Raw genomic sequence first — 72,089 nt, forward strand, 5'->3', positions numbered from 1 at the left:
ATGATTTATTTGGCCAACAAAATTATTTGAACTGTATTTTAATTAGCTACCAATACTTAAAGATGGAGATTTTTACCAAAAAAAAAAAAATCAAACTTATAGATTTTCTTTTGAGAGAAAAATTGAAATATCAGACAACAATGGGCTCTTATTGACACAATTGCAGCAATTCTGTGTGACTAGAATAGATCCTGGAGCTACCCGGAGGCCCATCAGATCCACCTCATGCGGATAGAAGCCTACCTAGCCCTTGGAGATGCTTGAGTTTATGACTCCAGATCTAAATAACATCCTGTATTTATACAAAACTTCTCAGTTTTATAGTATGTTCACTTTTCTTGATCCATACAATAACTTATGGAATAAATACAGTTATAGAAAAATAAACTGAGGCTTTGTTTAAGAGGCTCACCCAAGTGCTCGCTTCGGCAGCACATATACTAAGAGGCTCACCCAAGGACACAGTCAGAAGCTGAAGAAGCCAGGATATGAATCCAAGTCTTCTGGCTCTTCTGATATTTCTACTGAGCCCTGCTAACTCTTGTCCAAGATCAATTATTAAACTCTTCATTGGAGTAATGAACCCATTCAGATGAAGTAAACATCCTCTATTTGAAGCCTAAAGTGCTAGCATTGATATCTTAGATGAAACAATTTGTTTTATGTGAGAAATACTAAATGGCTGAGAAATAGGATATGGTTTCAAAATCTGCCCCATAGAAAAATTTCTAGAAAGTTTCTTGGGATCATTTGTTTAGGTAGAAAAATAGCCAATTTCAAATTTCCACACCTAAAATTGAGCCTCTGTGTTTTTTCACGTGGTAGAATATATATCTGTTTCTCATTAGGTACTTGATTTTTTCCCAACTTAATGATATTTTACTTTGATCTGTGTTGAACCATTTACTTGTAGGTAGGTTTTTGGGGAATTTTTTCAGGGTCTGGTGGTACCACATGTGCAGGGATACCTGGGCATTGGTTGTGCTATCACTTAATAGGATTTTTTTCCCGATTCAACTTCATGATTCAGAAATAACATCTTGACAATAATTTCTTCATCTTTTTATTCATTTTAAGACCAGGCTGAATAAACACCTCCATAGCAAAATGGATATGAATAAACAATTTTTAAGAGAATATAGGTAAATTTCCAATAAGCATATGGGAAAAAGAATTCAACCTTACTAGATAGAAAGAAATACAAATTTATAACATGAAATTTCAACCAAATAACAATGATGTATTATTAATTTCCTACTAAATAGGCAGAGAATTTTAAAATTATCATACCCATTGTGTCCAAAATTTTGGAGAAACTGGTATCTTTATGCATCATTGGTATGAAACTAATTTGTCTGGAGGGGAAATAGTACTTGTAGCAAAATCCTTTAAAATGTAGAAATAGTTTAAACTGGTAATAAAATAACATAATTTAGAATTCATCATTTGGAAGTCATTAAGGGTGAACACAAATATGTATTTATAGGGATGGCAATCATCACAATGTATTGTATTAAGATAAAATAATAATAGATTGGAAACAAATTAAATTCTTAAATATAGTGTATCAGATCAATTATCAAATATCTATACACTTGAATTGCCATGCAGTCAGTGATATTGTAGGGGAATATTTAATGATACAGAAATATGTTCCAAGTGTAAGTAAAAACAAATTTCTGAAGATGTAGAACATATGATCCCATTTCTGTGTCCACACAAATACCTAAAGTTAGAAATGGATAGTAGGTTGCACTCGAAGATGTCAACCATGCCTATCTGGGTGATGGTAATATGGATGATGTGTGTGTGTGTGTGTGTATGTTTACTTTTTTTTCAAAATTCGTTTCAAAAATGTATATAACTGGGGCGCCTGGGTGGCTCAGTTGGTTAAGCGACTGCCTTCGGCTCAGGTCATGATCCTGGAGTTCCTGGATCGAGTCCTGCATCGGGCTCCCTGCTCGGCAGGGAGTCTGCTTCTCCCTCTGACCCTCCCCCTTCTCATGTGCTCTCTCTCATACTCTCTCTCTCAAATAAATAAATAAAATCTTTAAAAAAAATGTATATAACTTATATAATTAATAAAAATAGAATTGAGCATTTTAAAAACTGCCTGAATATTATTGTTTCTTGGTAATTCAATAAATCCCACTTTGAAAGGCACAATCCTATATTATGTTGATTCAGAATTATCAGGGACTGTTCAAAGGCAAGCTTCCATCACACCTTGCTTGGACCACCATAGTATATTCCTAACTGGCCATGTCATTCCACTGCTTAAAACTCTTCAATGACTTTCCAGTGCATTCAAAATAAAATCCAAATTGTTTACATGATTCTATTAGACCTGGTCCCTTGTCTGACTCATCTTATCTCACACCACCTTCCTTCCCTCCAATCACAATTACATTGTTTCTCCAACAAACTAAAAATCTTTGTGCCTTAGGGACATTGCACCTGCTGTTCCTCCCTGGAATGTTTCCCCCTTTCTCTCCCTACCCCAGGTTCTTTGCATGACTGGCTCTTTCTCACTTTCCACATCTCAGCTCAACTGTTACTTCCTGAACAAGGAGTAGTCATCTTCTGAAAAAAACCCTCTGTGGAATTAACCTGTCTTATAGCCGTTAGAGATCTTTTCACTACATCAAATTTTCTTGCTTTAGTTATTGTTTCATAGTTATTTAATACTGATTATTTCTGTAATACTGGTTTCTTTCCCTCAAAGTGTAAGCAGAGACCTGCTTGGCTCATTCACTATTACACTCCCTAGCAAAAGAAATGTGCTTTGTATGTGGAAGGTGTTGAATAACGACAAGAAAAGTTTGCCTCTGGGGATAGGAGAGTTTCTGTGAAGCGACACATCCGCATCCTTGGAAAGAACAGGAACTGAAGGGTGGCTCCAGATCCAAGGTGAGGACCTCAAGAGCTGGAGTTGGGGACATCTGCCCTTTGCCCAGGGGGCAGTGTTGTCACTCATTCCCCTCTTCTCAGTTCATCTCTATACTGACATCTATGATTTATGCAACTTTATGCAGCTTAGGTTCCTGACCCTCTACTAGTTCTGTATATTTTCCTTCCTTCAGAGTTTCTGCTGATTCATTTCTCATAATTTTGATTTGCATATAATTCCTCACAGTTAGAGATTGCTATAAAGGCAAATGGCCATATCACTATTTTGCTGCTTATTTCATGTATTTTAAAATACCTTTATTGACACCAGTATTAATTCCAGTATTTTAATAAAAATTGAAATGTGATTGCTATCAGCTTCTACATGAGTGCAACCAACATGAATATAATGCAAGCCACATATATAATTTTACATTTTCTAGTGGCCATATTTTAAAAAAGTAGAGGAAAACATGTGAAATTAATATCAATACTATATTTTATTTAAACAAATATTCCACAATATTTTTCAGCAGGCAATCAGCATAAAGATATTGAGGTATCTTTCATTCTTTTATTTGTACAAAGTTCTTGAAATCCAGTATAACTTTACACTGATGGCAGATCTTGCTTTCGATTAACCACATTTCAAGTGCTCAATGGCCATTTATGGTTGGAGGCTACTGCATTGAGCAATGATGCTTCTACTTTGTATCAGATTCTGTTCCACCTGAGGGAAGACTAAGGTTATTCTGGCCTTTTGGCTAGAGTATCCCCAGGGAAGGTGATTGAGAAATAGGGCCATCATTAAGATAAATAACAATGTTCATAGTGTTGAAAGAATGGCAGTGATGAGATCCTAAGAGATGGATTTGGTCTGATGAAGATAAAGGAGGAAAAAAAGAGGGAACCAATTACCAGGAGCAGAGAGATGGTTAAGCTTTAGGGAAATAGCTAGAAAGTGGGCCTGAGAGAGGTTCTCCACCTTTTTCCTGTCTTTTTTCTCTCCATCCCTTTACCTCACCCTCCTACTATTTTCCTTAAGGCACCTGCTACCATTTTAAGCCAACCCTATCAGGGCCTCCAGAATTTACTATGAACCCAAATAGATCCTGGTATGTATGAAAATGATTAATAAACATGAAGAAAGATGTTTACCTCAGAAAGAAGAATAAAAAAACATTAACAGAATGCCTGGGAAGAATTTTAAACAAGGAAGGAATATAGCTAGAACACTTTCAGAGTACCACTTGGTTCCATTAACCTCTTTGTGTACCTCTCAAGTTTTAAATCATTCAGATTTCAGATTTTTTTTAAATGGTGAAACAATGATATCAAAGAAGAAAAAGAGAAGTGTTTTAGTACTTAAAAGTATCATGATGCATTCAAATGTGGGCTAATAAAACTGACATTACCACCACTAATCTCAGCTGGCCTCTTGTCTCAACTCATTCCCATTGCTCAATGACAAATTCTCTCTGTACTTTTTCATTCAAATTCCTTAATGAAAAAAAAAAACAACTTACTGTCCCACTTTTTGCATTTGGCCAAATCCTTACTTGCTGCCCTATTTCTGGATGAACAATTCTTGAGTCAGGTCAACAGTAGTTCAACCAGCTGTGGTCAAGAGAGACAATGTGACTCCCATAGAGCTGTGGACAAGTAAGCATAGTAAATGATACATTTTTTGGCATATTTTTGCACAGGGCAATGTGAGTGGTCAACTGCTTAGCTTTCTTCAAGGCAGTACAGATTAGTAGGTGACACCATGGGTTGAGGTGGGAGGGAGCAGGGAGAGTCAGACTTCCTAGGCCCAAATATTGATACCACTGACAACCAGCTGAATGTACTTAGACAACTTACATGATGTCTCTGCAAATCTCCCATCTATATCACAGAGATACTAATAGTATCTATCTCTTGGTTGTTATGAGGACTGAGAAAATATATGAAAGTTATTTGAATAGAGCCTAGCCTGTAGGCTAGTGCTATATAGTATTACTTTTTCTTCTTTTGTTTATGCAGAGTTAACCATATAACCTTGGCACACTGTGCTCTTGTTAATCTTCCCAATAGCTATAACAATGGGTATTGTGATCACCATACAACCTACAAGGCAACCATGGGCTAAGGAAGTTTAAGTAACCTGCTTAAAATCACACAGTTAGTAAGTGGCAGGGGGTGGGAGCTGAAATGAAGGCTGACTAATTTCAAAGGACATTTCCTCTCTTTTACTAGAACTATCACTCTCCCAAGAGAGCATATATAGTACAAGAGTTGAATGTCAAGAGTCACCATACTTTAGGGAATTTTATTTCAATGGTATGTGGTTGATTATCCCAGAATATGTCCTCAGCATCTTATTTGGTTTCCATGAGGCCCCAATTCTAGCCCCGTGTTCTATTTATTTATGTGCTTAGGCTGCCAAAATGCATGACCTATCACTGATGCTCCTGTACAGTTGGGTCCCACTGCCATCAAGCCATCACTGATGTGTTGAAAAGGTGTGTTCTGGTTTGCTTTGCAGAGAATGAACTGATGCCTCTTTGAGCCAAGACTGGGCACGCTGCTCGAATAACATGGCTGTGGAACCCAATCAAAAGGACCAAGCTCTCGCCCCAGGGACCAGAGTGATAGAAGAGCCGGCAGTGTTCCAGCCATTCTCTGCCTGCATTGTAGTCTTGAAATGGTTTGCATGACTGTGCAGCTTGACCAAAAGCCTCCTGGATTTGCAAAATATTTTCTGTCATGCTTTGGATTTTTAAAAGAAGAGCCAAGCTTTGAACGGTACCCCCAAAGATAGACTTTGCTTTTGGATCTTTGGGAAAGAAAACACACACCTGTGTAGAAAAGTGTGAATGTATCACATTTAAGGGTAGAGCCATTATAAACGTTGGTGCTGCTAAATTCTGAAAATCAGGACTTGGAAGGGAATGCCTCCTCTGCTGATTGCACTGTAACTGGTGCAGCTATAATAGGCTCCAGACACTACTAGAATAGCAGATATCTGTGTGTGACTACAGAGGAATATATAAGAAAGAAAAAGACAGATGGTGTACTTAGGTGCACTTAAGTCTGATTGCATGAGTTGATAATGAATGTTTAAATATGGCACTCCCATAAAATCAGATACCTGTAGACAATACTGGAATAACTACAGACTTGCTAGGGGGGAAAAAAATGAAGTTGTGGATTCTAATTTTTGTTTTTGTCATTATTATGATTGTCTATTTATTTGTATGGGAATTTTCATAACTTTCTCTCAGCCTAATCATAAAACAAAAAACACAATCAGTAGCATAGACAAAAAGATTCTTCGAAATAAAAAGAAACTTAGAAAATTATTTCTGAGCTGTGGAAGCTCACGGCCAGATATGTAAGATGGCAAAGGTCAAACAACTCAGTGACAGAGTAAGGACTAAAAGCCATGTCCCATATGTCCCTGCCATTCACTGTTCCCTCTCAAAACACCGTGCTTTCTCTCCAGGAAGATTATATTAAAACATTGTAAACCAAGCAAGAATCGTAAACAAACCACAACCAACATTGTTCAAAAGGGGATAGTCATCTACCCCAATGAACTGCTTTGCTTTACATACTTTATTGGCCCCAAACCAGATTAAGTAAGATTTTTGAAAACCTTAATAAAAGTTGGATTTTAGAGTTTGCAAATATGCACTCAATTTTCCTAAGAGGCCCCAATTTTAACACTATTCCTGCGTTTGCTGTCCAAACAGTTCTTCAGTGAGATTATTAAAATTACAAAGAATAAAAAGGCCAAGATTTTGTTTAGGTCTGACACCAAAAGATGACTCTGGCACCAGGCGGACCAAAGAAGGGTGCACACTTCACATGTGCATAGGGATGGCAAGGGTACTGAGGGACCTAATCCCGATCTGAAATGCATGGTCCGAGTAGAAAGTAGACATCGATCAGAAGCTGTAAATAAATTGGACCTGGCACCTTAAGTGCCTTAAATGTTTGAAGTTAAACCTTAAATCGCATCCTTATTCTTAAAGGAAGCGGGTGAGCCTCCCATCAAAGAGACTGGTGGCATAATCAAGATGAGTAATGCTGCCAGATTTTGCAAGGACTTCACAATCTGAGTAGGAAAGATAGTCCCTGGCGCTGGGAACACTAAAAGTCCACGTGTCACTTATCATGAACGGGAATCTGGGTGGTGAAAGATACACATACTTTAAAATCAGACCGTGCTGACATATATTGGAAACTTTTTGCATGGTGGTGAGAATGCTTTCCAATCACTCTCTCAAAACCGGGCCACATTGGGCTGTTGAAGATTTTGAAAATGGCTCAACAAAGAGCAAGGAAAAGGACAGCTGCACATACAACTTAAAATTAGTTACAATTCTTAATTTTTACATCATATAGCTGTATAAACATAACTATAAAATTACTTATAATTCCCACATGAACAGGGACATTTAGTAAACAAATATTATACAAATGTCAGCTCTCTAGCTTCCAAAGGGTTTCTTCTTTTTCAACCCATCAAAATGGCAAGATGACTATTAATTACAATTTGTGAGGTTGAGGTTGAACACTGTAATACTTGTACACATTCATACCAGACTGCAGGAGAGGAAGCAATGCCATCAGCAAAAAAGAAATTTTGAAAAATTCTGGAAATCAGAAAGCGTGTGGAATCAGAATGACAGAAATTAGAACAGAGAGGGGCGCCTCTGGGTGGCTCAGTTGGTTAAGCTTCCAACTCTTGGTTTCGGCTCAGGTCATGATCTGAGGGTCATGAGATTGAGCCTTGGGCTCCAGGCTCAGCGCAGAGTCTGCCTGAGATTCTTTCTTCCTCCCTCACCCTTTCCCTCTTCTCCTCTTCTTTCTCTCTTTCTCTCTCTCTCAAATAAATAAATAAGTAAAATCTTAAAAAAAAAATTAGAATGGAGAAAATCCTAACTATGGAAGGAAAAGCAGTTCTTGCCATTGTGGACCAGGAGAAAGCTCAGCTCAGGAGTAAGGTGCAGAGAGAGTAGCCAGTGGGACAATTATGTAAGTGGAAAGAGTGAACACTTGACTATGGAGGAGTTGGTCCAGTTATGCTCCTCCTATGATATACTATAATGGCGGCCCCTTGCAGCAAATGACTCACCTAAAAGTAAGAGGTGTTCTTGATGAGGGTTTCTAGCTATGTGTCAGGCAGAGCTGGTACACCAGAGTATGTTATGATTTCAGACCTTCATAATGAATAATAATAATAATGGTAATAAAGGAAAAAAGAAAGGTAGGTCCACTCAGTACTGAAAGTGTGAAGGCACTGATAAAGTTTTAATGCAGAGTGAAGTGTTCCTTCTGGCAGTTATTGGGGAGGGGCAGATCAACCCACTAATTATAAGGGAAGACAGCTTGCCCATAAATCCAGCCCACTAAGTATAGCATCCATTCATATCATTCAGGGGAGAGAAGAAAAGAGAGAAATTATAAAGAAACTCACCTTAAATGAGGAACTTCACATAAACTACTAAGAAAAAAAATGTTTAAAAAATATAATTTTAAAGGTGAGTTGAAAGGAATGATTTTTCCGGAATATATAAATGACCAAACTGATTCAAAAGGAGGGAAATAATCTTAACAGACTGAAAATTATAGAAAAAAATTTAAAAGAATCAAGATCTCATCCTAACTCCCCACCAAAGGCGATAAACCAAGACAGATATACAGGTGAGAGTCATCAATATGTTATAAGCAAATAAATCCCTTATTTCTGTAAAAACCAATCACAGATCTTAGGATAAAATGCAGAGCTTCTCAACTCCTTTTGTAAAGCTAAGATAATCCTTATACCAACACTGGAAAAAGATGGATTTTTTAAAAAAGATAAAAGATAACTAGTGTCTAATCACACCTATATAGACAGAAATTCTAACTTAAAATTTAGCAAACTAGATTCAATAACTTATTAAAGGGTTATTTCATGATTCAGTATAATGCGACCAAAATTATTTTAAAAGAGGAAATGTCCATTATATGTTAAGTTATAATTGGTCTATCCTTGTGAGCTGTATAAATATAATATTATTTTCTACATTTGCCATGATGTAAAGAAGTTTGGGACACCTCAGTTTAACCCAAAATGCTTGATGCATAATCATAAGTAAAGCACAATTTCATTTATGTTAGAAAATGTGTATGTGCCATGTGAATGTGTGTGTGTGTGTGTGTTTAAAAATAGATAAAATATCTGGAAGAATAACATTGGTATAATAAAAATGGTTACTATGAGGGAATCATTCTATTTTTACTAAATGTTATGTCTCCTGCACATAGCAAAGTCATTATCACATAGAACTTTCTTTGTTAAATGAATAATTTAAATAAATTTAGTTGGAGCAAACCACAACTTCCACTTTTTATTATAAATATCTATAGTTTGAATATTTCTAAGTGAACATATATTTAATTGTATTAAAATGACATATTAAAGCTATAAGTGTACATACACATACATACACACATGTAAGAATATAGCTATTATTTCCTAATGGTCATTCATTAACAAATATTGTTGAGAAAGTATCATGTGCCAGGCATTGCAGCAGATGCTCAGTATCACTCAGTGAACAAAACCAACAAAATAGATTTCAAATTTAGCTATATATATATATATATTTATAGTTGATAATTATGATTATTTAATCATTTATTAATCCATCAAACTGATTGATCACTTAATCTATGTCAGATAGTTTGTTAAGAGAAATATATTGAATCTTATAAAAATAAAAGTTCTCCGAATTATATTTTCCTATATGTATATGAGGGAAATCCACAAAAATCAGCTAGGAAAGTGAGTATTCATTGTTCTTCATAACTGGGCAAATTCACTGGCATATATATTAGGATTTTTGTTAAAAAAAAACAACATGAGTCAATTCTAAAAAGGATGATAAACTGCTTATTATCTATATAAACAAGAAAAGTGCAAAACTATCTAACAAAGGGGAAATGGATTGAAGGACATTGAGTTTGGAATCAGATTGACCTGATTGTAAAAGCTGTATTGTATGTGAGCGTATTTCTGGAGTGCAGGATTTAATGCACCACAAAGGGCATAGGAGGCTGTGCCAACAAGCCACTAGAAGGGCTCGTAGAAGCTTGGAGAATGTTATGATGCACATTAAGTGAAGTAGAAGTAACTATAACTCTCATGGCACACCATGGAAGAAGAGCTCAAAAAGCTCCAAGAAGTGGGCATGTTAGAGCAGAGGTGAGCCTGAAAAACCACTGGGTAATTATCTGCCATGGTGCAGCCCAGAAACACTTTGTTTAACAAATTGATAAAGGGTTTACTGGAGAGAAGGATATCAGCATGAGAAGAACCTCAGTGATGGTTTTCCTCTGAGGACTAGTCTTGATATTTGGAGATATTACACAACTGGTTTCTTATAATGTTGAGAATGGTAGGGTCCCCCCCCCCCCCCCAAAAGAAAAAAAAAGCCAGATGGCAGTGCTTAATTCTCAGAAGCCAAGGGGGTGTAATTATCATAATGAACAGCAGGGTTGGCGTCCCAACCAGGAGGGCCTGACGTATAGAGAGCTGTGAATATTGTAAATAGAACAATAGCCAAAAGCCTAGTCCATGATCTCTTGCACAGCTCCTAGATAGAAGCCAATTTTCACCTCTGGAATCTAGTGACCGAAGATGAGGCTAGATCTTCAGGAGAAAAGAACCTCGAAAATATGGCAAGTATAAAATTTTCCCAGTACTTCCCCTAGGGGCCTTCAACCATTTACAACAAGGGGAAGGGAATATCCAAATATTTCAAGAATAGAGGATCCAAGTTAACATTGAAACCTGGGATTCCAGGTTTCACAACTTACCTGGTGAAGTTGAAGCCCACAACAGCCAAAGAATAAATGGCATTTTGGCCCAGGCCTGGCTCACAGTGTGTCCAGTGGGTCCAAGACCCACCCAGTGGCCATGACCCAGTCCCTGAATGTTTAATTGGAATTGACATACTCAGTTATTATGTTCCATATTGGCTCCTTAGCTTGTAGAATAAGAGCTATTGTAGTAAAGCTGGCCAATTAAAGCTTCTGAAACTGAACCTCTCTCTCCCGAGAAAATAGCTACTGAAAAAAAAAAATTAGGAAAATGGCAGAAATGGGTGCCACCTAAAGACCTAGAGAATACAGAGTAGTGGATCTTATCATATCTTCATTTAACTTACCAGTCTATACCTTACAAAAGTCAGATGAATTCTGAAACATAATGGTAGGTGACTGCCAGTTTAATTGAGTAACAGTACCAGATGTAGTATATTTGCTAGAAAAGATTAAAATAGTCTTGAGTAGGGGCACCTGGCTGGCTCGGTTGGAGGAGGATGTGACTCTTGATCTCAGAATCATGAGTTTGAGACCCACACTGAGTGTAGAGATTAATTAAATAAATAAATAAAAATAAAACAGCCTCAAGTACATGGCATTCAGCCATTGATCTAGTAATGATTTTTATCTTTTTCCCTCTCCTCCCTATCAAAAATAAAAACAGTCACATAAAGGAGATAACGATATACATTTATAGCCTTGACCCAGAGCTATGTGAAAACTCTCCTATGTTCTGTCAAAATACAGACTGGAGAAAACTGCACTGTCTTGACATACCTCAGAATATCACACTTGTCCATTCTATAATGACATCAGGCTATTTGGGATGAATGAGCAAGATGTGCAAGGATATTAGAAGCCTTAGTAGGAAACATGCACTCGAGAAAATAGGAGAGAATATGATAAAGATTCAGGGGACCAATATATCAATGAACATTTTAGGATTCCAGTGGTCTGGGACATGGTGCAATGTAACTTCCAAACTAAAAGAGACAGATGATTGTATTTCCTACCTGTGATGAAAGAAGCAGGTAGCTTTAGCTTCTGGAGACAGCCAATACCACACATGGGAACCTTGCTTAAATCCATCTCCTGGATGACCCAAAAGGCAGTCATATTTGAGTGGGGCCCAGAGCAAAAAAAGCTTCTATAACAGGTTCAGGCTCCATGCCATTTGGATCCTATGACCTGGCTGACTCTATAGCATAAATGGTATTAGTGCTGATAAAAGACACTATGTGGAGTTTATGTTAAGGTTTAGGGATGAGGATTTGGCTCATTCCACCTAGTAAAACACCCAGGCAAGCCAAAGGTGCTCCCCAAAATAGAGAACAATTTAATTGAGTAGCATAGGAAAGAAATTACGATGTACTGCAGCAGGAAATAAATGCCGACGTACTTCAGAGTTGCCTAAGAGCTTAAAACCCTAATTATTTTGGACAAGTAAGAAACTTTCAGAACTTTAGTTTACTTATCTGAAAAATTGTATTGATTTTGAAACACAGTGCTAGTGGAAACAGCACAATTTAGTTATAAAAGTCAGACAGAATTCTGCATCCATGAGGATTCAAGTTAACTACAATGTTATGTTGTGTATCCCCACTATATAGCACATTATTCCATTTAAGCCTCTATAAATACTCAGCATAGATATGATGATCCCAAATGAGCAAATGTGGAATCCAAAGTTTTGGGAAGTTAAGTAAGTAGACAAAGTCATAGAGTTGATACCATTTGAATGGCTGATTGTTCATATAGTTGTTCAACTTCCTTTCCTGCTGAGAATCCATTCTTGATGATTGGAGAATAAATCCTAGTCATCAATTTCCCATGTATATGTTTGACTTCGTATATTTCAAGCTCCACTAAATGCTTTCAAAATCACAGAAAAATAGGGACGCCTAGGTGGCTCAGTTAAGCGTCTGCCTTTGGCTCAGGTCCTGATGCCAGGATCCTGGGATCGAGCCCTGCATTGGGCTCCTTCCTGGGCGGGGAGCCGCTTCCCCCTCTGCCGGCTGCTCCCCCTGCTTGTTCTTTCTCTCTCTGACAAATAAATAAATAAAATCTTTTAAAAAGTCACAGAAAAATAATTGCTATATATTCATTTCTTTATTAACCAATACACATAGGCTCTGCTTCCTGATTTGTCTGGTTCTTGGTAATTATGTGAGAGAGGGTTACTTTAAACAACAATGATAGTAGCAACAATAGTAACAATAACAACAAATGTGTTGAATGCATTTTGTGTGCATGCTACTGTTCTAAGGAATTTTCATGTATAATTCATTTATTCTTCAAAATAGTTATCAGAAGTAGGAACAAATAGCATACCTATTTAATATTTGTAAAAATTGAAAACAGCTTTAAAAACCTGATTTGAATTCATACATCTAGAAAGTGGCAGAAATGGGTTTTGAGCTACTATCCAGCAGCTTTGACCATACTCATAAACACATGCTATATAGCAGAAATGACTGCCAAATTGGGTAAAACCTAACTCTATGAAATTCTGAATAAACTCTCAGTTCTCTTTAAGTTTACTTTCTCTGCTCTTCAAATGGTACTGCTGGCTTAGAGTGGTGGGATCAGCATTACGTAGAAAAAAGGGCAAGAAATTTGTACCTTATTCCCAGTTTTGCTATTAATGGCTGTGGAACCATGATCAAGTCATTTAATCTTTTTTTTTTTAAAGACTTTATTTATTTATTTGAGAGAGAGAATGAGATAGAGAGCATGAGAAGGGGGGAGGGTCAGAGAGAGAGGCAGACTCCCTGCTGAGCAGGGAGCCCGATGCGGGACTCAATCCCGGGACTCCAGGATCATGACCTGAGCCGAAGGCAGTCGCTTAACCAACTGAGCCCCCCAGGCGCCCGCAAGTCATTTAATCTTATGTGACCAAATTTTCTCCTGTGTAAATAGCTATCAGTGTTACTACCTCTCCGGACTGTTTTAATGATTAAATGGGCTAATGTTTGTAAAACATCTGTACAGTGTCCCCCCATCCCTTACAACAAACAAGCAAAAAGCAAGCAAACAAAAAACACGAGTGATTTCTAGGGTTGTTGGAGTAACGGACCCTATGTCTGTGGGGTCATGAAAAGCTAACTTTAATCAGACATCGATTGAGATTTTGGTCCTTAATGACATTTTAAACATCTCTGGGGCAGTCACAGTAGTTAGAAATATGCATAAAGATTTAGATGTGGAAAGGGATTACACTGTCTTGCTTTTTATAGCCTTGTAGGTTTCCCAGAATACCTCTTTTCTTTTTAAGTCTATAGTGAATTAAACACCAGATCTTTTTTTTTTTTTTTCATTCATTTCTTCTTCTCATATCAGCACCATGATTCCTCTTTGGAGAAACACCAATCAGCTCCTCTTAGCACATGGAATTTTTAGGAGGGAGGGCTCATTTTGCTTTGAGCTCCAAGGGTGGCAGTTTGAGTGGGGCATTAGAGGTGACCCATGTCTGACCAGTGGGGTAATCACATGCCTGTGGCCATGGTGATTGGTCCAGAGATGGACATATGAACTAAGCCAGGCCAGTCTGAGTCAATAAAACTCATCCTGGACTTCTTTCCAAACTACTAGGACAGAAACATACTTTTTCTACTGAGGTTCCTGAAAGGATAGGATATTAATATAACCTTGGGGCTGCTGACAGCCATCTTGCTATCATGAGTGAAGACTGCCTGACAGTGGAACCAATCCAGACGAAAACATAGTTAAGAGATAGCTGAAGATTGAGTCCTAAGGATACCATTGATTTCATGTGAACCCATCTGTTTCTGAAGCCAGAATATGACCAAAATTCTCAGTTACAGGGCCAACACATTATCATTTTTCCTCTAAACTAGTAAAATTGGTACTATATCACTTGCCACTAAACAATACAAAGATAGTTATTCTCTTGAATTCCAAGTGTTGGAACTGCCAAGCGCATTTAAAATGCTCAGCACCATTGGCAGCAAATATTCCAAGCTTTTTAGACTGCTCAGCTATACTCTCCATGCCTGTTTCAGTTGAGTGCTTGCTCTCAAGATCTAACCAGTGAGCAGCTTTGCCCAACTTCTGGTCTCGCCTCTCTGTCTTTCCCTTAAGAATCTGAATATAGCATTTGAGCTCTTTATAACAGAATGGCAAGATTGTTTTGCATAAACACACATGACTTCCTCCAACACATTCCCAAATGAGTCCTCTCCATCAGTGCATAGAGATGCCCATGGCATATGGCTCCAACTACACCATTACATTCACTCCCTACAGAGAATCTCTGGGTCAGCTCCGGGAGACAGTAATTACTCCTTGCATGGAAGTAGCTGTTTATCACTCAGGGGCTTTTGTAATTGATGTTTCTTACACCAGTGTTTCTTTCTTTTTAGAGATGCCTCAGAGAACTGCAGACTAACTTCTTTAAGTAACATTTGCTTTTTTTGTTGTTTATTTATTTAGTTTTTTTTTTTTTTAATTTTTTTTTTATTTATTCATGAAAGTCAGAGAGAGAGAGAGAGAGAGGCAGAGGGAGAGAAGCAGGCTCCCCGCCCAGCAGGGAGCCCGATGCGGGACTCGATCCCAGGACCCCGGGATCATGACCTGAGTCGAAGGCAGACGCTTAACCATCTGAGCCACCCAGGCGCCCCTATTTATTTAGTTTTTTAAGCAAATATCATCTTATGATGAATTTGGTCCATTATCACAAAGACCCTGGATTCACGTCAGACTCATTGCCTTGATAATGATAGATAACCTCTTGAAAAGTGTCACTGGATATTTTGGAAAAAGGAACCCTATTTAATTGTTTAAAATTATAACATTATCTCCTGAAAGTTCAAGTAGCTCTTCAGCATGAATATCAAAAAATTCATATTATAGGCAAAATACTTACTTTCTTTGGCTTTGAAGACTCACCTTTTCATTTTTTTTAGGCAAAATACCATGTTGCTTCAAAATATTAACACAAGAAAATATCATTTGTTCCCACTGCTTTAGAATAATGCATTTAGCATTCCACAGACTTGAGGCTCATAATAACCGTGCAAGCTGAAATTACCAGGGCAGCTTCTTAGTTGGCCTAATATGAGTGTAGAAGAGGAAGTTTTAAGCACGTGCCCATCTGATAGAGGACCTTATTTGAAGAACATTATAGCTAAATTGGAGAGAGCATAGGGCAACAGAAATGATAAATGGAATGGAAGGGATTACTGAACATATGAGAAGAGATTAAGAAAAATGGGGTTGTTTAGTCTTAAAAGAAGATGAGTCTGAGGTGAATTGATTGAGGAATTTGAGCTAGCTAAGGGCCACAATGCAATTAAGTTTGATCCATTGAAGGTGTACCTTTAAGCAGAAATGTATGAAAGGCGAATTAAAGGGCGCTTATTTTACGGAAAGTGTGGTGATAAGCAAAGAAAGGACTTGCAAGTACTAAGCTAAAATAAAATTATATTATCATACTCAAGAAAATATTTGTACTGGTTAATTGAAGACTCATATAAGCAAAGGAGAAAGACAATGGGGATAAGCATACAAAGACACGGCATGTTTTTTAGAAGCAAAAACACTTCTATTTATTATTTTCCACTTATAATGGAATTAAGATGTTTGGGTTGAATTTTTATTTATTCACATACTATCTACTTGACCCTGAGCCTTGGTTTCCTCATTTGCCTCAAAAGAGGCGACAAAGTGAATATTTGCAATTTCTTTTTTTTTAAGATTTATTTATTTATTTGAGAGACAGAGAGAGCATGAAGTGGGGGAAAGGGCCGATGGAAAAGCAAGCTTCCCACTGAGGAGGGAGCCTGATGCAGGACTTGATCCCAGGACCCTGAGATCATGACCTGAGCTGAAGGCAGACACTTAACCAACTGAGCCACCCAGACACCCTGCACTGTTTTATTAGATATAAAAAAACTAAAGAAAATGTGTAAGTCTACCATTTAAAGTATAAAATATTTGTTATATATGTAAATGTTATATTCGCCAAAACCTTTTCCCAATGTAAATGTGACCAAACACAGTTGTGAGAAAAAATATACGTTGTAGAATGCGCTTCGTAAAGAATTCAGATAATTTACTAATTCTCTCTATTTTGTTCCAGAACAGCATGGGATAGCAACCAAAAGTACATAAAATAAACTAAAGTATTCAAAGTAGGTGTGATGGGGGGAAAGTCAGGAACATAAAATGTATTGAGGGAAAAAGGCTAACTCATGTGAGGTTAATATGGATAGACTGCAAACTTTTTTCTAAGTTGCTCTAACCAAATGGAAAAAACAAAACCAAAACCTGAGAGTTATACAACATAGTAAATTCAGAATAAAAACAGACAAACCAATATGGCAAAGAACAATTACTCTTGACATTATGGCCAAATGAGTATGTTTTCTGGGTGCTGTTCTAGAGAGTGAATACCACTATCATAATGAACAAGTTCCTTGACAACGTGCCTAACAATGTGCACACAATAATTTTCACGGGACTCTTTATTTTAGTGCTCATCAGTGTAAATATTTGGCATAAAACCAAAACCTAACGCAACAAATGCGGTTCTGAGTATTGTATAAATTGGTTAAAATACCCAGTTACTTTTGAACTTCAATAATACATCTTATTCATTCATTTAATCAGTCACTCTACCAATTCACATTGTCTGCCATTTTCCGATTTAATTAAATCTCTAATACATATAGAAATAAAATGTAGTCCTAGACCTTTAGTCACTTCTGCTTCTGAATTTAATGGAATATCTGGTATAGAGCTAAACTTCTTGACAGACCAGCTATAAAATCTGAATTAAAAAACACAGAAAAAAACAATTATTTGAAGGTAATAGAGAACAACCAGGCAGGGAGATATTTCTAAGAGTCTAAAAAACTAAATCAAAATTAAGGAGTTTTATAGCAAATAAATAAAATTTATTTATTTTTAAATAAAAACCCACAGTTTTATAGCACTTGGGTTACCCAAAAATAAAATTTGGAGTTATAAAGGATGAGAAGCCTAGGTAAACAGTCCAATTTTTCTTGAGAGCCTGGAAGAGCTGTACCCTGGGAACAAGGGCAAATACTAATAAACAGGCCTTGACTGACTAAGGTGATATGATCATATTCAAGCTTCTGTCCAGAAGAACAATAAATTCTATGAAAGATAACATCATCAAAATCTTTAAAATTGTTGTTATGCAATATATAGAATTCAATTAAATAAGTCCTATAAAACAAGCAAATGACCAAAAACAGAAGAATAAACACAAAACATAGAAAAAAGACCTTGGTTAAAACAGCTATTAGAGTTATCCAACAGAAACTTCACGATAACTAAGATTAATGTGTTAAAAATAAAAGATGAAAAATATTGAAATTAAACTAAATATATGAGAGAAATCAAATGGAAATTTTGTGCTAAATAATAAGTTAGCAGATATTAAGAGATTAATAGATTTTTTTTAGTGGAGAATTAGACACAGTAGAAGATAAGATTAGAGAATGGGAAAATAGAACAATAGGAAATATCCAGATTGAGGCACAGAGAAAAAAAAAATGCAAAATACAAAAAGAGCATAACAACCCCCTAAAATGTAATAACTATGTCTCACATACTTGTATCTTGAGTCCCAGAGTAGGGGAGAGAAAGAGAAAAAATGGGGCAAAAATATTTTTTGAGCAGATGCTGACATTTTTCAAAACCAACATGAGATATAAGCCACGGATTTTAAGAGTTTAGGGAAACCATAACAGGGTAATTATAAAGAAAGATATATCTGGGCACATGATAGTATAATTTAAAAAAAAAAAGGTAAAGACAAATAGAAAACTTATAGGCCAAAGAACAAAAGACACATTATTTTCAAAGGAAGAGTTATACAGATAAGAAATACAGTTGAATTTTAAATAGAAATGATGAAGCCAGAAGATAATGGAGTGACTTTTAAATGCTAAAAGAAAATAATCACCAACCTGGAATTCAAATGCCACCAAAAATGTGCCCCCAAAATAGAGTTGAGGTAAAGGCATTTTATTTTTTTTTTTTAAGATTTTATTTTATTTATTTGCCAGAGAGTGAGAGAGAGAGCACAAGACAGGGAGAGAGGCAAAGGGAGAAGCAGACTCCCTGCTCAGCAGGGAGCCTGATGTGGGACTCAATCCCAGGACCCTGGGATCATGACCTGAGCTGAAGGCAGATGCTTAACCGACTGAGCCACCCAGGCGTCCCGAGGTAAAGGCATTTTAAACTGTATTAATATTTTATTGTGGCTGGAACAAATTACTACACATTTGGTGGCATAAACATTATAAATTTATAATCATCTTAGAGTTGTATAGATTGGAAGTCCAACACCAGTCTCAGTGGACTACAATCCAAGTGTTGGCAGGGCCAACTTCTTTTCTAAAGACACTAGAGAAGAATCTATTCCTTACCTTTTCAAGATTCTAGAGGCCACCTAAATTTCTTGGTTCTGGGCCCTCTTGCTCCATCTTCAAAATTATCAACAGTGGGCCAAGTCTTTCTCACACTGCCATCCCTTTGGTTCCCTGAAGTTGGGAAAGATTCTCCACTTCTAAATATACATACTATTAGATTGGACTCTCTGGATAATCTATGATGATCTTCTCATTTTAAGGTACAAAACCTTAGTCACATTTGCAAAGTCTCTTTTGTCATGATAGGTAACATATTGTAACATATTCACAAGTTCTGAGGATTAGGGTGTGAACACACATGAAGGCCATTATTCTACCTACCACACCAACAAAAACTTTGAAAATCTATTTAGCAGACCTTCACTAAAATAAATACTAAAAGGGATTCTTCAGGAAGAGGGAAAGTGGTTCTAATAATAACTATGATAATGTAGAAAGAAACAAAAATCATCAAAAAGGGTAAATATATGGGTAAGCATAACTGTTTAAAATGATATCTTGAGGAATTGAAATACATAGAGAGTTCAGTGATGTGCTGGAGTTAGCTTGCACTAGCTTGCAAGAACTTACTGCTAAATTTTCAGTAATTCTGGAAGTTGGTTGTTAAACACATAAAAAAGTAATAAATAATCAAAACTCAACACCTCTTAATTATTGTACTACATTTTATTTTATCCATATTGCTGAGATTATTTATGTCTATTGTATATATATGATGAAAATAATATGTATAATGGTGTACATGTGTACATATTTTTTAAAGATTTATTTATTTATTTTAGAAAGAGAGAGACAGCACATTCAAGTAGCGGGAAGGACAGAGGCAGAGAATTTTCAAGCAGACTCCCTGCTGAGCATGGAGCTGGCTGCAGGGCTTGATCCCATGACCCATGAGATCATGACCTGAGCTGAAACCAAGAATCAGATGCTTAACTGACTGAGCCACCCAGGTGCTCCCAAATGTACATATTTTTCCAACATACATTCCATGAAGCCATGTTGTAACTTGGAGATGGCTGTCATGAGAGTATTTACACCATGAAGATTGGCAAATATTACAGATCAGGGCTTGATTTAGTTTTTGTTGATTGTCTAGAAAGCAAACTAGAAATGTTAATTATGCAGATTAACTGTTATCCAGTTTAGTAAAGAAGTTGCTCATGTCAATGTGTCAAGCTGACCTTTAACTTCATTATCTTCATTGCATCACACATGTTAATATAACTAAGATATGAACCCATTTATATCTAAGTATACTTATCAAATTCAACCACACTCTGAGTAAGGATATAAGAGTTTTTAAAAATCCAATGTAAGCATTCTGTGACAATCATTTGGCTATTTGAAATTTATAATAGAGAGGATTGTATATTTTATTTTTATCTGTAGACTTGGTGTTACTTTTTTTTAATCAGGAAGAAGAATAGTAAACTAATATATGTGTATATGCGTACATTTTCCTCAGATAACCAGTTGCTAAACATTTATTGTTACATACTGGTATGTATGTCCTGAATTAGGTTCAAAATATAGAAGTAGCACAAAAGGTGAAGTTAAGATGCTATTATTTGCAATTTCTGAGAGGCAGTAAAAGTTATTAATTATAAGGTCAAGAATGCAAATTGTAATTTCTAGGGTCGCCACTTAAAGAATAGTAAATAACAACTTAATAGAATGGAAGAAAATAACCAAAATAGATACTCCTTCCCCAAAAGAGTAAGATATTTCATCTATTTCTATTTCATGCAATTACTGATATATTTGAAATCAAAAGAATCATCTCATTTTTTGTTTGTTCATTTAGTACAACTAATTTTATCCTTTTTCAAAAACTTTTATTTTCTCTGTGTATCTGGTTAGCATCTTAACAAAACTGTTAATATTTCTATATGTAGATTTGTAGCCTGACTTTTCAGTACATGTTATATTGCATGCCATTAAATATTCTTGGAAACATCATTTTTAATGGCTACATAAAAACCTCATTATATGTACTATTATTTATCCTCTCTTATTGGTTGATATTTTCTTTTTTATGAGCTATTATGGGTAATGCTATAAGGAACATCCTTTAACCACTGCAGGCAGTATAAATTAGCACAACCTTTCTGAAAGTCAATTAGCAATATGTATGAAGTGCTTAAAACAATTCATACTTTTTTATTCTATTCCTTGAAATATACCCCATGGGAATAATCAGATATTTGCCAAAGAAATGTGTGGAAAAGGATGTTCCTTTCTCACTATGGTTTCTTCAACATTGAATCTTACTACTTAAAAATACCTTTGTCAGTTTTTAAAATTGAAAATGTAGATCTCATTGCCATTTGATTTGAATTTCTTAGATTACTATCAAGCTGAATAGTACTGTGAGTTTATTAGCCATTTACATATCTTCTGTGAATTGTTGGTTGATGTCACTTGCCTTAATTTTCAAATGCTTTTTCCTTTTTAAAAATGTCCCCATATTTTCATGATGAGCAACTGATCTATGGAACTGCATATGCCAGTATTAATCAATCCATTAAACATTTACTAAGAATTCCAACTTTTAGACTTGTAAGGAAGACAAAAAATATAATACCCTAAGGAATCCATAAGGTTAGTGGATAGTTGTTGATTCATCGGATAACCTAATTCAGTTCATGGTAGAGTATATGACTAAGAGTGAAATGCCTATCATGGACAGTAATTGTACAACCCAGGAAATACTAGTAATTGGCAAATGGGGTATGCCTTGAGCCTTGAAGGAAGAATAGTGTGTACACTGAGGGAAGCAAGTTGAAAACAAGTGGAATGAAGACAGAATATATGTGTGTGGGTGAGTAGAAAGAGTGGGATTTGTGGTGTGATATTTTTAGCAGATGAGTTGATGCCAACATTAATTGAGATAATTGGTGGCATTAGACATGTGACTTGATTTAGCATCTAATAATTTGTACTTCCTTTCCACTCAAAATTTACTTTAAGATCCTCTATTGGGGTGAAAGACAGCAATAATAAAAAGGAAGACAATGAGGACCGCAACAAGAGAAGAAGACAGTGTGCCCACCAGAGGGGGTGCCATCTGCAAGTTATTTTAGTGTCGGCACTAAATAAGGAAGGCTGGGGGAGGATCCCTGGAATAGACACCACACACAATAAGACACTCTAGAAATGTATAAATCAAATAAGTGATTGGATGTACCTCTTCCTACTATAGAACGAGAGGATTTTTACAGACTTCTCTTGGGATCACAGTTTTTTTTAGATTGCCCAAGCAATTTAACCGTTTTCCTCCCAACAGTTCCTGTTCTCTTGAAGACAGACAGCAAAATAGTTCTAAATGTTCACATTGTAAAGAGAATAATTTTCAAAAGCAATCATTTTGGAGCTTCCTCTTACTTGGTACTGAACTTGCCCTCCTGCTGTAAAAAACAAGGAAACTGGTCAAAATGGGAGAAGCATTGGAAAACAGGCAGTGTAGGACAGAGGGGGAAACAAATGATGTGAGTGCTACAATTGTCTGGGCTCTCTACATGGAAGTGCTTTTCTATACTGTAGTTCAGAGAAGGGTACCTAGCACCCGACTAGCAGGACGCTATAGTCTCACTGAGTGGAGAAAAAAACATCCGAGGGCCTGTTAAAATGCTAAATCAAAAGTTATTGCTTCTCCTCTCTCACTTATGGCTTCCCCCCTTAGGAAAAAAACATTATTGGGCACTCAGTGTTTCACTCTCCACCATTACCTCTTCTTACTTCCTTTCCCCTGGTTCACTCATCTCAAAGTACCCAAGCTTCTGAATTTCCAAGTTTTTCTCAAATGAGCCAGGCTCTTTTCCTTATTTTCCTATTTCCTTTTCCTGAAACTCCCTTCGTAAGACCCTCCACCTCTCTGCCACCATATACACATGGATTTTTTTTTTTCTTTACTTCATTCAGATCTCTGTTCAATTCTTATCTGTGCAGATAGACCCTCCATGGCCATCATTTATAATGTACCTTCCTCCAACTCATCATTTTCTTTTTTTTTTAAGATTTTATTTATTTATTTATTTATTTATCAGAGAGAGAGAGAGTGAGAGCGAGCACATAAGCAAGGGGTGCAGCAGGGAGAAGCAGGCTCCCTGCAGAGCAAGGATCCCAATGCAGGACTCCATCCCAGGACTGTGGGATCATGACCTGAGCCAAAGGCAGACGCTTAACCAACTGAGCCACCCAGGCATCCCCAACTCATCATTTTATGCCACACTTCTTATCTCATTTTCTTCATAATTGATATTACCTCGGGACATACTATTCCTTTGTTTATTTATTGAATATCTCCCTTTAGCAATATTTAAGCTTCATGAGTTCAGAAATTTGTCTATTTTCCCCAAGGCCAGGTACATGGTAGGTGCTCAATAAACATGTTTTGAATGAATGCATGTCTGAAGAGAATTCCAGGCAAGGGGGGACAGTAAATGTAGGCTTTCTAGAAGGCTTAAGAGAAAGGGTTTTATTTAGCTGAAAATGAAATGCCCAGCATGCACAATAATGTGGAGTGAGACACAAGAAAACAATTTCAGATCAATTTGGCTGCAGCATGTGGGATCTGAAAGACAGCATCAGAAGACAAGCCAAATCAAGTGGAGGGATCCTTGAATACCAACTGAGGTTGTATGTTTGCTTGATATTTTTAATATCCCTGGAAATCTACAAGGGTAAGTGACACTGAGGGCCTTTAAGGAGAGGAATAATTTCCTTAATGTAGTATTTCCAGAGGACAACTGGGCATCAGAGAGAAGGAAGCTACCTGAAAGCAAGGTAGCTCCTGAGAGGTTGCGTGGGTCCAGCCAACAAACAGGGCACCGTGAGCACTGGCTCACAGTCATAATAATATTGAGCTTCGGTGATCAAAAGGAAAATCACTAAAATAAGACACTTTTTATCTTGACTGTTGCTTGCCAAGCATCTTCTGTGAATTATCAAAGGGCTACATAAAAAGAAGGTTAAAATATATTATTACCCTTGCAGGACACCTATTATTGTGAACGATTGATTTCTCCTCTCCAACCCTCAGGGACATTGTGAGCTCAGTACAGGGACCTAAGAGAAACTTCTGCAAAAGTGCTCCAAATCCATTTGGCTGAGTCTTTCAAAAGAAAATGATGTAAACTAGTGACCTTTGTGATTCATTAGAATTAACAGCCCTTAACATGCAGATTGTCCCTCATTTCCAACTTCACTCTCAACAATTAGTGATTGCTTTCATTAGTTATTTTTCTAAGAGGCAGGCCCCATTTTACAGATGGGGAAAGTGAGGCCACAGAAATTAAGCAATGAAGCTTGAAGTCACGGTTAGTCAGGAACTGGGACATGGCAGGTTTTATCTTCTTTATCTATGAAGTCATGTTGACTCAGTTTTCTTATTAACATAGAAATTCCTATGTATGCACTTGTACTAGAATATTGTACACATGATTTTCAAAAGGGCCATCAACATTTGGTGACATCTAGTTATCAATAATCAGAATTTTTGTCATTTAAGGGGGTCCCTGGGTGGCTCAGTCTGTTAAGCGTCTGACTCTGGATTTTGGCTCAGGTCATGATCTCAGGGTCATGAAATCAAGCCCTGTGTTGGGCTCTGTTCTGGGTGTGGAGCCTCCTTAGGATTCTCTCTGTCTCCCCACCCTCTACCCCTCCCCACCCTCTGCTCATGCTCTCTCTCTCTCTCAAAAAAAAAAAAAAAAAATTTATATCATTTAGGACAATGACAAGGTGCTAAAAATGATAGCCATTAAGTAATAATAAAAGTCAACTATTTGATGTTTTTAACTTTCCAGACTTCCACATCAATTTCTTTACTGTATTCCTTTAAGTTTAGGAAAGACAGTCATTCTTATTCGTATTTTATAAGCAGGTTAAAAAGACACAGTTTTGTCTGACTACTTCTCAAATGTTTAGAAGGCCATGCACAATACTTCACTCATTCATTCAATAAGACATTCCTTTTTATTTATTCACTTAGGAAATATTTGTATCAACTATGTGCCAAACATCTTATAGACTCTATATATACTTTGATAAATAAAATAGACAATCTCAGGCCTTGTAGATCTCACATTTCAGTAGAGGAGACAGGTAATAAACAAGTAAACAAATGCATATTTGCACATTGAATTAGGTGACAAGAAGGAATTACATATAATATTTTTAAAATATATTTATTTAAAACATATATTTATATAATTTATTACATATAATATTATATATAAGAATATATTTTATTAATTTTCTAAAAAGTAATACATGCACATAGTAAAATAGCCAAATAGATTTAAAAAACTTACAGAATAAAAATACATTTTTTAAAAAAATTTAGCCTTCCAGGGTGCCTGGGTGGCTCAGTCAATTAAGTGTCTGACTCTTGATTTCAGCTCAGGTCATGATCTTAAGGTTATGGGATTGAGCCCCGCATTGGGCTCTGTGCTCAGAACAGAGTCTGCTTGTCCCTCTCCCTCTGCTCCTCCCCCCTGCTCACCCCCCCCTCTCTCCCTCTCAAAACAGATAAATAAAATCTTAAAAAAATAAAAATAAAAAATAACATTCAGCCTTCCAGGACATAACCACCATTGACCACTACTTTTATATACCTCTAAACACTTCTTATGCATATACATGCATATCAATGCAAATATATATGCATAAATGAGCACATGGTAATCACGTATTTTTACATAAATAAGAACATATTAACCACATTTGCTTTTATTATTCACTTGCCATCTTCTAAAATTAACATTTCTCTAATTTGCTATGTTTGTGCATTTTCCTTCTGGTCCTTTAGCAGTTGTGTAGGCTCTTCTTAGTATTTCTAAAGATTGCTTTTACATTTTTATAGATTGCATTTAAATATCTTTTTCTATATATATCACCTTTAGATATCATTTTTGATTTTTTATCAAAAACATGAGGTAGCTACTAAATTTCCAGCCTCCATCTCCCATGTCGCCTTTCCCCACACTTAGCTTCAGATTTGGTTCGGTTCTATTTCTATTTTTCTTTTGGTTACTTCATACTCTTAAAAATTTTTAACTTTCATTAATTGATTTATATATTGAATTAATTCCCAATTATTTAAAAAGGGGAAAACAGCACTCTTCAACTTTCTAATTTCTCCTTTCATCTTGGAATTTGTATTAGTTATATAATAATTTTACTTTGCCAAGTTTAATAACATTTATATTGCATGCCCTAATTTCCACAGCTCTTTATTCTTAATTATCCATTTTAATGGATTTATGACCCATTTCTATTTCCACACTTAAAGTTCCTCTCTTAGTTGGTTTATAAAAGAGTACAAACCAACTGTTTCCCCCAGCCCCCACCCCAAGAAGTTCTCATGAGTGCTATATGTCCAGAGTTCTTGAAAGTTGTATAAAACCTTTGGGTCGCATTCTCTGAATCCAAGGACTACGTAGACATTGCTCTTCACACATCTCACAATTAGTTTTAAACTTCCTAAATATTTGAAGTGAGTCTGAATTTTCCACTTTTGTGTAGAAGTTGAACATTTTGCCTAGATAACCTCTTTATTGTGTATTCCTTATTATTTATTCTTTGTTACTTATATATAAAATTTCTCCAAAGCAGAGTTTCTCCCTTGCATTCTTCAGATTCAAGACTTCTTTTATTTTTGGAAACTTTTCTTTTATTACATCTTTTAATATTTTTCCATTTTTATTTTTTACTTCATCTAGAACACTAATCATGTATATGCTATAGTCTTTTGACTGTCTCTCAGAGCTATCATTTTCTCTGTAATTCTTTTATTTTTTATTTTATTTTATTTTATATTTTATTTACTCTTTTAAAACTATGTTTTCCATTTTATTTTGTTGAATTTTATGAAGCCTATCTCTCTGTCCAAGACTGTTTTTGGTAATACCTACTCTTGGGTTTATTGCTTCTAATGTAGCTTGAATAAGTGACATTGTTTTAAATTTTCTCTTTCATCTCTTTCTAAATGTTGCTATTTTACTTTTCATCTTATCATTTTTTTTCTTTTTCATCACATGCATCTATACTTTGAAGTCTTATTCAGGATGGCATTACTTTTTTTAATTACATTGATTTTATTTTTAAAAGTATCTCATTGTTAGTTTTTTTTTAATTGTCCCAATTGTTCTGTATTTGTTAAATTTCTTCTATTCTTTATTCCCCTGGTTATGTCTTTGTGTAGTTTTAAGGTTGGCTACTTTTTTAAAAGTCTGGACCATTCTTCCTGAGCAAGTAGTTTGTTAAAGAGTAGCAGAGTGGGGAGATAGGCTAGGGAAGATGCTAAAGAGCAAGCTGCTTGGATTTAGGTCTAGGGACACATACACTATGCCCAGGAACATGCTTCTACACTGGTCAACAGAAGATCTGCCAATCCCACAGCAAAACCTCATTTATCATAACTTTTATTTTAGTGGGCTTATTGTTACTGTTTCATTAACTGCCAAGATCAGCAGATTCAGATTAGTGATTGCCAACTCTGGTTTTTTTCATCCACTTTGCCACAGGAGGAGCCAGCTTCTTGCAAAATTAGCACGCATGTGCTTGTCTTCATTCAGCCTCTTCTCCTCTGTGGCTGTGGTTTCATAAATATCTGATCGAGACTTTCATAGTGCCATCACACACTTTGCAAGAAGTCCACAAATTCACCCCTCAGAATAAGCCATCCAACTATGGAGATCTCTGCTAACTTTCCAAGTTCTGCAGGGGTGTTTAAACTGTTCTCAAAATCTCCCCTCAAACTGGTCATATTTCACAATATTTGGCAATGATTATTTACATTTTAGGGATCGGCAGGGTAGATATGTTCTACTTTCATTATAGAAGTCATTATCACTCTGGTTATTTTCTGTTGGTTTTAAAAGATGGGAGTAAAATTCTTTTTATGTTGTCTTATTTAACTGGAAGTCCTATATTACCTTTAAAAGTGAGAAAGTATATATTCAATTATCAAAATAAGGTAAGAATTGTGTTGATACTCAAAGAATAGGTGGAATTTATCATCAAATATGAGGCCATAGTTAGTACATATATCAAGATTATAGTTGCAGAATTGCCTAGGGCATATTTCAGGAGAAAGAATGTTGTTTGGCTGGAGTAAGTATTTTATAGACTAGTGAGAGGTAGGTCTTGAAAGACAAGTTAGGAGAAGATCATTAGGAATATAGAATATGGAGTTTATTATTTTATTCAACGGAAATTTGGGAACTATTGAAGGTCTCTAAGCAGAGAATAAGACAATCATAGCTCTTCTTCAGAAAGATTAGTTTAGCTGTGGTATAGCAGATAAATGATAAATTGTAAACAGGGAATTCACTTAGGAGGGTTACTATAAAAGCCTCTGTATTAATTTTCTATTTTTGCATAACAAATGATGTAACTTACAACAGCTTCTGTGGGTTAGGATTCTGAGCACAAATTATCTTGGTCCTTTGTTCAGGGTGCTACAAAACTGCAATCAAGGTGTTACTGGGGCTGTGGCCTCATTTGAGGTTTGGGCTTCTCTTCCAAGCTCACTCAGCTTTCTGACAGAACCCATTTTCTAGAACTGTAGAACTCATGGCAACTTGCTCCCCAGAGCCAGTAAAATAGTCGTTAATTTAAAAGAAGCCTTAAAAGATTTTCCACTAAGTCAGGGCTGCACAGGATAATCTTCCTTTTGATTAAATTCAATTGATTTGGGGCCTTAATTACACGTGTAAAATTTTTCTACCCTTGCCTCATAATGCAACCTACTCAAGTGGGTGAGATCCATTACCTTTGCCATATAATGTAATTTAATCATAGGCATAACATCAGGAGGTGGAGATCATGGGGCCATCTTTGGACTCTGCTTACCGTAGTATTTATAAAAAATATTGGGCAAAATAAGCATAGTGCCTTGAAAGAGATATGTGAAAGGAATCCACAGTGTTCTGATTCAAGCTGGTGTAGAAATAAACACCTAAACACAAACGTGTATAAGGTACCATGGTAGTTCAGAAGAAGGAGCCTCCAGTTCTTTCTGGAAGGAAAGATGAACATCAGAGAGAGCTTACTAGAAGAGGTGGTTCTTGAAAGATAAGTAAGATTAATAAGATTAACAAATACAGAACAGATAATGCAAAGTGAGAGGATGATTATAAGCAGATAAATTATATCTTCAACATTTACAATAATATGTTTACAATATTTTGATATTTTATGATGGACTTTTGCATTTATTTTTATATTTTAAAATATTGCATTAAAACATTACATATCTTGATCACTGATTTTTTTTTTTTTTTTTGCATCCTCTTAAGTTTCACACCTGAGGGAAATGCCTCACCCTCCTCACTGTCGTCCTGGTTCTGAGCAGCAAGTAGTCGCACTACCCAGAAAGCCGTGATTATTTAGATATTGAGGAAGTATAAGGTGAGAGTGGAAGAATTGCAGGAAGGAAAGCTAGAAAAACCGGCTGCGGTAAGATCATGAAAAGTCTTGATTTGTTCTCTGAGAAAATGCCCAAAGACTTGACTCTGAGGATCACAAGGAAAAAGTCATGGTTTTAAACTGGAGAGTGACCAGATGAGACTCCATTTAGAAAGATTACACTGGCAGAAATGTGGAAACTAGTTTGGAGGGGTTTGCTATTCTCTGTTAAAGAACAGTTAGGAGGCTATTGTAGTGGTCACACGAGGTAAGTAATTATACTTATGTTACCCATAGTCTTTGGCTCACTGAAAAGTATTTTAATTTGGGATTCACCGGCAGAAACTGAAAATTTCTTTTTGGAGAACATGTTAGAGGGCTTTTTTGACTCTCTAAATGGTAGACCTTTTGCTTAATGTGATTTTTTTTTTTATGGCAATCACATTTATGGCTCAAGCATTTCTGTAACGATATGCAGCTTATTTCACCTGAGAAATCTTTTTGATAAGATACAATGTTCTGATATGTGATGCCAGGATTGAGTCTGAGCCTATAGTTTTTATTGCATTTATATGCAGTGATGTTAGGTTAGGAGTAAGGCAAATGAATTCTCACCATACAAAATTGAACAACCCAGCTTTATAATTGCTTCAGGATAGCCGATTGCCTATTTTGTCTCTGTTCAAAGTACCCAAAGGAAATCTTCCTAGGGCCATTGAAAAATATCAGAGTCTGCAGATGGAGATCATAACTATATAGTATTGGCTGTATATTTAATAGACAGCTAGTGAAAACTGATTTAAGGGAGGGAGCCAGTATTACAATTGGATGCTTGATTGGAAGGGCTGATACAACCAAGAGGCCAATCTATAAAGGACTATTTTACATAGTAAAGACGTGGCATATTAAAAAAGTATTTACTGCCTTTAAAAATTCTAAATACATACAATATAAATGTTGATAGAATCATACAGCCCTTTATATGTCAAAGTTATTTAATATATCTAATACTAGCCCCTACCCCCACCTCCAACTTTTGGAATTTTCTTTCTTACAACCTATGTAACTACATCAGCCTTAGATTGTTTTCTTGTTTGATAGAAACTGAAGACTCCATGAAGCTTCATTTATATATTGGAGTATTTATTTTTCAGTTAGAAAAAACTTAAAATTTTTAGAGTTTCTTGTCATATAGAATGACCATCAGTTAACTGGAAAATGTCATGATTGATTCTTGAAATTAGGGGTAGAGTCCTTAATTTTAGGTTTAGTTGGAAACTTTTGGAAACAAAAGTGAATCCCCAAAATCAAACCAGAAATTGTTATGTTTCCTTGGAGCTTGTAGTTTACATTGATGAGCTAATCTGCTATGAAGTTTCATGAATGCTCTGAGCATGCAAGTAGTACAGTTTCAAGAGGAAATTGCTCAAAGACTCAACCTAAGAGCAAGCAGGAGATGCATCCATTGTTGGCACATCCCAGCAACTCCAAAAACACCTTCCAGACTCCCAAATATACTCCATACTTAAAATCCTACTACACATGACAGTCTTTTATGACCCAATAGAATTTGAAAAACAAGGTTTAAAACACAAACCTTGCTAGCAGAGTTTACATTTTAATTAGATTTTTATTAAAGTAAAGTTACTGATGGCTGAGCTTTTCCAGGGAGACCCCTGTGATAAGAGTCCTGATATCCTAAATTGGAGGATACCTTTTGGAAGGAAGGGAAGGGAATAGAAAAGGAGACATAGAGGCCACTGTCCCATTTTACCTTTACCCACTTTAACAACAACCACAAAATCTAAATTTCAACTGGCAATGAAATAAGTTTAAATAAGCTGAAAACATCAAACAATACAAAAGTGCATAAAATAAAGTTCAATGTTTATCCCTCTACTGTGGATCTCCAGCTCTCTAGACCTACCTCCAGAAGCAACCATTGTTGGGAAATTTTTAAATATATTTCCCCAGAAATATTCTCTCAATATATAAGCATGTATATGTATATATATATACATACATATATATATATGTATATGTCTGTTGCGTGTGTGTGTGTTTATTCTTCTCAGTTACACAAAAGAGAATAGATGGTGCCTTACTTCCCCTAATAAAATATCTCCAAGATCACTTCTTGTCAGCACATACAGAGCTCACTCATTCTTTTTAGTACCTTCAGAGCCAGGGTTTCTTGATCTTGGCACTATGGATATTTGGGGTCAGATAATTCTTTGTTTTGGATGGCAGTCATGTGCATTCTAAAGTGTTTAGCAGCATCTCTGGCCCACTAGATAACAGTAGCATCTCCCCAGTTATGAAAACCAAAAGTAGTCCAGAAATTACCAAATGTTCCCTCGGGTGCAAAATCACCATTGGTTGATTGAGAAATGCTGTTTTAAAATGTCCTGTTGTATAAATATGTATTCCCTTTTGATAAATACTTAGGTTGTTCTCAATTTTTGAAATCACACATACATGCACACACACACACACACACACACACACACAGGCTGCACCAAGTGTTTCAAATCTGTGTGTCTCTGAATAAATATATTTACCTATCTGTAGGAGAAATTCCTAGATGAATTCTTAAATCAAAGAGGATGTGTACTTCACATTTATATAGATATTGCCAAATTGCCCTTCTTTTATACCATTTTGCCTTAGAACCACTCTTTCAGAATCTCTTGCTGATCTGTGAGAGGGAAGAAAAACACTCAATAAGTGCTTAAATCATATATTTAAAAGCTCTAAAGACAATGATAGCAGCAGTTGTCAATTGCATTGACCAAGGCTATCCTGGAGGAGATGAGATGTCAAATTTTAGATTTCAAGGCAAGGGAGCGTGGAAGAGGAAAAGCAGCAAAGTAGGAGGGGATGAGAAAGCAAACACTTATTGCATGTCTTCTATGTCCAGGTGCTATGATATGTGTATTACATATGTTACCTCCAATGTGTTAGGAATTATCATTATGGCCCCTGCAGGGATTGGCTTGGGTGTCTGGGCATGAACCCAAACCAGGTGAGCAGGCGTAAGGACTACACTCTGCCAACATCAGTGCAGGTGCCATTTCCCTTGTGCAAAGGTATGAGCCACCACCTCAACAGCCTGAAGCTATCTATACTCAGTTTCATAGCTGATGCATGTCATTGAACTAGCCCATTCCTCCAGCCCATCCAAGTTTCCTGTAATAGATGTTTATGTCATATTTTAGCCCCAATTTACAAACCAGTGGCTAGAAGGTAGAATTGGCCCACGGACATGGTTTGTTTGGCTCCTACAATGTTATATAAAATTGACAGTTAAAACATTTAAAAACAAGTCATGTTATACAAAATCTTGAGTTCTGCTTTCTCTTTTGAGAGGATGCAGATCTCTAACAGTGGGCAGGCATGCCCCCCTGGCAACAACTGGCATGAGCTGAGTGAGTGACAGATGCCCCTTAAGACAGGGCATATGCTCTCCAAATTATCCTAGTCTCTGCCACTCCATAATGCTCCTTGATATAAAGGTGTAGGTTCAGTTTCTATTGACATAGTAGCCCTGATGTTTATCTTCCATTTGAAAAGAGTCTTGCTGTAAACATTCTTTAAATCACAGGGAAAAGACCGTTAGAAGGGATCCACACACAGACAGGAAAATAGGAAAGAAAATAAACCTAGCTCATTGGTTCTCAAATCTGTCTACACATTAGAATCTCCTGAGAAGTCTTTTTAAAATGATAAATGTCTGAATCTTTCTTCCTCACCTTCACTGATTTGAGAAGGATCCTAGGCATCAGTTTTTAAATGTCTCCAGGTGATACTAATGTAGAGAAAAAATTGACACACCCCAAGTCCTAATCTAGATCACTCTTTGTATAACCCAAGCCAACCACTTTAGCCATGTGGTTTATATAATTGCCACTTAAGTCTTGTTCAGCCCAGTAAAGTTTATATTCAAAGCAAAACACACTGTAGGACAAGATAGACACTAAATAAACTTTGTAGTTTCTTGCCTTAAGTCTAAGTCATTGCTCCTCTTTTCCCCCGCTTTATCTGACCAACTCAGTCCAGCTTATCTTCAGCGTTCCATATCTATTCCTCTTACTCTACCCATTTCTTCTCCTCATTAACAATTCCAATCTTCAGATGAAGAAAATAGATTTCAGAGAGCTCAATCAATTTAGCGAAGATCATCCTTCTAGTAAGGGGCAGAACTGAGACTCAACCCAAATCTTTCTGATTGCAAAAATCCATGTTCTTTCCAGCATACCAATGTGTTCCACAGAATTCTTAACTCTCCTCTTATTTTTGAACGTCCTTTGACTGGAAATAAAATCTTTTATTTCTCAATGAGAAAGAGAACTTCAAAGAAAATGCCTCCAGATGGGGTGAAGTAATAAAATAAAACTACACTGATATATAAATGACTAATTGCAGATCCTTTCATATGAAAGGATTGGACTTAAATATCACAACATTACTTTTAGCTGGTTATAGGAATTTTACATACTCATTGAAAAAATTTGGAAAATAGGTAAAAAATAAGAGGAAGACATTTACTAGAGCATTATGACTCTCAAAAACCACTCTTAAGATTATGATGTGGTTTCTTCTATTTTTTTTCTTATCCATTTATCTCAAAATTGAGATCATATGTTTTTTTTTCCCAGTTCATCACTTAGTATTACTACTTCACCTATTCATTTAAAATTCTCTGAAAGATTTCTAATGGCTACAAAACACCTTGTTGTGAAGAAACCACTATAATTTATTTAACTAGTTTTAGTAGAGGATGCTGGAGATAAATTTTGAAAGATGTGGGGATATTTTACAAATGGACAAGGGAACAGAAGGGCTTGTATGCCAGCCCTATATCAATATTCACTGACCTGGTTTGCTTTCCAAGAACCACAGCTGTAGCTGCTCTATGCTCATGGTTGACTATTTGATTTGGATTTGAACTGAATCTTTGGAGAGTTTAGATTATGCCAGTCTTTCAAGGGAGGGAGATCAAACTTAGAATTGAGAAAAAAAGAAGGAAACAGAGTCAAAGGGGATTATTTTATTAAATTGGAAATGCATAGCTGCTTTTCCTTACCTTTGAAAACAGCTACAAGAGAACAGTCAGTGTTTTATAAAGGGGCACACCTTGAAAGATAGAATATGAATCTGGCATTTTAATACCCTACTACTTGAACTAGCATTATCACTAATTAATTATGAGATTCTAAACTATAACATTTAAACAGTATTGATTGAACATATATACTGTGTCAAATACTAGACATTGAAGATACAACAATGGGCAAGAGAGACACGTGATTCACCATCTGGTTGATTTGGAAGACAAAATAATATTTGTAACTCTACTTTCTCATTTATGAAATAAGGGAAACTCTACAGCCCCTTTCAGTGACAAAGTATTATTTTTCTCACTTCACTCACTAATTTAAGGAACATTTATTAGTTAACTACTGTGTTGTGAGCACTTTACTAGTCGTTGCTGATGCAAAGTTACCTGCTTTTAACAAACTCACTCTACAGTCACAGTAGGTAGTAGAAACATAATTTAAAATGAAGTGCAATGGCTGTCATTATGGATGTATGCACTGGGTTATTAGGGTCATATAGAGGAAGCATCTATTTTTCTGAGAGGAAATGGGAAGTCTGGGACAGTGTAGAAGAGAAAACAATGAGTTGTCACAACACAGGAACAAAAACTTTCCATGCAGAGACTCTGAGAAGGGGCATGTCACATATCCAGCAGCACAGGAGTGTAAAAGAACATTCTATACTCAGGAAATTATTAGAATATATTATGTTTATTAATTTATCCATTCCACAAACATTTATCACACACCTGTAGTGCTAAGCATTGCACTAAGCTCTGGGAATGGAACAGAGATCAAGAGAAATATGGGTCCTGACTTCAGAGGGCTTTAAGTTGGTTGGTAGAGACACACACTAGACAAATAATCACACAGGTCAATATATAATTACAAGTAGTCACAAGGACTATGAAGGAAAATTCTGATTCACCCCACTAGAATTAAGAAGTTTAAGAATCATCTGGGTGGGAGTGGTAGGGTACAAAACATTTGGTGGTAGATATAATACATTTGAAGTACCTCGCAAAGAAGGTTGGAAGTGGTGATTTAGTGGGATTTATAATGTCATGTGGCTGAAACCGGTAGGGCAAAAGTAACTGGCACAAGGTGAAGGTGACACAGACCTAGGCCAAGTCAAACAAGCCCAAAGGTACCTGTGGCCATGAGAGATGCTTACTGAGGTCTTTGATCACATTCAATATTTACTAATGTGGTTTGTAAGTCCCATATTGTCTGGCCCGAACCTAGTTCCGAGGTTTTGTCTTTTACTGTGTTTCTCCTCCTAATTGGATCTCTAGAATTTTCTACAACTTACTTCTTTTTTAGGAACTTCCCCCATTTCCATGGTTACTGTGGTAGCCTCATCACACATGCAAGTTCCTGGTGATTGGTTTTAGGGAGTCACGTAATCCAAGGTAGGCCAATCAGAATACCCCTTGCTTCAGACTATAGTATGTGGGTCAAGGGGTTTTTCCAATACATTTCATCTTGAATCATTTTTGTTTATTTAAAATTGCAAAGGATACATGGTAACCCACACCATGAGTTATGCAAAGGGCTAGTAATATCAATTTTTTTTACGAAGAACTTGAGCAGAGAAATAGTACAAGATCTCCTGAGTCTTCATAGAAAGTGCCTGGGCTGCATCTGGAATAACCAGTAGTGTACACATGGGACAAAAATGTCCAGGAGAAAGACACCATCCACCTTCTCACCACATTGCATATTTATAGATTAGCCTAAAGGAGAGTAGAAAAAAAATCTCGTATCAATAAGGAACAAAGAATATAGCAGGGGATCCCTGGACCCAGGAGCTGAGACAGGAGATATGACTATCATGGGTCAGGTCCACACTCTGACATCCCTGGGAATAAACTTGAGCAACGTCTTCATGCCAGGATTACCAGTACCAAAGGCCTTGGCATTTTTCTATAAACTAGCTAAATCCAAAAAAGATCTCTCTTTACTTACTTAACCAGAAGAGGCACTGGAGCATTCAAAGCCCTTCAAAGCAACACAAGGCATAGAAGCCTCAGGGGTTTTGGTAATTCAAACAACAGTAATTTGCATAGCATATACAAAATCCCATTGATGGAGATTCTCTTTCCTGGGGCTTTAGGGGTTCACTAGATGAAGAGGAAGTCCTAGGAGGAAACAAAAGCTTCTTATAAACCCTGCTTGTAGAAGATTTCTCCAATATCTAAGAAGGCTATTCCTTCAGACCTTGTGTGAGGAGGACATGCGACTGGCTATCCTAAATACAGATCAAAGAGGGGATAGACGTCATAGCCAAACCACCTTCACACTCCCTAAGAAGTGGGATTTACATTTGTAGTCCTGTCTTAAACTTTCTGCTCTTAAAAGGAGGTTTTGAATTGTTACTCCATGAATAAATGAAATGTTGACTTGGAGGGGATGATGAGGAGAGATGCTTACAAGCATAATGCAGAAAAGCTCAAAGTAAGTGTGCGATTAAATAGGTTGAGTAAACATGTGTTAAACATGGGCAGGACTTTTCAGAGCCTTGAATGACTAAATTTATGTTGTGAATCCCCGCAGAGATAAATTTACTTAATTAGGAAAACCTTTATTTTTCTACCCAGATTCTTGAAGGACTCATTCTCATAATAATAATTCAGCATTTCATACGTGCCAGGAACTGCAAATAATTGTTATACACAAATTATTTAATACTGATGACAAGTCTAAGATATAGAATCTATTACTCTTCTCATCTTGCAGAGGGGAAGACTGAGGTGCCGCATATTTAGCATCTTTCCTAAAACACACTGCTTTGTGCCTGGAAATGCTTTGAATTGAACCAAGGCAGTCTGACTCTGGAATTTGTGTTGTAAACCACTTGATATTGCCACCCATAGTTCCTTAGAATAGCATGGACAAAAAAACCTGGCATAGAATATAGAACTCTAACAATGCTTGCTTTCTATATGAATTGGTCTTTTATTACCTGGAGCTATGTTGTTGTTTTGGAACACGTGATTTCCTTAGAAACACACAGGTTTAATAGAATTTGTGACAATGAGTCATGTTTTAGATGAATCCACCAATATTTCTTCAAGGGAACTTATCCAACACTTTGTTTTTAAAAGACAACATCATAGAAAACCTTCGCCGTGCTTTTCTGTTGTCCCTCACCTTGAAGTGGGTGGGTTTGTAATTAATTTCCTTTGAAAATGAATCTTTTAGGGACTATACACACCCACACCGCAACACAAAATTAAGAATACACTTTGATTCTTCCAAGGCTCTCTATCCCTTTTAGATCACTCTCTAGGCAGGACAAGCTTTATCCTGAAGTTCAGGAACTCTAGGTGTTATTGGAATAAAAGCACACTAGAATGTAAAAAGAAAAAAGGAAAAAAGAAAGAAAAAAAAGTCTATCATTGACATTTTCCTGATTCTATATTAAAATCCCTAGCGTGTTGATAATTACAAGCTTCCTGACTTAGTAGGCATATAGTTCTGGGAGACCAAGTTTCCCTTGGTCTAGTGATAACTAGTGGGGATTACTTGGTTCGTATATCTGTCTCTTGTGATGTTTTTAATTGTATGGCACTGTAACTGTTGGTGTAACTCATCCTGAGCTCTGGGGAAAGTGGTGGAAAAAATTTTAGGGGAGTGAATCTTCTTGCAAATATCCTTAATGGATAACATGCTGAGGGACATATAATGGGTTGAGGTTAGGATTTCTCTTCATTCTTTTGCTATACTGCACTCCAATTTTGATATTGGTAAAATCCTGAGAGGTAGATGTGATTCTGTTAAACTGTAAGAAAAAAGTTAATTTGCTACTGCATTGCCAGGTGAGGAAACGGCCTAATTTCAGTCAGGTACTCTCTGCTGACAGCAACATTAGATTCGACATACATAAACACAGCGGGGACTTCTGTAGTTTACGTTATGGTGCTGGGCTTGTGTGAAAGTAGGTATGTACTTAGATGAGATTTTTCCGGACACCCCATATCCAAACTTCCAAAATACATTGACACCTAAGAAAACCCTTTGCTTTATAGATAGCTTTGTATTTTACAAAGTAATTTTATATAGAATGACTTCATTCATTCTTCACAACACTGTGATGGTTGCTATTTCTCTATTTTGTGAACAAGGAAAGAGGTTTGGAGAGGTTAAATGACTTGCCCCAACTCCCACTGTTGATAAATGGACAAGCTGGATGTCGGGTCCCTTATGGCACTCTTTTTACTATATCTTTCATTAGCCCTGTGAAGTTTACCAACATTCAGAGAAGTACAAAACAAGGAAGCATAGCTAAAAGCAATAAAGATTCATTTTGACTATTAAATTATCAAATGTATTTTTTTTTAAGATTTTATTTATTTATTTGACAGAGAGAGGGAACACAAGCAGGGGGAGTGGGAGAGGGAGAAGCAGGCCTCCCGCGGAGCACGGAGCCCGATGCGGGGTTCAATCCCAGGACTCTGGGATCTTGACCTGAGCCAAAGGCAGACGCCTAACGACTGAGCCACCCAGGCACCCCTCAAATGTATTTATAATATTTAAATCTGAAGATAATGAGGGACACCTGGTGGCTCAGTCAGTTAAGTGTCCGACTCTTGGTTTGGGCTCAGGTCATGATCTCAGGGTCATGAGATCCAGCCCCCCGCCCATTGGCTCCACACTCAGTGCAGAATCTGCTTGCGTTTCTCACCCTCTGCCCCTCCCCCCACTCACTCATGCTCTTGCTCTCTTTCTTTCTCTAAAATAACAAAAATAAATGAACAAAATATTTAAAAGAATAAATCTTAAGATAATGAGATTTGCTATCCTCATACCCACCTAGCAGATTGGAAATCAAATAAGGTTTGCATTTGGCAGAGCTTGAAATGTCTTAGATCTTTTTATCTAATACTTCTACTATAAGTAATTCATATTTAAGTTAAAATAGGAAAAAAAGTTTTATGTACCAAGTTGTTCGTTTACATTTATTTTTAATGATGATAACAAAATAAACATTTCCTAAAGAGAATAGTGACTTAATGGAATATTATGCAGCCATTAAAATAATGTTGCAAGATGCTTTTAATGACATAGGAAATTCTTGTTATGAAGATAAGGAAAAAAGAAGAATATATATACATATTTGGGAAAAGTGCATGCAAATAAAACAAATAACTGGAATCATGTCAGTAATTGGAATGAGAATTGTGAATGATAATATATTCTTTTTGTTTGTTTGTTTTTATGCATTTTGGTAAGCTTTTCTAAAACGACCATTGTATTCTTTATAATGTAAACCCAAATTGTTTTAAAGAGTTAAAAAAAATGCACTTTTTAAAACCAGACTAAAGTATTTGGTGCACTAATTTGATATTTTGGCTAGTGTGTTTTCCCAGTCAGGGAACCTGGATGTGTCCAACATATGGGTGATGCTATCTCATCTCTAAAGGTCCTTTCTGCACCCACCTCCTATAACTATCAGACTAGAATGACCATTTACCATCTTTGGGCTGACCACATTCAATTGTTCCTTACAAAAGCAGCCTGTTGTCCTTTGGGGGCAGTTCCTCATTGTGTATACTCTGGGTGTGAGCTATAGCTGCCTTTCTGTTTCTTCTCCTCTATGCTGCTCATTCCTTGAGGCTTTGAATCTTGACCTAGTGGCTCTTGAACATAATGTTAGGTAAAGATCATTTAATTTCTAGCTGACTAGAAATTTTCTGCTCTGAAATGACTGCCGTGTCCGACTCTTGGTTTGGGCTCAGGTCATGATCTCAGGGTCATGAGATCCAGCCCCCCCCCCACTTCCTCCTAATACCTTGGAGCTTCTTTGATGCCTGTTCCTTTGTAAGCCTAGTTCTCCAGCCTCCCATCAGTTCTGTGACTTCCTTCTTATCTTTCCAGTAAATTCCCTTCTATTATATTTACCCAGAATCAGTTTCCATTGCTTTCAATCCAAAATGCTGAATAATAAACACACACCGACAGCCATTCTGCGTTGTAAGTATCAGCAAATACTTTTCTTCAGGTTCATAAAAGTTATGAAGGAAGCATTTTCTATATCGAACTAAAATTAAAAATAAAGTCTACCTGCCATAACATAATACCTCACACAGAAGGATCTTGTAAAAACACCAAAGGCCATGCCATATCAATTCAAAGCCTTAAAAGTGTTTTCATGTCATAAACACATTTTAGGCTCCAATATGATCTGAGAATTAATTCTCATAGTAGCCACAAATGAGGGGACTCAGAGAGATCAAATAGTATTTTCCAATTCGAAGCAGAAGGCTGCAGTACATTGCAGGATCTTTGATTATCTGATGCTCCTGAATTTTCACAGCATCTTTAGACACAGGAATTTTTTTTTTTCTTTCTTTCTTCTTTCTTTCTTTCTTCTTCTTCTTTTTTTTTTTTGTTGTTGTTACTCTGGCTGTTCTTCAAGACCTTTTTTGAAAAGGACATAGACTTTGACCAGTTTAAGCTACTCAAAGTGTTCTGGAGATAGCCCACTAATGCTCCAATTTCTTTGTAATTAAAATCTTTCTGACGTGGTGCATTGGATGTGTAATAATTCTTTCATTACAGCAGAGCCTAGCAGAAGACCCAAGACATCAGCCTGTTTCCTATAGTCTTTTACATAATAACATTCCCCACCATAGAAATTCAGATTCTTAAAGCAGGTTTAACCAAATGAAGCAAGCATTCTCTTATGGGTCCAGAAACCAAAGCAGCTTTTAAAACAGGAAGCTGACAATAACTGGCCTTGAGTTCAGTAATAAAGAGATATTTTGTCAGCTTTGGCTCTATTTACTTAGCTAGTGGGTTAACCAGGATAACAAGTTTCACTTGCAAATATATATATTTTTTTTCACAAAAGAACACAAACAAAGCTACCATCCCTTCAAAAACAGCAGGGGGGCAAGAGGCTCCTGGTGGTGTGCCTGCAGGGAGAGTTTGCGTTTGCTTGTCCCTGTATTGACTATTAGCTCATCTCCCCCTCACCATCCCCCCTCCCCTCCCAGTTTACCCGGGGGGAGAAAAGCAGGAGCTTCTGTCAGGCCTCCTGAAGAGGTTGTAGATGGAGGATGATGTGGCAGTTTCAAGACTCCCCCAAACCAGGAGCCTCTGCTTCCTTTTTAGAGCACAGGGAATGGCCCTGGTCTTGCCACTAATAATTTGCCTAGTCCTAGGGACAAAACCTCCCTTCAATCTTCCCAGCCAATTCTCTCCTTCAAATCATGGACAGTGTCCTCTCAGCCCTTTATATCCACTGAAGACTTTATTACTGAATGTCAGTGGTCATACTATGAGCACCCCACATCCTTTTGCCCTCAGCTGGCTATGACTGTTTCAGGCAGAAGATTCTCTTCCTTGCCTTGGTTCCCCTGGGTTCTTCTTCAGAGACATCCTTTTGCTTGGGAGGCCCTTCTGGTTCTACTCACTACTAGTAACACCTCCCTCATGCCCCCTGATGCTCCTGAATTTTCACAGTATCTTAGACACAATTCTCCCTTTTTTAGGTACAATTTTGCATCAATTCTTTATTTTTCCTATCCTTACTATGGTACAGGTATTATAAGCACTGGGATGTAGCAGTGATAAAGTCACACATGGTCCCCATTCTCAGAGCTTACCATCTAGAGGAGAAACAGAAAATTAATTACAGTGCATATGATAAGAGGCAGGGGTGAACCCAGGTGCTCTGGGGATAGAGACAGGGCCCCTAACCTACATTACTGGGATTGTTGTTGTCTTCCTCCTTGATAAAGTAAGAGTAAATGAGCAGGAAGATTAAGCAGGAGTCACCTAGGTGTGAAGTATAGGCCAAGGAAACAGAATTTTCTTATTATTTTTATCAATTGTATAGTTAATTCAACACATTGTGAACTTTTTGGAAAAATAAAAAATGGTAAAGAAGGAAAAAACCAATTGCCTTAAGTAATTTGCCATCCAAATATCACTGACCATTATTAACACCATAATACTTTTTCCTCTCATCTTAGGGATTTGTGGTAGGAATGAGAGGGTAATATAGAGATGAACTAGATTTTGTATTTTTTGAATTATTTATTGCATGTACAATTTTGAATACTGCTTTTTTCCACTTAAAATTGCACTGAAGCTTTGTTTCAGTCCATTAGAGCTTTCAAAAATATCATTTCAATGGCTCATTCAGTCTTTCTACATGAGTCCTTCCTGGCTCCTCTCATTCCTGTGGTCACACCAGTAATCTCTCTTGTTCATGCCTCCAAATCAGACTTGCCTTTCTAGCACTCCTTTGGAATTGATAATATGGTCACATTAGTAATCTCCACCATTTGTGTGATTTTAGAGCAGCCCAGTGCCCCCAGAGAGTTAGATCAAATGTGCCTAAATACAGAGCATTCCAGGCATCATCTTTCACTACCTTTGAGACTCCCTTCTGTGTGTGGCCAGTAAATGTTCCTGACTAATCTATCAATTGATGTTCCCTTAAAACATAAACAAGAACCAAAAGCTAACAAACCTTGTTTGAATCCACTCTGAACCTTATTTGACTCCTTTCATTGGGCAACATCTAAGTGCCTCACACTGTGAGTTATTGATTTTGCCAGTCATCATGTGTCCTGAAACTTTCTTTAGTCAGGGTTGGGGTAAGGGTTAGGACATCATGTGCCAATGTTGATAATGCTTCCCTTTTTGCTGAAATAGTTAGTTTATTGGCAGCTGTTCCACAAGTCTATGCATAGAAATTACCATCATCATATCTATATTCCCTAGTATCATTACCATTATCATCATTGTCAAAATCATTATTGTCATTGATACCATCACAATAGATTCCTTGTGCTTAGTTATTGTGCTTCGTGCATTACTCATATTATCTTATTAAAATTTCAAAATAACCATCTGAGATAATTATAATTTGCATCCCTACTTCCAAGAAATTAAGTAGAAAAAAATGGATGAGTCAATGATTGAACCAGATTTATTTGATTACAGAGTGTGTGATCTTAGAAGAGAAGGAATATGAGTGTGTGTGTGTGTGTGTGTGTGTGTTTGTGTGTGTTTGAGAGAGAGAGAAGGGAGAGAGGAGGCAATTGGGAGAAGCAGAGATCAGAAAGAGAAAGATCAGAGAATATCTTCCCTCTAGGGAGATTTGAGATAGTGCATTAGATTTTATGTTTCTTATTTTAGAAAGGCCGATAGGCAAAAGACCATTGCGTGCATTGGCACAAAGAACCCAAAGATATCTATGGAATAGGAAGATGTTGCTCATTTGCAGTCATGAATTCTATTTCACCACAAATACCACTATCATACTGGTTGCTTTTCTTTTCTGTACTAAATGCAGGTCTTTCTGATCTTTTTCTTTCTGGCCTCATTTAGTCCTGGAGTCAAAGAGAAATCCAAGATACTGTTTTTAAGCTTGGGTAAGTGATAATATGGCCTATTTATAAATGGGCTTCTTGAGGGTATATTCACAGACTTTTATTTCTGTTTACTTTTCTGTTTCTTTTCTTTATTTGATCTTCTCCCCACTTCTATCCTGGCAACAAATATAGTACAGAAAACATACAGATATTTTATATTACTAGTATTTTTAATTTTGTGTATATTATTATGTTTTGACATCTTAAAATGCCTTTCTGGCTGGGAAGAAACTGCCCCTCCTTAGGCTAGCCAATTCTTAGAAAGAACAAAGGATCTAGCCTGGAGCCTGTCTTTGACATGCAAACTACCCAATCGAGAGGCATGCCTTCTCCATCAGCCCATACACCCCAGAAAGCAATATTCCTTTGCCTGAATCATCCCAAGGTGTTGGTTCAAAAATTCTTCAGAAGCTTCCCTGGTGTAATATGAAATTGGCCCCCGTGAGTGAAAGGCAGGGAGAGACTGAAGAAAGAGGCAATACTCCAGATTGGTAGGTGGCAGGTGTAAAGGGCAAGGTAGGTTTAATTTACATAGAAGGCTTCTCTTGGCTGGACTAAGATGACTATCCTTACTCATCAGCCAAATCTTAAAAGTTTATATAGAGGTCTTAACTGGGGTTAGTCACTTACACCATCCAGATTGTCTCAACACCACAAAACTATCTCAAGGCTATGTCCTTGGGGGAGCCTCTGGGAGCAGGGAAGGCAAACAGAATGTAAATCCAAGGACAAGGGAGGTGGTGAGGAGTCTCCAGTAGGAGGGTCAACCAGCAGTTAGGTCTTCTCTAGATTTTCCTCATTTTCGATGACTTTGATAGTTTGGAAGGGTACTAGTCAGATATTTTAAATATGTGCCTCAATTTTGCCCAGTACTTTTCTCATGATTAGACTGGCCTTATGAATTTTGAGTAAAGATCATAAGATCACAGAGGTATTTTCAATATATCCTATCAAGGGTACGTTATATCAACATGATAGATAAATGATAACTGTTGTTGACCTCAGTCACCTGGCTAATGGAATGTTTGTCAGATTTACTCTCCCCTGCTCCCCTGTCCCTTTCCATACTGTCTGTCCTCTTTCAAAGCCAGTTCACATGGGCAGCTCACACTTAAGGAGAAGGAAGTTTTACTCCACAGCCCAGAGCACAGATAACCACATACATTGTTTTGGAATACTTGTGCAAGGGAGATTTGTCTCTTCTTCCCCACTTACTTATCATTTATTTATAACAACTTGGAATCATGGATACTTATTTTATACTTTAAGCTATAATTAAAATTTATTTTGTTGCTAAAATTGTTCCATCTTTGTCTGCTGGAAGTTCTTTTAGTGGATTACTGGGTCCCTTTCACATGTCCCCATTATCAATCATTTGGTGTGTGTGTGTGTGTTTAATTTCTGTCACTACCATATGCTCCAGTCCCATCTTGTATATTTCCTGTCCTAATTTTAGAATCAAAAATTTCTCCAAAGAATTCTGGTTCCAGTTATTGGAGAATAACATTAAAAACCAAGATCTGGGTTCTAGAGATACTCCTTGCTACTGGGATACTGTTGTTTCTAGGTATGCTCAGCTGACAGAATGAGGAAATGTATGTTTGTATATATTAACCTGTGTTTATACGCATATCTATAAATGTTTCTGTGTGTAACCATCTGTATCTATATTAAGCTAAACATAAATTCATCCTGATGTCTTGCATCTAACATAGATCATTCTAGTCTTTTCCACTCACTTACCCACAACTGCTCACTCCAACAGTGAGAAACTTGGCTCCCACCATTGGCCATCCATTTATTTAATTGTTCTTTTGCAATCTAAATATATAGCAGTATCAGAGCTGTGACCCCCACACCCCAGGGGAAACCGTATTAGAGTATAGCGCTTATGTATAATTTCTTTTGCCTTTATATGTTCAAATGAACTCTGTTCATTTCCAGAGTTACTTAGATTAGCAACTTCTCCCCTTTCGGTGAGCTGTTTTGTACATTTGTAATATAATTAGATGATTAGATTATTTTGTTACATCCTGCATGCCATCCTAGGATCTTTTAGCCTCCTAAATGATGTTTTAAAAATTTGCATACATTAAGAGTTATTCTTTGTGGTATAAAGACCATGATGTTTTTAATTTCTATATTTGTGGGTATTACTTGTGCTTCAGTGATTCATTAGTAAATTAAATCATGTACACAAACATCTTTGATACGTGGTCTGGTGATTTTCCAGAGAATAAGACTTTCTAGAAATATAGTCTGGAAAATTTTATATATATATAAAATTTCTTTTCTCCTACTGTAAAAAGCTTGATTCCTAGTAACATTAATAAATTACTTATTTGCATTATTCTACAATATAAATAAAATAATGAAAATAATAGTATCAACATTTCTACAAAAAATTAGATTGCTAAGTGTACTTTAAGACTTCTTTTCAGTTTTTATGGTCACTTGAGGATGGCTACTGAGGATGAATAGTCAAAATATTGTATTTTAATGTCACTTTAATTCATATCTCTATGATTATGTCATCAAGTTGGTACACAGGTACATTTATTTCAGTTTGCAAATCTCAGCGATTGCTTTTTAAATGTAATTTCATTTTTGAATATGGAAACACAAGTGTATAAGAAATAGAGACGATATTTAGATAAATCTCACTTCTCTTCCAAAAATACCTGACTCCTCCATGTTTTTTTTACCTCCCCTATGATAACCTTTTTATTAGTTTTGAGGTTATCTTTACTATCTTTCTCTTTGCATAAAACAGCAAATGCACATTTCTTCCCATTTATTACACAAAAGAATCACAGTATGTTTCATGTTCTAGACCTTATTTATCCCACTGAACAAATTTCACGGAGCTCACTTTATATCATTGTAGAGAGATCTTTACCATTCTTCTTTCTTTTTTTAAAAATGGCTCTTGGTGTTCCTTCTTGTGAGTATATCATGGCTTGTTCAAGCAATCACTATTGATAGGAATCTGCCATTATAAATAATATCTCAACAAGCATAGATATATGCCTAAGTCATTTTGTGCATAAGGCATTTTTTATTTTTGAATTATACTTTGGAAATGATTTTTCTTGGTCAAAGAGTAATGTGTGTTTACTGTCCTAATTATGGCCAAATTCCTCCATACATGTGGAATCATCATGTTTCCATAAGCAATGTGGGGAAGCACCTCTTTTCCCACAGGGTTGTCACTGAAGTATGCTGTGAAACTTTTAGATTTTGCCAGACTGATAAGGGAGAAATATTATTTCAGTGTAGTTATAATATTCAATTCCATTATTTTAAGTTAAGTTTATCTTCATTTGGTATGTATAAAATATACTTTCTACATTTTGCTTATTCTCAGACTTTTTTGGAGGTGTTTTTCCCCTCAAATTTTAAGACCTTCCTTACTTTTTTTGGAAACATTATTTTTTTTTTATAGAATTCGAAAATGTCTCTTGTAGTTTGTCCTTTTCATTTTACTTTCATTTTAGTGGGGGAATATTTGCCAATCAAAATGTTTCTAAAGGGCGCCTGGGTGGCTCAGTTGGTTAAGCGACTGCCTTCGGCTCAGGTCATGATCCTGGAGTCCCAGGATCGAGTCCCGCATCGGGCTCCCTGCGCGGCGGGGAGCCTGCTTCTCCCTCTCCCACTCCCACTGCTTGTGTTCCCTCTCTCGCCATCTCTCTCTGTCAAATAAATAAATAAAATCTTTAAAAAAAAACAAAACAAAACAAAACAAAAAACAAAATGTTTCTAAAAATACTTTTCTATAGTTAAATGTATTGCTATGGTATTTTATTATTTTGGATTTTGACTTCTAGTTAAAAAAGTATGTCTCTCACTTTTAAAAAGTATTCACTCATATTTCTTACTAGAGATGTTATTGAGTTCAGTTTTTATATTTAAATCTCTGATTTGTTTAGATTTTATCCCGGTATACAATGTGAAGTATGGGTGTGATTTGGTCATTTTCTTAATAGCTATTTCCCACAGTATCCTTTTTCCCTATTGTTATAAGTTGAATTGTGTCCTCCTAGAAAGAGATGTTGAAATCATAAGCTTGGGACTTCAGAATGTGACCATATCAATACAATGTGACTGATGTCTCTATAAAAGGGGAATCTGGACACAGAGACACACACACAGGAAAGATGATATGAAGAGACACAAAGAGAAATGGCCACCTAAATGCCAGCAAACAGCTGAGGCTTCCAGACACTGGGAGTGAGGCCGTTTTCCTGGAGCCTTTGGAGGAAGCATGGCCTTGCCTATGCCTTGATTTCCAAACTTTGGCCTCCAGAGCTGTGAGACAACACATTTCTATAGTTCTGAGTCACATAGTTTGTGCTACATTTTTATGGCAGCCCTAGGAAGCTAAAATACCCATTGATTTGAGGTGCCATCTTTATCATATCCTATACTTTCACTGGCAACATGGGTGTGCTTACGAACTTACTATTTTGCTCCATGTGAACTATCTGTCTACTCATGTATCATTACCACAGTATTTTAATTAAAGGTGGTCTCCGTTATGCCTTAATATCTGGTAGAGGTACCTCCACTTTCTTTTTCTTTTTACAGTTTTCTCCATACTCTTACTTATTTATTTTTCCATATGGAAGTTATGAAAACAACCAATTAAGCAAACTAACTCACTCCAGGAAAAAGAAGTTGATATTTTTATCAGGATTGCAATATTCAACCCACGCCCCGGGGCCCTATCTCCCTGTTAGTGTCTCCCAGCTCAGTGCCTGTAGTTGCCTCGACTTCAGAAGTGCCTCCATATGCCCCTGAAATACTCAAGTTCCTTGGCTGCAAGCCTCTCTGAAGCCTTTCCCACCCTCGGAAGCACTTCTGGGGGTGCCTGGGTGGCTCAGCCAGCTAAGCATCCCATTCTTGATTTCAGCTCAGGTGGTGATCTCAGGGTCTGGGGATTGAGCCCGCACTGGGCTTCACACTCAGCATGGAGTATGCTTAAAAGATTCTTTCCCTTTTCCCCTTCCCTACTCTGTCTTTCTAAAATAAATAAGTAAATCTTAAAAAAAAAAAAAAAGGGAAACCCTTCTGGATACATGCTTTGTTTCCATAGTATGTATTAAATGGAATCATATTGCATAAATATAAATTTTAAAGTTGTAAAGCAAGATTTGTTATAAATGGTCTGTAATTCAGACTTCCAACTGACTTGGTATATAATTTAGCTAATATAGTATAGGGAATTGAGTGCTGGATGTGCAATTTTAAGATCTGCGTTCTGGGGGTCCCTGGGTGGCTCAGTCATTAAGTGTCTGCCTTCCGCTCCGGTCATGATCCCAGAGTCCTGGGATCGAGCCCCGCGTCCGGCTCCCTGCTCAGCGGGAAGCCTGCTTCTCCCTCTCCCACTCCCCCTGCTTGTGTTCCCTCTCTCGCTGTCTCTCTCTCTCTGTCAAATAAATAAAAAATCTTAAAAAAAAAATCTGCTTTCTGATAGTCTATCGATCTGTATATAGTGTAATTATATATCTATAATTATAGATAATGTAATTATATTACATAGTATTATACATTTATATGATGTGATATATTTATATTCTATTATATATACTAAATACATATTATAGAATTATAGTATATAATACATAATTTATATTATATAATTAGTATAAATGTAGTATTATAGTATACATAATTATGTTATATAATATATAACTATATATAATTAAACTAATTTTATAATTATATATACTATAATCATATGTATACTATACTATATTTATACTATAAATAGCATAATCATAAAATTAGACTAATTACATAGTTATATATTATATAATATAATTTTACACACTATAATACTATATTCTATGTTTTATATACACTGTCTTATTCAAAGTTTTATGTACTAAAACAGTAACTTTGGGAGCAGCTTCCTAGCTTCTCACATTTTTTTTTAAAGATTTATTTATGTATTTGAGAGACAGAGAGAGAGAGAGAGCACACAAGTGGGAGGGGCAGAGGGAGAAGAAGAGAGAATCTCAAGCAGCCTCCCCTCTGAGCAGGAGCCCGACGCCAGGCTGGATCTCATGACCCTGAGATCATGACCTGAGCCAAAAACAAGAGTCAGATGTTCAACCCACTGGGTCACCCAGGCACCCCTTCCCCCTTTTTATAATCACATTTTAAAATCTAAGATCAAGAGCCTCGCTCACCAGATTATTGGGAGAATGACATAATCGACAGTTCCTACTGGGATTTCTAGCTCTCTAGAGCTGTATCCCTGCCTCTCTCTTCCCTGTCTCAATTAGCTTCAACCACAAAGGTCTCTTTGCTCTTCCTTAAACAGGTCAGTCTCATTCCTGCCTTCACCTTAAGGCCTGATCATCTGCTCTTGCCATTGGCCCTTGCAATTTTGCTTAACTTATTCTATCATGTCCTTTAAATTATAAGCTCCAGTGCACTCCATCACATGGCCTTCCCTGATCACGTCTGCACACAGTGGCTTATCTTCTTAGTCGCTCTTTAATCCTTACCCGCTTTATTTTTCTTCATGGTACTTATTTATATCTGAAGTTATATTGCCTATTTATTACTTGACTTGGTCTCTCTTTCACTGAGATACAAGCTTCCTGAAGAGAAAGATTCATCTTCTTCACTGTGATAGCCTCTGGCCTATAACAATGTATTAGATGCTTAATAAATATTTGTTGAATGAATAAATCAAATGACATTATGTGTATAAAATGTTTGGAACATAATAGTTGTTTAATGGACAGTACCTTCTTTTTATTATTTATCCTACAACAGCGGATTTTTATTGTAGTAACACTGAAGACACATGTAAAACATACTTTATTCCTTCCCAAAAGTCTAGATTCTTGACCTCTGGTTCATAAAGACTTATATAATCTGATTTCATTGGATGAAGTGCATGTTTTGGGTATTGTGTTTCCCTTGCTTAAACCCTTTTGCACTTGACAAGATGTCATAGAATTTTTAAATGTCCCTTCCCTGTCATTAGTCATGCTGATTTCTTGGGTTCTGGGTATGCTCATGTGTCCAATTATATTTGGGATGTTTGCTTTCCAGATGCCAGCAGAAACTACATCTCTGCATTTGCTTTTCACAATTGGATATCCAGCCTGTAACAGTGCATCCCTTGGTGGTTATCATTTGGCCAGTCATGACTTAACCGTGCTCTCAGCTGAAATGGAGGATATTCAGGCAGGTTTGACTTCTCTATTCTTTAAATGGAAAGGTCGTGGCATCACTGATTTTCCTTAAGATTTTTGCAGAAATAGTCTAAGATTGAAGTAGAGAATTGCCTGTCCTATGGAAAGTTTAGAAAAGTGTGCAATTTGGGAAAGTTTCCGACCAAGCTTGACATTTCCCTGAATTGTTAAGGCCCTGGCACTCAGGACCAGGGGGAGACATGGAATTTGGCCTCTGCAGTCATGGCCTTTTGACAGATATGATGAGAGGGTCTAATCACCAATGCCAGAGCATTTAAAATGCCAAGGAATAGGGCGAGTGTCAAAAGATTGAGAAAGGAACTAACATTCCCCAGACATATACTGTGTACATGGCACAGTGCTGGGAGCTAGGTCAGGGGCACTTATGTAGCTTTCGGAGCAATAAATGCCTGACAGTTCTAATAATGCTGCCTTAGGAATATCCTACTGCTTTAACTTTTAAGCCATGCTATGGCCTGAATGTCTGTGTTCCCCCCAAATTCATATATGAAATCTAACCCCCCCCAGATGCTGGTATTAGAAGGTGGAGGTCTTTAGGCAATGGCTAGGTCAGGATGGCAGAGCCCTCATTTAGTGCCTTGCCTCTTCCATCATGTGGGATTATACTGGGAGAGTACTGTCAATGAGGAGGCAGGCCCTCACCAGACGCTGAATCTGCTGGCGCCATGATTTTGGACTTCCCAGCTTCCAGAAGTGTGAGAAATAAATGTTTGTTGTTTATAAGCCAACTCAGTTTAAGGTATTTTTGTTATAGCAGCCCCGATGGACTAAGACAAACCCTCCTTCTTTACTGTGTCTGGTGTAGTTGTTCCCAAACTTTAAACATTCATGTCTACTACCTTTATTACTTTGGTCACATTTGAGTACCACTGGCACTGTAATTTATTTAGTTAGTTAGTTATTTTTTTAAAAATCAACTTACTTTAATTTTGTAAATTAATTTATTGTAAAAAATATTATACTGGTCATAGAAAGTCACTGTTAATTAAAAATTATTGTCGTATCACCTAAAATTACATCATATGCCACCAGTGAACCCAAGTCCTTACCTTATTTGAGAAAGACTGGAATCCTTGACATCAACTCCAGACTATTTGAATGACAGATTTGGGTTTTCATATCTTGTCTGACTTTATTATGATACTGGGTCACCCAGTTGGCGTGAGCCCCAAATTGTCTCTTTCTCCTTCTACTTGCCTTCTATCTCTGCAACTGCAAAAGCAAAGCCCTTGGGTTTCCATCTTCCTCTCTTCCTTCTTGAAGACTGAATTTTCCAACCAAAGCTAGGCATCCTTAGGTTTTGTCCCCAGCACATGGAAGCTACAAAGGAAAAAAAAGAAGAAATTAAATCATTTTTAAATGTCTACTATGAGTGGGGTGCCTCGGGGCCTAAGTTCAGTTCAGGTCATGATCTCAAGGTCATGGGATCGAGCCCCACATTGGGCTCTGTGCCCCGCAATGGGCTCTGCCCTCAACACAGAGTCTGCTTGTCTCTCTTCCTCTGCTCTTCGCCCCCCCAATATTTTTCTCTTTCTCTAAAATAAATAAATAAAATCTTTTTAAAAAAAGCCAAATACAGTTCTAGATGCTCTATAAACCTGAACCCATTCAATACTTTCAAACCATTTATTGTCATCCCCATTTTACAGGTAAGTAAAACACACTAAAGAGAATGTAAGGAATTAGCCAAGGCAGCACATGGGTAAAGCTGAGATGTGAACCAAGCTGTATCTGACAATAAAGTATGTGCTTCTTCAGTAAAAATCCTGAAGAAGAGAGTCCATTGGCATTTCAAAGATATGATATGCAGAGCTGATAATCTCTCTTAAACTGACAAAAACTCAATCATTTTTGTGATTCAAATAGCTACAAAATATATGTGTTTCTGATTCAAGTTGCACTTAAGGTATAAAAAGACTGTTTCAAAGAGCCATTTAATGTTCAAGAGCCTTTTAAATAGGATCAGGTGACTCAAGGTGGCTAACTGAGAAGATCTATTTCTTGTTTCAGTCTTAAATGTGCTGAAATGATATCCAATTCATAATGCTACTATTGATATGCCCAGAGGGTAGAATCCTGTGACTACTTAATCTCATGTTCCCTCAGAGCAGAGGACTGCATAATCTTTCATTGTGTGAGGGCACCATAATTCATTCGAACATTTCTCTCTTTTTGGATATTTAGGTTGATTTCATTTCTTTGCTTATATGAATAATTGTGTTATTGTTGGTGTTAAAGTTCAATTTGAGAGCTAAAGATGTTTCATTTTTAAATGGATTTCTTTTATAGTTTATGAATTTAAAAGTGAGTATGTGTATTAGCCATTAATTTCTTTTTTGTTGCAAATTTCAGTTTATGCACATTATGTACCTCTCTATTTGTATGGTGGCCTTTTCCTCATTGACTCGCAATCTCCATGAAGACAGGGACCTTGTTTGTGTTGTTCAATGTTGTATTCTCAGATTCCAGAATAGTACCAGGCACAAAATTAGGCAAGATTAAATAAGAAAGGTCCCCTATGTTTCACCTAGAAATTATGCCAATGATGTTAATAAGAACTTTCCTTAGAATAAAAGTTACACAAGCTAGCACCAAATTTTAATATCAAGTGCATTTTTCCTGGTCAGACAGATCATCCTGAGTTCAGACTACATGATTTGTAGGTATCACATTGATCTTACATAACAGATATGGGTCTGAATATCTACTTTCTTAATGTAAAATTTTAACTAAACTATAGAGAAACATAGATGTTCAAAATGTTCCCTTTGGGCCTTTGAGTTTTGAATAACAAAATTCTCTACAGAAATGAGGAATGAGCAAGTGAATAAATATTTGTTTAAAAATAAGGAAAGTCCAAATTTCAAGGAATTTATGAGTTAAGGAGAGACAATTCATAGTAAGAAATTGTTATATAGGTCAACCCTTTATAAAAAAAAGGAAAAAAGCATATAAATGTTTGCATTGTGATGGAATTTTGCTAAACTTTTCAAGTTTGAAAGGTTTACTATGTATCCAAATTAAAATTCTTAGAACACAGGCATGCACTCCCACCTACCTCCATGCACAACATACATAGTAGAGTCGAGAAACTGTGTTTTACCCTCAGAGAGAAAGCTGTTAGTGGTGATGGACCTTTCTTGCAGTTCTTACTATGGGCCAACCACTGTGTTCAACATTTAATATTTAAGAGCACAGTTAATTCTCTGAGATAGTAATCGTTATTCCATTTTACAGATGTGAAAACTGAAACACAGAAACGTCAAATAACCTGCTGGACGACATAAAGCTCCTAAGTCACAAGCAGAATTTCAACCCAGACTCAGAGTCTTAATCTTTGAACAGTAAACTTAATTCCAGAAACTAAGGATTCTACTCTGACATGTATTTCCAGTTTTCCCCTTTTTGAAACAACAGTTTATAATGTTTAGTGTTAAATATGTCCTGGGCCCCAATCTAAGTCATTTGTTACACACACTAACTCATTTAGACTTCAAAACAACCTTGTATGGGACATATTATTATTACTGTTTCCATTCTGCAAGTGAGAAGCTAAGACAAGCTGAAATCAAGTAACTTGAACTAGATTACATGGGTTTTTCTGTTTTTATTTTTGTTTTTTTAAAGATTTTATTTATTTATTTATTTATTTATTTATTTATTTATTTGAGAGAGAGGAAGAGAAAGAAAGAGAGAGCACGTGGTGGGGAGGGGCAGAGAGAGAGGGTGAGACAGAATCTCAAGCAGACTCCATGCTGAGTGCAGAGCCCAACATGGAGCTCAGGATCCCACAACCCTGGGATCATGACCTGAGCCAACTAGATGGAGGACAACTCCAATAGAGAAATGTTGGGAGCTGTAACATTTCTCACTTCTTATTTATTTGCATGAGAAACAAATGAAATGCTTCACTTAAAAAACTGAAATTTGCAGGGGTTTTTTTTATTACAGTTTAGTCTCATCTATCCCGATTAATACTATAGCCAAAACTTCCAACTAATTTAATAAGGCTTGTATAGTTTTATTACAATTTTGATTAAAGACAATATAAGAGAAGGAAGTAATAGTCTCGCTTTACTTAAGAGAGCAGATCTAAAAATCAAATATATATATAAAATTGCATTTTATATTATATATAAGTAAATCCAGTCAGTTTTATAAAATATATTATGATCTTTAAGTTAGCTTTGTCCCTGGAAGCAAGGTTGGCTTAACATCAAAAAGTCTACCAATATGATGACATATCACATTAATACAGTAGAAAAATCAAATGATTATCTGAATAGATGAAGAAAAATATATATTTTTTTAAGATTTTATTTATTTGCGTGAGAGAGAATGAGAGACAGAGAACATGAGAGGGAGGAGGGTCAGAGGGAGAAGCAGACTCCCCACTGAGTAGGGAGCCCAATGTGGGACTCGATCCCGGGACTCCAGGATCATGACCTGAGCCGAAGGCAGTTGCTTAACCAACTGAGCCACCCAGGCGCCCGATGAAGAAAAATATTTAATAGATTTAGCATGTATTCATGATTTTAAAATTCTTACTAAACTTAAAACTTAAGAGATCTTCTTATCTTAGTATTACTGGTGGGAAGCAGGCTCTGAGACAGACATTTTCATGTAGAAAGTTTATTGAGAAGTACTCCCATGGGCAGTAATGGGGTTTGGGGAGGTGAAGGAAGCAATATTGGGCAAGAGAAAGTCAACTGCTTTGAAATTATAGCAGGCCTCCCCTAATGATGTAAGTAGCATGTGAGCCAGCACAGCCATTCAGAGCTGAGCTCTTTCGAAACAAGAAGGCCATAATTTTATACAACCAAAGCTACCTGTTATTAGACATATTGTTTCCTGGGAAAGGGCCAAGTACAAGGAGGTTTACTTTACCCAAGTCAATTGTTGGAGGGACTTAAATGAGAGATACTGATATGCCACCAGCTGAGAAAATGACAGCTTCAGGAGAGGATCTAACCAGGGCACCAAAATATTCACTACATTCGGTAGACATACAAAAACAGAGAAATTTAAATGCATTCTCTTTAAGGAGGCAAAGCCCACTATTACGTTTTTTTAAAAACATAGTACAAAAGGTCCTGGGGAAACCCCTTAGAAAAGAAAAGGAAATAACAGGCAGAGGGATTGAAAGGGAAGATCTAAAGTTATCAGTATTTGTAGAAGATATGATCACTTGTATAAAAGAAATAATGGGAGTAGCAAAAAACTATACTGAATGAGAAAGTTACATAAACTTATATATAAGATCAATTTGAAGTAATCTAAACATCAACTTGCAGTAAAGTAATAAATTAAATGCAATTCATGTATCAATAGAAACTATTCTGAATCTAGAAAATAACAAAGAATTCACAAGACTACTATAGAGATTGTATTCCATCAGTGGATGATGGAATGTTATAAATTCCCCACAAATTGAGTCATAATCTTACATATTAAGTACTCAGTAAGTATATTCTCAAACTTACATGATAAAATAAAAATTAAAAAATACACTGAAACAGAAGAATACATATCTAATTATATCTTGACTTAGTACTACATTTTAATCATAAAGATAAAAATTCTTCAGACATCCATATGGAAAAACTAAGTCTGCTTTCTAGGGTAAGAACTTCACAGGAGCCTCAGACTTCTCAGAAAACTGTAGTACAGTCTACAAAATCCTAAGGAAAATAAAGCACTACCTAAAATCGTCATATCAAGCCAAGATATGCTCAAGCACACAGGACAATAGACATGCAGGACAAAAAAAACATTTAAACTCGAAAAAAGAGAAGGTAGAATCCATAAACTATCCTTAGAAAAAAATCTATTAAAAGCCAACTAAGGGGTGCCTGGGTGTCTCAGTCAGTTACACATTCAATCTTGGTTTCGGCTCAGGTCATGATCTCATGGTTTGTGAGATCTAGCCCCACAACACTAAGGGGTCCTGCTCAGCAGGGCATCTGCTTGAGATTCTCCCCCCTGCAGCTCCGCCCACTTGCACACTCTCTCTCTGTCTCTCCCTCTCAAAATAAATAATAAAATAAATCTTCAAAAAAAAAGCCAGCTAAGAGGTGGATAAAAATAAAGAGCCCCCCAAATGGGACAAGTATTCATAAAATCATTAAATCTATTTAAATGTAAAAATGAGCTGACTGGGAGAACTACAGAGCCTAATATAAATGCTAGAAAATTTGAAACAAAATATGTGCATCGAAAAGGTAATTATGGGAGGTATAAAGCGTAAGGAAACGTGTGAGTCTATTTCATGTTTGATAGTAAAGAATCATTCAAGGTTGTCTCCATTGAACACGTATTTGAATATGCCATGCAGCAGCTTCTTAATATTTTCACTATTTCTCTCCTTTAAACCCAAAGGAATTTAAAGGATTCAATATCTCATAATTTAAAAACCAAATAAAAAACTATTTAAGTAAAATATATTCATTCCTTTAGATTGACTACATTTTCTTTAATATTCTTTAAATTCAGGTAAAATTAAAATAACTCATTTTATATTTAATACTACCATATTAGCATATCTCCATATTATGTGCCTGTCTACCTTCTCTGTCTGGCTAAATAGATTAAAAATATGAGTTCTTGTATGCATAAAGAGACCTCACCAAGTATTTTTTTTTTTTTAAAGATTTTATTTATTTATTTGAGACAGAGAGAATGAGATACAGAGAGCATGAGAGGGAGGAGGGTCAGAGGGAGAAGCAGACTCCCTGCCGAGCAGGGAGCCCGATGCGGGACTCGATCCAGGGACTCCAGGATCATGACCTGAGCCGAAGGCAGTCGCTTAACCAACTGAGCCACCCAGGCGCCCCACCTCACCAAGTATTGATTATTTCTGGCAAGGAAAATTATTTGAGGTAATCTGTTGTTTTATTATTTATGTTTTTTATTAATAATGTGCAGATATATTACTAAAATAATAAAAAGATTATGCTTAATGAGATAAGTAAATATAATCAAGTGAAAAACTATAAATAAGTAAATAGAAAATTTTATTAAAAAAACTAAGTAAGGAGACTGGTTACAAAATTAAATAAAAATTCAACAGATTATTTACATAACAAATAGTAGCCAACTAGAAAACATAATGAAGAAAAATTGCATTTTTAAAAATAACAAAAATCATAAAGACCTGGGAATAAATGTAACAAAATATGCTAAATTTATATGAAGAAACCCAAAAATTCTACCAAGGGCCATAAAAGATGATTCTAAATAATGGAGTGACATATGTTCTTCTTGGGCAGCATGGATTAATATGGTAAAGATGTCAATTTTTTCTAAATTAATGAATCCAAAGCAATCCCAGCTGAAATTTTAAGAGATCATTAAAACAAAATTGAGAATCCAGATGCCAACTAAATATATGCTGAAATTTAGTATATAATATAGACTGCATCTTATACCAGTTGGAAAAATAAGAATTAATTAAAATTTTCAGAGGAAAAACTGGCTAAGCATCTAAAACATTCTCACGGGTGCCTGGGTGGCTCAGTTGGTTAAGCGACTGCCTTAGGCTCAGGTCATGATCCTGGAGTCCCGGGATCGAGTCCTGCATCGGGCTCCCTGCTTGGCAGGGAGCCTGCTTCTCCCTCTGACCCTCCCCCCTCTCATGTGCTCTCTGTCTCTCTCATTCTCTCTGTCTCAGATAAATAAATAAAATCTTTAAAAAAAACATTCTTTATAATACAATGCATTCTGGAGGAACCAAATATTTAAATAAAAAAGATATAAAATATTGAGAGAAAAATATGGGTGATTACTTTTATCATCCTGGAGCATTGAAGACATTTCTAAATGTGACCTGAGACCCAAAAGACATAAAAAAAGATGAAAAATTTGATTCCACAATATTTTTAAAATTTTGGTGTGGCAAAACAAAACTGAACAACAACAAAAACATATCCAGCGTTGGTAAAGATGTGAGGAAATGAGCATCCTCATGCATTTTGGAGAGGAGCTTAAATTGATACAAATTTTAGGAGGTAAGTTTGCCAACCATGCCAAGATTTTAAATGTTCATTCTCTTTGATCCATTAATTCCACTTAGCTCATCCAAGCAATATTTATTGAAGACCTAATATGTACCCGGCATTGTGGTAGGTTCTGTCAAAAATAAGTCAATACAACAAATATGGTCCCTGTTTTCTTGGACAAAATGTTTTCTTAAGGATGAGGCATATCTTTTTCAAGATGGCAACAAAGAGTAAGCTTTAGAATCCTTCATTTATGTGATTCCTTTCCAAGGCCTTAGGTATTTTTATGCTTAAATTTAAAATTTATTTCTTAAAAGTGGCATTTTTAGGCCCCCCCCAAAACCTGATTCTGGCCCTGCTTAGAAAAAAATCAAACTGACTTATAAAAATGTACACATAACAATTTTCTTCATTATAGCTATATTTGTGGCTGAAAAGAGAACATATAGTCTAAATACAATATTAATAAAAATATCAAATACTTACATAGTTTTTACCATGTACTAAGCACTTTTTAAAGTTTTGTATACTTATCAACTCACTTATCTCTAAAGCGATCTGAGACTAGTATTAATCACTCCCATTATACAGATGAGAAAACTAAGCCACAGACAGGTTTAAACTTAATCTAAGTGCTCATCAATAGATAATGCATTAAATTGAATCACGGCATAGCCATACAAGATAATTTGATGGAATCAAAATGATAAATCTCTATCAGTTGACATGAAAATATGTCCAATACATTGTTAAGTAAAAAAAGTAAAATCAAAAGAACATTGGTTTGATGATTCACTTATGTAAAATATTTCTATATTTATTTATATCTCTATTTCTAAATGTTTACTTTTTGTCAGATCCATAGCCAATATATATTTATTGGTTCCCATTTGCATAGAGAGATACCTGAAAGAGTGTTGTATAAAATGGTGACCGTTTCTGGGGCGCCTGGGTGGCTCAGTCGGTTAAGGGTCTGCCTTTGGTCATGATCCCGGAGTCCTAGGATCAAGCCCTGCATTGGGCTCCCCACTGAGTGGGGAGTCTGCTTCTCCCTCTGACCATGTCCCCCTCTAGTGCTTTCTCGCTTTCTCTCAAATAAATAAGTAAAATTTATAAAAAAGATAAAATAGAATGGTGACCGTTTGTTTCTGGGTCAATGAAATTTGGGACGACTTAATTTATTTTATTTTATTTTATTTTTTAAAAGACTTTATTTATTTGTTTGAGATAGAGAGAGAGCAAGCAAGTGGGGGGAGGTGCAGAAGGAGAGGGACAAACAGGTTCTGCGTTGAGGGTGGGGCCCAACTCATCAGACTGGGCCACCAGGTACCCCATTTTTTTTCTTATTTATTATTTTATGCAGTGCTTGAACTTTTAGCTGTGAATGTATTTTACTCACTGAAAAAAAAACATGTTGTTTTTGAAGAGAAAATATATAGCCCAGATATGGAATAAAGGTATATTACAAAGCATCATGTATGTTTTGTATGTTAGTATGATCTAATTAATGTTCCTGTATAGTCTGCAATAAGCTACAACATGGAGTTAGTAGCATTTATGTAATAGAGTTGTAGGCAACTTTAAAAATATTTTCTTGCTTCTCTGCATTTTCTGACTTTTCCTGAATGTGCATATCATAGTTATATAATAAGCAGTAACATTGACCCATAAATTCATTAAAAACAAAAATGTCTCATGTATTATGTAATCATTCTTGATCTGCAAATTCACTGAACATAGGTTATGTTTTTTCAAACATGGCTTTAGTAATTGTTTCTATTGTCATTTATGCTTCTAAAAAACAAGTATCGCCACATCTGACCTTCTTTCTGCTCTTCATCACCAGCGTCTGCATCTTTGAGTGTTTCTTCTTCATTCTACATTTCTTTTGCAGATTCTAGAGTTCAAACTCATCATCACTAATTCTATAGTGTTAATTCTGCTCTTTATTGCTTTTAATGCAGATTTCTACTCTATTATTGCATTTTTAATCTCCTTATAATCTTTCTTTATCGTGTCAAACTTCTGTTTTTATTTCTACCTGCCTCTCAGCCAACTCCCTTCTTATCTCGACTTATTTTCATATAATCTCATTTTTCATCTCTTTATTCAAAGACTGTAGTTTTCATTTCTATTAAGATTACAAAGCAGACAGTTTCTGCAATTTCTGGTTCCTTTAGTGACTTTATAAACCGTTCTTTTTCTGCATCTTGATTGCTCTTTCCTCCTTTTAACGTGCACAGTATTTTCACTGCAACCATTTCTTTTTCTGTTTTCAGTGTCATCACCTTTAAACAACAGAGTATGCACCGATGGTTGGTGGAGGACTCTGCCATGCCCTTCCACTCGCCCTAGCTTACTGTTAAAATCCCCTGCTCAGATCGTAAGCAAACAGGTTGGTTGATATTCATGTCTCAATGCCACATTTTGGAGTCTAGCAGCCATTTATCTGATGGTGATGTTGGGTCTTAGGCAGGTCTCCTTGTCCTTAAGGTACTATGAGAAGGCAGAATACTGCAGTAATGAGGCTATCAGTCACATACAGTAAAATAGTGCATTCAAAATCTGGATCTACCAATTATTAGAAAAGTTCCTGATTCCTTTAAGGCCCACTTTACTCTATGTGTGAAATGGACACTGTAATAGCACATACTTCACTGTGTCGTATAGGGATTGATACTAATATCAAATCTATAGAGCACTAAAGTACTTCAAACATATTAGCTCACAGAATCCTGACTCTGTTTATTCTCCTTTCATAGGAGAAGAAATTGAGGCAACATGTTAAGTAATTTGCCCAAGGTCACACTGTTGTAAAATGTAGAATTGGGATTAGAATCTAGGCAACCAGGTTTCTAGTGAGTGTTTGTACTAGCATCTGATAAACAGTTGCTATCATTATTACTTGGGGGGGAAATTTATTTGTGAATGATCAAAAGTAGTGAGTACTTCTTCCCTCTCGTGAAACAATAAAGGCAAAACAGTGTTCCGCTTACATGTCTTTTTTCCCCCTCTTCCCATTGTATTCTAAGATGAAAATTTGCCATAGCTTAACTCCTCTGTCTCAGGATGTATAGAATGCCTGAAAACTACAATTCCTGAAAATGTTTAGAAATCCAAGTTGGGGAATCTGGGGTGGAGTGTGCATTTGTATGTCTCTGTGTGTGTGATCCTTTTCATCTGCTATATACATACATATATTCATACACCCACACATATATATCCCACACGCAAAAGCTACTTTAGAATCCATGTTCCAAGTTCTCTTTGGTCAAGCTGTGGCTATACAATCTATCTGTGGTTGGTGGTTGTCACAGATTTTGTTTTCCTGAGCCAAGGCATAGGCAGCCGTATGGAAGTGCTTCTGCATTGTCCTTCATGTTGACAGTTTTGATCTCCTGCAAGTGACGAGGTATGTGTTAATGTCACCTGACAATTGTGTTTCTCTTTTCCACTCCATGAATATTATAATTAGAGGAAATTCCTCTAAGATTTTGGCTGTAGATTAGTTGTCAATCTTAGTTTCTTGGTTTATTATGCGCTCTCATCTCTTTCTGTGTTTCCTAGGTATTTTGTGATGAAAATCACAAAGTCTGAGATGGGGAATGTTCTTCAATCACTTTCTTAAGTTGCTCCCTCCTCAATTCCACCCCTACTTTCCAACCGTGCATGCACACACACACACACAGCTGGAGAGCTTGAACCAATATTAATGTCAAAGGTAATATAACAACAGAGAGAGTAATGTTAACATTATATGAGAGAAAAAGAAGATTAATTTCCTTGAGAATCCATACTCTGTGCCCCTTACTCTGTGATGGCAGAAGGGTCCAAGTCAAAACAGATTAGATGCAGATGGATTTGTGGGTTGGAGGGTTTAAAAATTTCAGCAAATTACTTGCCAGAATTGTCAGCAAAGAAGTAAGGTATGAAGCCATTTATGGAGAATGAGAGGTAAGATTGGGCTGGAAGTATTAGATACCTGGCAAAAGTTTGCAAAAGCTACTGTTTGAAATGGAGAAGAGCCAATTTTTCATTAGGATAATGATCTGTCCAGTGTGGTATAACAAAGACAAAAATGACGGTGGCTCAAACAAAGGAGATGTGTATATCCCCTTCATGTGACAATCTTAGTATAACCAACATAGTCTTATTTAGTGGCCCCACAGTCTTAGGGAACTACCCTCTTTCTTTCTTTTTTTTTTTAAGATTTTATTTATTTATTTGCTAGAGAGAGAGAGAGTGAGAGTACAAGCAGGGGGAGCTGCAGGCAGAGGGAGAAGTGGGCTCCCCGCTGTGCAAGGAGCCCAATGTGGGACTTAATCCCAGGACCCTGGGATCATGACCTGAGCCGAAGGCAGCCGCTTAACCGACTGAGCCACCCAGGCATCCCAGCTACCCTCTTTCTGTTACTTGTTCTGTGTTTTGCCCTCACCTACATCCACGATCACTTCTCACTATGTCCGCATTTCAGGCAAGTGGTGGGAGGATGAAAGGCAAAAGAAGAGCTCATCTGTTGACTGTAAGACCACTCATAGGGAGTTGAACACGTGAGTTCCGTTCATATTCCATTATAGAAAGTTCAGCATGGTCATGCTCAGCACCAAAGGAACCTGAGAACTATAGTCTTCAGCCGGGAAGCACTAGGCATAGTGAAAATTTAGTGGTGCCCTTATGAAGTAGGAAGGAAGAATGGAAATTAGAGGACACAATATTCTATGCCATAGTCAATAAGGGGCATGTATTTATGGGGGCCAGCAAAATTGTGGAGTGAGCCAACTTTGCTTTTGGAAGTCTTCCTTTTTCATTTGTCCCCAATTCCAGTGTTTCCATGATTTCCCCCAAATATGTAATGGCTTTTCCTGCCATGTGGGGCAGAGAAATTAACATCTATCTTGGCTTCCAGTTTACACTATACTGGGTCAACTGACATCTGCTTGGATATTTCCAGAGCAAGAACTCAGGATATCATTGGATTGTTAGATGATTCCAATTTTTAGAATTTTCTTTTTTCAATTAACTTTATGATGTTGTTATAAATAAAAATATGGCAGACAGAGTCCGTTGCAGTCATTCTCTCTTTCTTCCCTGCTAACAAACTCCAATTTGTTCAGGTAGTATGTGAGGACCCTTTGATTGCATGGATTTTAGACTCTTACTCCAGAATGCATCATGATTGATGTAATCCAGTCGCTATAATATCATTCCTCTTAGACAATCATGTTGTGCAGTTCTGTATAACCGGACAAGAGGATAATTCATGGAACTGGTGACTGGAGACAAGGGATTACACTGGCAATATTGGTTAAAGAAATGCAGATGTCATTGAAAATTATGGAGAAAGCAGGCAAAATCAGTCAACATCTTAGTTAAATGGGTTGAAATCCATACACATTGATGCAATTAGCAATTTCAATTGACTGTAGCCATTAGAATTGGAACTTGGAACTCAGCTAGAAACTGAGAAACTAGAGTCACTATCTACGGATAGGACACATGGACCTATCTGCGTTGAAGGGAGGGATTCTGGACCTAGGAACACAGTGGTCCTAGAAAAAGTGGAAAGGGTTAAGAGGTCCAGGCAATTAATGCAGAGATGACATAAAAAATACAGGTAGGGAGGGGTGCCTGGGTGGCTCAGTCGTTAAGCGTCTGCCTTCGGCTCAGGTCATGATCCTAGGGTCCTGGGATCGAGCCCTGCATCGGGCTCCCTGCTCTGCGGGAGGCCTGCTTCTCCCTCTTCCACTGCCCACCCCCCCCCCACTTGTGTTCCCTCTCTCGCTGTGTCTCTGTCAAATAAATAAATAAAATCTTTTAAAAAAAAAAATACAGGTAGGGGAATAAGGGTACACCAAGCAGAGAGACTCAGGTGGTAGTAGACAAGCTCTGATGGCCAAAAGGCTTAAGTCACCAAGTTTGTGAAATTCAAAAGTGGGATTCTAGCCTGTAGGAGTCCTCCTTAAGCCTATAAATAAATATATACAGCAAGAGCAACCAATGAAGCTGAGGGAGCAGGTATACTGGATAGAACCTAAGGAAGGACTTTAGATACAGAACTATTCAGGGATATGGTTTTTAGAATTCAAGTGCTAAAAAGAACATCATGTATTTGATCAGGGGTATAGAGGCAAAACTGTTTGAGGCCTACATTTCCATTTTGTGAAATACTGATATTGAAGCATTCTGTCCTTACACTTCCTTACTCTTCTCCTCTCATTTGCTCCAGTGCCACCCATGTCCTGATCTTTGACTTCATTTCTTTCTTTGGCCTTTGCTGCTGGCTTTCTATGTTCAAACTTACCTGTGACTCTCAGCACATCCTAAATACTGCCCCTAATATCCTTTAGCTTGTTGTGTTTTTTGTTTTTGTTTGTGTGTTGGCACCCTGCAATTTAAGCCCCAGCCTGGACATGTTTCTATGCAGCTGGAGCCTTGTCTTGGCTTGTCTCAGTCCCAGTGTGGGTGGGATTTGATAAAGGGTCAGGCAGATTGTTGTTATCAAGTGTTGTGTCCCAGCTTTGTCACTTTTCCCAGATTGGGGATGGAACATCAAGAATCAGTTTCAGAAATAGGGAAGACATCATGTTGAAAGAGTGAGGCTCCTTGCTTGAGTGATGGGAAATAATCAGACAAAGACCAGTTGCTAACCAGTGTCAGAATACATGGCTTTCTAAGGACCCTGATAATATGCTAAAGAGTAGGGGTAGCTTTGTTGAGGTTCCTACCCTTGGTTGGACATTTTTAACAACAAAGGTAGTGGAATGTTTTCTTTCCCTGATTGTATTAGTTGAGACAATACCAGAGGCCTGATATTCCACTTGGCTTCTAGTCGTATCATCCTGTCTTGTTCTACTTGTCAAACAAGTTTGAAACTGTCACCAGCATCCTGACCAATTCACCCTGCCTTGTATTTCTTGGCCCCAGACATCTGGAGAGTTGAGGCTCTGCCATCAGATCTCAAATTTTCATTCCCTCTAAGTCCCAGCAATGCATGTCCCTGGTTGAAAGGAAAAGATATTGGATATATGATCATCCCATCTCTGAACTTGAAATTCTCAGTCACATTTCATTTTCTCCTTCAAAAATGATTAGGTGCCCTGCTAGAGATGGCCTTTGTGCTCTGACCTGAACTTTTTACTATGTTAGCTGGTTAACTCCCTCATACTTTCTCTGGGTCCCCTTTGACATCAATAAGTTATTCCTGTTCTCTCCCCTAGTATTTTCAATTCCTTTTCGTATTCTTTCTATCTCATCCTCTGCCCCTCCTTTGTATGCACTTCCATGCTCTAAACTCCTTATATGTTCTATATGGCAATTTTTCCCCAGTGGTGTCAGGAGAGAAACAGATAAGCTATTGCAAGCTTTCTTTCCAAGATTCGTAATTACATTTCAACAACAAAAAATTATTGATTGCTAAGCACACTCCCAGGTCCTGGTGATAAAGTGATCAAAAAGACAATTCCTGCCCCCAGAGGAGCTCACAGTCCTATGCAAAAACTAGAGAGATTCATGAAAAAAATAATTATAATACAGTGTGGTAAATATTATAAGAGAGATATGCATAAAAACTTGTAAGAATATGGGGCACCTGGGTGGCTCGGTCGTTGGGCGTCTGCCTTCGGCTCAGGTCATGATCCCAGAGTCCTGGGATCGAGCCCCACATCAGGCTCCCTACTCTGCAGGAAGCCTACTTCTCACTCTCCCACTCCCCCTGCTTGTGTTCCCTCTCTCGCTGTCTCTCTCTCTCTGTCAAATAAAATCTTAAAAAAAAAAAAAAACTTGTAAGAATATTAATGATGGAGGAATATTCTGTCTGTAGAGTAAGAGAAAGCTATAGACTAAATCCAACAATTAAATGCCTTTTCCCTTCTATGTATCCAAGAAACTTATTAAAAATTATAGAATGCTAGAGATGAGTATTCCTTGTTTAATCTGTGAGAAAATAGACCGTGAGAGGGGGGCGCCTGGGTGGCTCAGTCCTTACGCATCTGCCTTCGGCTCAGGTCATGATCCCAGGGTCCTGGGATCGAGCCCCGCATCGGACTCCCTGCTCTGCAGGAAGCCTGCTTCTCCCTCTCCCACTCCCCCTGCTTGTGTTCCCTCTCTCACTGTGTCTCTCTCTGTCAAATAAATAAATAAAATCTTTGGGAAAAAAATAGACCGTGAGAGGTTGAATGACTTGTCCAAAATCACAGAGCATGCTTTGACAATGCTGAGATCTTATGTATTAGTCAGGAAAATTAGCACTAACTGCTACAATAAATGAAGCCTCACAATCTCAGTGACTTGATACAACAAAAGGTCTCTCTCCTCCTTCCTTCAAAACTGATGCGGGCTGGATGGTCTTTGTCCATCTTGTGGGTATGTCACTTGTAGCACATGGCCTCCAAAATTGTTCTAGCAGGGGAAGTGAAAAGTAAAAACACACTGGCACTTAATTGTCTTGCCTGTGAAGTGACGGATGTCTCTTGCGCTCATACTTCATCGGCATACACAAGCCTTATTGCCCCAATGTGAGAAATGCTTAAGAACGCATGAAACATATTGTGTCCAAACTATCTTTGCCACAGCTGACTTCCCTTGGGAATCCTACATCTACTATCAGTGGGTGATCTTCATTGTATACTGGTTGTGGTAGTGGTAGGACACAAAGTATATGTTTAAGAGAGATAGATGGATGGATGGATGGATGGATGGATGGATGGATGGATGGTCGGATGGACGGGTGGATGGATGCATGTATGGATATATGTGAGATAACTTCTACATCATTGATGATCATTATTCCAGCTGACCTTCTTAGCTAGGTTGGTGTTTATCTTCTACCTTATTTTTCTTATGAGTTGACCCTCATGCTTTTCGGATGAAAGGCTTGACCACCCTTTTCCTGAACAGAATTCAAGAGAATTTTGATAGTGCAGCATGGGATATCATTGTGTTAATCATTTTGTCATGAGTACTGCAGAATAAAATGCCTGGCATAGTAAATAATAGCATTAGAGCTGTCTTTGAAAAAAAAAGGTCAATATTATACCTGGTTGCTGATAGGAGAGATTAATATACTCTTGCTATTATTAATAATAATAATTAGACTCTATTGCTTTAGCTGATCCTTGGGTCCCATTTATAGGAAGAGCCTAATGTTCTTCCTGAGCATGACTTGGCATATTTTAGCACGTCATTGCAAGCATTGAAAATCAGTGCCAGGATCTTCTTATCATTTTATTAGCTTTTGGCGCTTGGATTTTGTATTTGTATTGGGCTTGCTTTTCCACCACTGAAACAGTTAGCAGGGATTTTTATATGAAAAGCAGAAGACCTTTTCTTAATAGCATTTCTTATTGGGGGGCATAACTATAGATCTTTGTATATTTTACACCATTTAGCACAGCCACTGTTGCAAATTAAGAGGACAGGCATCCTTGTCAGGACAATTAACACATGCCGCAGAAAATTCTTCTTAGCCATGGGGGAAAAATAAAAGTTTAAATTGAGGTTGTCATACAGGGAAACCTTTTAGGTACTGGGAGCAGAGGAGACAGGGGAGAGAAAAATGGAATGCTGAGTGTTTGTTGACCAGATCATCGACCTCTTTTCTGTTACAATTTCTCTATCAAGATCACCTTTGAGTACCGTGCAAAGGGTTTGCAGAAATGTAAAAATGTGCCAGAACAAATGATCCTTGTTTAAAGGCTAAATACATGGAGGGTAATTTTAGGAGTTTCCTCATTCAAATAAATTCCCCTCCATGTTCTTTCTCTGTCGTGAATTTTCACTATTATTTCCAATTTTGGATTAAGGCACTAAAGGCCTCTATTAAAATGAACCAGTGTTACCTAGCAGGGGTAAACCACTTACTCTTTATCATTAATGTCTTACTGTGAATAATTAAAATGAGGTTTCTTCCTTCAGCAAAGCCTTAAGAAATAATAGTGGTAATGTTTAAAAACTTAAAATTTATAGCATGCTAGCATTTACAATGCTAACTGAGTTATTCACCCATTTGTTTCTTACAATAATCGTGTGAGATAAAATAGGTGTGTGTGTGCGTGGTATTTTCTTTTAACTGATGGAGAACTGAGATGAATCAGCTGCCTATTCAAGGGCATGCTAAAGGACTGAATTATAGAATGAGTAAGTGGAAGGAGTAGGAAGGAGAAAGTGGGGACAGCACGTGGGAGGACCAATTCTTATTGGACCAATAGGGAGCATACTGAACAGCTAAGCTCTCTGTGAGCGTCTGGAGGTCTTGAGGGGGTTTATGTTTGAAAGGCAGACTACTAACCATAGTTGCATTATCTATCTTTTCTTGAGTGTCTGTTACTGGCTAAGACCAAACTAGACTCTTCCATAAACTTTCATTTTCTTTTCTCTATCATCTTGAAAGGTGGATTATATTCCATATTTACAGATGAAGAAACAGGGGTTTGGAAAAATTAAAAATTTGTTCAAGGTTACTCAAGTAAAATTGGTAAAATATTTTCCTCTTCCTAAGCCCCACATTCCTTCACAGCCACACACTACTGTGCAAGAAAGCAAACAAAGAAAAGGTCATGGCAGGGACTTGAAAACAAATTTCCTTTTCTTCACATCTGTCTCAGGCTTGGCTTCTTTGCCCTTCCCCTTTCCATTAACTCTCTAATCCTGCAAAGAACAGAAATTGGGTCACACCCTGACCAAAGGGAGGGTTTAAAAATTTCTACCTGGATTCTCTTTCAGCTTTCAAAGTTTGTCATTTGCCCTTCAGATTCATTACGTGGAATATTTCATATGTTTATTTCAGTAGTATTGTTGTTGAGGTAAAATAATAAGTTTGTTTTTTGTTTTTTTTTTTTTAAACAAGACACTTTTTTCTTCCTTATTGAACAATATGGGGGCCATATGTTTCCCTCCTATGTTAAAAATTACCCTCAATCGGGCGCCTGGGTGGCTCAGTTGGTTAAGCAACTGCCTTCAGCTCAGGTCATGATCCTGGAGTCCCGGGATTGAGTCCCGCATCGGGCTCCCTGCTCAGCGAGGAGCCTGCTTCTCCCTCTGACCCTCCCCCCTCTCATGTACTCTCTCTCATTCTCGCTCTCTCAAATAAATAAATAAATAAATCTTTAAAAAAAAAATTACCCTCAATCATTTTAAGGTGCAATGAAACCTATCAAAAGTTTCTGACCAGATTTCTTTCTCCACTAAGAAGTCATTAAGGGCAAAGAGTGACTGATACAAATGGAAGGCAGGCAACTAAACTTTCCCTTAGTATTTGTTACCACAGTTGCTGTAAACTAAAATTACTCTCTCCTTGACTAAAAAGTGGCCATCTCTTGGGTGAAATGTGGCAGCTGCTTAACAGTGTACAGTAATAAAACATGGTTGTCTATGGGGTGCCCGGGTGGCTCAGTCATTAAGCATCTGCCTTTGTCTCGGGTCATGATCTCTGGGGTCCTGGGATCGAACCCCGCATCGGGCTCCCTGTTCAGCGGGAAGCCTGCTTCTCCCTCTCCCACTCCCCCTGCTTGTGTTCCCTCTCTTGCTGTGTCTCTCTGTCAAATAAATAAATATAATCTTTAAAAACAAAACAAAACAAAACATGGTTGTCTAAAAAGAAGCAAGTAATGATGAGCTGATGCATTTAATTGACAGGACAGAGAGAGGATTAGAGGGCTTAGAGGTATTCTTTGAATTTTCATCTCCCTTTGAGCAAACTTGAGCAGGCTGCTTAATTTCTCCATTAGTCAGTTTCCTCATCTGTAAAATGGGCATAATAATACTTACGTAGCTCACAGAGGCATTGTCAGAATTAATTAGGAAAAGTCCTCTGAGATCTCTGGATGAATGGTGCCAGACAATTGCAAATGATTAGTATCCTTATTATTCTGACACTCACCCATAAGGCCCATCGATCAAATATGGCTCTAGCTGAACTGGGCAAAGCAATGGATTCTGCAATGCATTCAGTGGCAATTTGCCCTGAAGATAAAGTCTGTCACACACAATGTCTCCCTAGAGCAAGCTTAGGCTGGTAACAGTATTGATGTAGGTGATCTGCCTGCCAGGATGCACAAAGGCAGTTTAACTAGAACTAATTATGGCTAACAATAGTGCCAGAGCCAAGAACTCACCTCTGATTATGATGGGTTGTTCAAAGAAACTATTTCTGAACCAGATAATGAGACAGGATTTTCTGCACCATTGGTATGGGTAGTATTCTGAAGGATGTCAGGTCACCTCAAATTTCAGAGGAAGGAGACTTGCAATACTTTTCTAGAAGGGAAGAGAACCAGAGAGAATTGTATCCTTGCAAATTGCCCATTGTGGTGTTCATAACTTACTTATCTTGGCCATTCCTTTTTATTGTTGCATAAATGTTATATGCTTGTTCTTAGAGTAGGAATGAAAGGATGGAGAGAGTTGGCAAGTAGAACAGGTAAGATGGAGCTTCCAATATCACAGGAGCTTTTGATCTAAGAGAGCAAGATAGACGTGCAAACAATGTACACAGGATAGGGGAAGAGGAACTTTGAGGAAGCTTCAAGCCAATGCTGAGTGTAGGGGCTTTGATGTGGTATGGCTGATGTTATTAATCAGAACATCATAAGCTACCAAACTGTATAATGTGTCAGTATAAATATTCTTATTTCCAGGACTACCACCTTAGTGCAAATTACTATCATTTCTCCACTGGATTATTTTGGTAACCTTTTGGCTGATGTCCCCGGGTTTCAACCTTTGCCCTCCTAGTCTATTCAACACACACTTGGTCACTCAGAGCAACACTCTTCTGTTTATCAAGACC

The sequence above is a fragment of the Neomonachus schauinslandi genome, chromosome 2 (genome assembly GCF_002201575.2).
Source record: "Neomonachus schauinslandi chromosome 2, ASM220157v2, whole genome shotgun sequence".
Taxonomy (NCBI): Eukaryota; Metazoa; Chordata; class Mammalia; order Carnivora; family Phocidae; genus Neomonachus; species Neomonachus schauinslandi.